General features: G+C 35.6%; 3 protein-coding genes and 1 non-coding gene across 6 annotated transcripts; 2 read left to right on the forward strand and 2 right to left on the reverse strand.

Moving 5' to 3' along the window:
* The first annotated feature begins 19814 nt into the window (after positions 1-19814).
* On the forward strand, positions 19815-28064 carry LOC141724471 (putative apyrase 7). The gene is made up of 3 exons (XM_074526628.1): positions 19815-20050; positions 23994-26151; positions 27097-28064. The coding sequence occupies exons 2-3, from the start codon at positions 24147-24149 to the stop codon at positions 27387-27389; spliced, it is 2298 nt and encodes a 765-aa protein (XP_074382729.1). The 5' UTR covers positions 19815-20050; positions 23994-24146; the 3' UTR covers positions 27390-28064.
* Positions 28065-28131: 67 nt separating this feature from the next.
* Positions 28132-36329, reverse strand: LOC141724472 (uncharacterized). 3 transcript variants are annotated; one of them, XM_074526629.1, is made up of 11 exons: positions 36074-36327; positions 35327-35414; positions 33213-33506; positions 32830-32988; positions 31052-31192; positions 30896-30952; positions 30585-30723; positions 30034-30138; positions 29708-29898; positions 29288-29329; positions 28132-29208 (listed from the first exon to the last, which is right to left on the reverse strand). In XM_074526629.1, the coding sequence occupies exons 1-11, from the start codon at positions 36211-36213 to the stop codon at positions 29050-29052; spliced, it is 1515 nt and encodes a 504-aa protein (XP_074382730.1). In that variant the 5' UTR covers positions 36214-36327; the 3' UTR covers positions 28132-29049. The 3 variants fall into 3 exon arrangements, with proteins under 3 accessions (XP_074382730.1, XP_074382731.1, XP_074382732.1); XM_074526630.1 differs by lacking the exon at positions 31052-31192 and having other exon boundaries at positions 36074-36329; XM_074526631.1 differs by lacking the exons at positions 30896-30952; positions 31052-31192 and having other exon boundaries at positions 36074-36329.
* A 1011-nt stretch (positions 36330-37340) lies between these two features.
* LOC141661443 (ferritin-2, chloroplastic-like) lies at positions 37341-39672 on the reverse strand. The gene is made up of 8 exons (XM_074468451.1): positions 39333-39672; positions 38703-38786; positions 38543-38603; positions 38336-38423; positions 38182-38243; positions 37850-37915; positions 37674-37737; positions 37341-37588 (listed from the first exon to the last, which is right to left on the reverse strand). Exons 1-8 carry the CDS (start codon positions 39578-39580, stop codon positions 37539-37541), a joined length of 723 nt encoding a protein of 240 aa, XP_074324552.1. The 5' UTR covers positions 39581-39672; the 3' UTR covers positions 37341-37538.
* Positions 39673-67726: 28054 nt separating this feature from the next.
* Positions 67727-67833, forward strand: LOC141663251 (small nucleolar RNA R71). Its single transcript, XR_012551329.1, has one exon. It is a non-coding gene; the product is annotated as a small nucleolar RNA R71 (small nucleolar RNA).
* Positions 67834-72089: the final 4256 nt, after the last annotated feature.

Below are 72089 nucleotides of genomic sequence, written 5' to 3' on the forward strand. Positions count from 1 at the left end.
TAAGCTAATATGTTACTCAGATGCAGATTTTGCAAGATGCAAAATAGACAGGAAAAGCACTAGTGGAAGCTGCCAATTTCTTGGAGGCATATTGGTTTCTTGGTTTAGCAAGAAACAGAAGTCAATTTCTACATCAACTACAGAAGCAGAATATAATGCTGTAGGAAGCTATTGTGCACAGATTCTTTGGATGAAGAATCAGTTACTAGATTATGGGTTAGAATTTTCTAAAATCCCTATTTACTGTTATAATCAAAGTGTTATTGCTATGACAGGTAATCCAGTTCAACACTCAATGACAAAGCACGTCAGCATTAGGTACCATTTCATAAGGGAACATGTGATGGAAGGTACAGTGGAATTGCACTTTGTTCCAACAGATCAATAACTAGCAGATATCTTCACAAAACCACTATGTGAAGCTACCTTTACAAGACTGGTAAATGAACTTGGAATGGTTCCAGGTTCTTTCTCTAAATCTGCTTAGATTTTGTTCTCATGCATCAGACTTTATGATCAATGTTTACAGATTGTTTTATTTTCATATAATCTGTGCTTAAAATTGAAATTCATTAAATGCTGATTGTTATCTGATGTGGATCTTTAAACTCTGATAGTGTTTTGAATGTTCTGTGACTATTCAATCCAATGAGGATAACTGTGCTAGATGCTGACCTGGTAGTCTTTAACACACTAGAAATTCCATGTTTGAATTAGTTGTTTATGTGGAAACTCATTAACACAAGCAAATTCTGATTTTGAGCTTAGTCAAGTTTACTTTGTGTATCTTGTTACTAAGTCACAAACTAGATTATTGCTTCTTATCTATTAGATTCTGATGTCTGTAAATCTTAAGGATGAACTAAATGCTGATAAGCCTCACTTATCAAAAGAAAAGAAAATAAAAGAAAATAAAAGTCAGGTACTCCTTTGAGATCTAGAGTAAATATGTGAAAGGGAAGACCCAAGTGCATTGCTGGTATTAAGTAATATGCATTAGAAAAGCAAATAAATTTTCTTGGTGACTTTTCACATTCTCTGATTACTGGAGAAATACTCTGACAACAGCATCAATTCTGATAAGCAGTCGTGACTCACTTACACTGAGAAGCCACTGTAAAAAGGAATTTCAAAAGATACATAAAATGAGCACAAACAATTGAGGTGGACTCTTGCATAAATTTTTTCTATAGTAGACTTCATGATTGATGATAGATTTTAAGCACTTTTCTTAGTTATGCCTTATTTCTAAGATGTACTGAAGTTTATCAGACTTTAATTTTATCTGATATTTTGCTAAATGCACACACTTTTACTCCATATGAATGATGAAAATTACTGTGGTGATTAAGTTGTTTTTGACAAACAGTTAAGTGTCATTTGCATAAATTCTGAGGACAAGTTCTGATGGAAGTTCTGATGATTAAACTATGAAGAAAACAAGTCAGTATTTGTATGAAGAATCACAGAAAAAGATATTCACTTTTTGAGTTCAGAAGCCATATTCTGATGACTGGTAAAATTTGATATAAGTTAAGTTCTAATATTAAATCCTGATGGAATCATTGATGCTTACGTGGCATTTTTCTTTACTTGACTTATTTGTGGTAAAATCTGAAATTGTCATATTTAAATCAGAATATATTTGGGTAAGATAAAAATAGTCAAAATCATAATCGGTTAGTGGTTAACGTGAATGTCCCGAAAAATTGCATGTGCACGGCTATTATTGCTTATTTTATGTGCCCATTAACGCATGCTTTAATATTGTTGGATATATCTGAGATGACATGTCTAATATGTTTCATGTTTAGTTTTTAGATCTTAAAAAACAAGAAATATTAGTTTTTACTGGAATCAGGACTTACTGGAAGTCAGGACTTAAGGATATCAGGACTTAGATTATCAGAAGATAATATCAGAAGATGAATATCAGAACTTAAGTACTGGAGGACTAACAGTTAAGGAAGGAAGCTGATTTACAGGAAAGAAGATCGAGACTAATACAGAAGAAGATATGCATGGAAAGAGTTAGAGGACTAGAAGAATTATATAAGATATCTGATTGATATATTTTAGGAGACAGAATCATATTCCATATCAATTAAAAGTTATCTTGTAACTTTGTGTCTATATAAATACAGACATAGGTTTACACTATATGTGTTACGATCATCGAGAAGATCATACATTGTAACCTAGCAGCTCTCGTGATATTTGTTCATCACTGAGAGAGGATAGTTCCATTGTAACAGAGTTTATTATATCGAATACATCTGTTTTCTGTTACTTGTGTTCTAAATCGATTTGATTGTATTCTACACTGTATTCAACCCCCTTCTACAGTGTTGTGTGACCTAACAAGTGGGATCAGAGCCTATCTGTTAACACACATACAGTAAAGATCCAAAACAATCATGTCTGAAGAAGCATAAAATCCGACCAAGCCTGCCAAAACTGTAGAAACTCCAAAGACCCAAACCCACAGTCGATATGAGACTATCAGGGTTCCCATGCTGAGACCTTCTGAGTATCCCATATGGAAAGTGAAGATGGATATATTTCTGGAAGCTACAGATCCAGAATACCTTGAAAAAATTTATGAAGGACCGCATAAGCCAACCAAGCTCTCTGTTGTAGTTACAAATCAGCCAGCAAAGACCATACCATAGGAGAAAAGTGAATACACAGCTGAAGATATCTCATCTATTGCCAAGGATGCAAAGGTAAGGCATTTTGCTGCATAGTGCCATTGATAATGTCATGTCAAACCGAGTAATTCAATGCAAGACTGCAAAGGAGATATGGGATGCTTTGGAAACAAGGTGTCAGGGAACTAATGCAATCAAGAAAAATAGGAGGACTATACTTACTCAAGAGTATGAGCACTTTGACTCAAAAAGTGATGAGCCATTAACTGACTTATATGACAGGTTTGTCAAACTCTTGAATGATCTGTAACTGGTGGACAAGGAATATGATATTGAAGATTCAAATCTAAAATTCCTTTTAGCTCTTCCTGAAAGTTGGGATTTGAAAGCTACTATTATTAGAGACAACTATGCTCTTGATGAAACTACTCTTGATGAAATTTATGGTATGCTCAAGACTTATGAACTTGAGATGGATCAAAGAAGCAAGAGACATGGGAGAAAGTAAAGGACAGTTGCTCTTAAGGCTGAGGAGGAATCCCCCAAAGTGGTTGTCTCAAAGAAAGGCAAATGAAAGGCTCTCATCATAAAATCTGATTCAGAATCATCAAGTTCTGATGATGATGATTCAGAAACTGAAAGTCTACCTGAAGTAGATGTTGATGAGGAGATGATAAAGCTGTGTGCTCTTATGGTGAAGGGTATCACAAAGATAGCCTACAGGAAATTAAAAAAGGGAAAGAAGTTTTTCAGGAAAGGTAGAAGTTCTGATAAGAAGGGATTCAGAAAATTTGAAGGCAAAGGAGGAAAGTCTGACAGAGGAGATTACTCAAATGTCAAATGCTACAATTATGGTGAGAAAGGACACATATCTCCTTACTGCAAGAAAGGAAAGAGTGACAAAGGTAAGGCTCTTGTTACAAAGAAAAAAAGCTGGACAGACACTTCAGATTCTGAAGATGAGGAGAACTATGCCTTGATGGCAAATGCTGATAGTAGTTCTGATGCTGCTGAATTAAAGGTACCTCAAACAACTTATGCCTTTCATACTGATGATATTACTGAGTTGAGATTATATCTTAAAACCATGTTTATTAGTTACAGAGATCAAACTTTAACATGTGAAAGATTAACTTTTGAAAATCTTGCTTTTAAAAAGAGGAATGATTATCTAGAAAAAGAGTTAGTCTTGTTCCCTCAAACTCAGAAAGAAAGAGATGATGCCTTTTATGTTAGAGACGAATTGCTGAAAATGAATAAATCTCTAAAAACTGAGTTAGAAAAGGAGAGAGAGATTATCAGGACTTGGACTAACTCTGGTAGAGCAACTCAGGATATATTAAGTAGTGGAAACTGGAAAGAGGGCTTAGGTTATGGAGATGATAAAAGTGAAAAAGGAACCGAACAAGTTAAGCCAATTATTGTTAAACAAACTACTAAGCCAAAGGTAAATCCTATTAAATTTGTAGCTAAAACTGGAAAGTCTGATTCTGAGAAGATGAAATATATTGAGACAGAAGTGATAGCAGAGTCAACTTCTGACAAATTAGAACAGGATAAACCAAATAAAGTTAACATGGGCTTAATGATAAAGAAGTAGCTTAAACATAAGCTGAAAGAAATTACCAGTGTGAACAAGGTAAAGGAAGCTAGGAAAAATAGGAATGGAAAGGAAGATGTGAATAAAAGTAACAATTATATGCCTATTCCTAATGCTCCTAGAAAGAAATGCTATAACTGTGGAAACTCTAACCATCTTGCTTCTTTTTGTAGGAAGAATAAGAATATAAACTCTTTACCTCCTAAGTCAGGAGTTAAGAGTCAGTCTGTTAGGTTTAAACCACAAAATCCTTGTTTTCATTGTGGTAGTATATGGCATTCCATTTATACTTATAAGGAATATCATAGTTTGTACTATCATTATTATCAGATAAAACCTTCTTTGAAGAAAGTTGGTTAAATTATATCTAGTGTAAAGTATGATGCAAAGTCTGATACTGTAAAATCTGATAAGAAAAATGTTAGCATAAACTCTGATGTTAAATTCGCTGCAAATGTTAACAAACATAATAAGGCCAAAGGATCCAAGCAAGTCTGGGCCCTTAAAACTAATCATTAGTGGTCTTTGTGATTGTAGGGCAACAGAAAGAACATACTAGTTATGGATAGTGGATGTTCAGGACATATGATTGGAAATAAAGCCCTGCTATCAGAATTTGTGGAGAAAGCTGGCCCAGGAGTTTCTTATGGAGATGGCAACATTGAAAAAACTCTGGGATATGGCAAGATCAATCTTGGGAATGTCATCATTGAATCAGTAGCTCTAGTCTCAGGACTTAAACATAATCTGTTGAGTATAAATAAAATCTGTGACAGAGGTTATCATGTGGATTTCTTTGAAGAACACTGTGAAGTTATAAGTAATTTTACAGGAAAAGTGGTTCCGAAAGGTTACAGGTATGGTAACATTTATGAAGCCGGACTTTCAACAAGTATTGATAGTTCTGCTATCTGTCTATTGAGTAGAGCATCAATTGAAGAAAGCTGGAATTGGCACAAGAAACTCTCAAATTTAAATTTCAACAATATAAATGAGCTTGTAAAGAAAGATCTTGTGAGAGGACTGCCAAAAACAGTATTTGCTCCTGATGGCCTTTGTTATTCATGTCAGAAGGCAAAATAAAGAAAATCTTCTTTCAAGAGCAAAACTGAGTCATCAATTCTTTAACCTTATCACCTATTGCATGTTGATCTATTTGGTCCAGTCAATGTCATGTCAATTGCAAAGAAGAAATATGTTATGGTTATAGTGGATGAGTTCACAAGGTCCACTTGGGTGTACTTTTTTTATCGTAGGTAACCCGCAGTCGCTACCCTTTGGGTGCACTTGGGTGTACTTCTTGCACAAGAAGAATGAAACTGCATTTACTCTAACTGATCATGTCAGACAGCTGGATAAGTTTGTCAAAGATCTTGTTAAAATAATAAGAAGTGATAATGGCACTGAGTTCAAGAATTCAATCATGGAAGAGTTCTGCAAAGAGCATGGAATCAAACAGGAATTTTTTGTACCTGGAAATCTACAGCAAAATGGAGTTGTAGAAAGAAAGAACATGACTCTGATTGAAGCTGCACGAACTATGCTTGATGAAGCAAAGTTGCCAACCTATTTTTGGGCTGAAACTGTGCAGACTGCTTGTTTTACTCAAAATGCTACACTCATAAACAATCATGGAAAAAGACCATATGAGATGGTGAAGAAAAAGAAGCCAAATCTGAAATACTTTCATGTATTTGGTTGCAAGTGTTTTGTTCTTAAGACTCATCCTGAACAGCTGTCAAACTTTGATCTAAAAGCTGATGAAGGAATCTTTGTTGTATATCCACTTTCCACAAAAGCCTTCAGAGTCTACAATTTAAGAACAAGGGTTGTCATGGAATCTATCAATGTCTCTTTTGATGATAAGAAGATTACTGGACTTGAAGATTTCGATGATCATGATCAGCTGAGACTTGAGAATGAAGATTTAAATTCTGATTCTGGAAATTCTGATGACTTAAATTCTGATCTTGTAAGTTCTACTGGAATAAGTTCTGATGTCATTAAAACTGTGGTAACAACTCCAAAGGATAATGCACATGTCCAGGGGGAGCAAGCTGAAGATCCTACCACATCTCAAGACTCTCGACAAGCATCAGAACCTGTCACTGACTCTTCAAGTTCTGATTCATCTAGTTCTGATGAGCCAAGTACTGATAATTCTGGAAGCTCTGATTCTTCAACTCCTGAAAAATCAAACTCTAATTCTGAAGTCTCAAAGAGCATAACTACAGGGGGAGCATCAGAAAATGCTGATGGAGACAGCATGGATCATGGGGGAGGATCCAGTTCTAGAGATCAACTTCCATCTGTAAGGAAATGGACTAAAGCACATACACCTGATTTAATCATTGGAGATCCTGAAGCAGGTGTCAGAACTAGAACTGCAACTTCAAATGAATGTCTCTATCATTCCTTTCTATCTCAGACTGAACCAAAGAAAGTGGAAGAAGCTCTTCAAGATGTTGATTGGGTGCAAGTAATGCAGGAAGAGTTAAATGAATTTGAAAGAAATAAAGTCTGGACCCTAGTGCCAAGACCAAATAACAGATTTGTTGTAGGCACAAAATGGGTATTCAGAAATAAAACTGACAGTGATGGCATAATTATAAGGAATAAAGCAAGACTGGTTGCTAAAGGATACTCTCAACAAGAGGGTATTGATTATGATGAAACATTTGCACCAGTTGCTAGATTAGAAGCCATAAGGATCTTTTTGGCTTATGTTGCTCACAAGAAGTTTAAAGTCTTTCAAATGGATGTGAAAAGTGCTTTTCTCAATGGAGAATTGGAAGAAGAGGTATATGTTGAACAACCTCCAGGCTTTGTAGATCCTAAATTTCCCAATCATGTCTACATGCTTGACAAAGCACTTTATGGCCTTAAGCAAGCTCTAAGAGCATGGTATGAGACTTTAGCTCAATTCCTTCTGGAAAGTGGATTTCATAGAGACACAATTGACAAGACTTTATTCTACCTCAACCATGGAAAGGACTTACTTTTGGTACAAATATATGTTGATGATATCATATTTGGTTCTACAAATTCCAAACTTTGTGAGAAGTTTGCAAAGCTAATGCAGTCAAGATATCAAATGAGTATGATGGGAGAACTCGGCTATTTTCTGGGCCTTTAAGTCAAGCAAAATGATGAAGGCACTTTAATTTGTCAATCCAAGTACACCAGAAATTTACTGAAGAAATTTGGAATGCAAGATTGTTCAACTGCATCCACTCCCATGGCCACTACAACGAAGTTAGATAAGGATACTGGTAAATCAATAGATATTACTAACTACAGAGGTATGATGGGCTCCTTACTCTATCTAACTGCAAGTAGACCTGATATCATGTATGTTACCTGTCTTTGTGCAAGATTTTAGGCTGATCCAAGAGAACCTCACTTAAAAACTCTGAAAAGAATTTTCAAGTACCTTAAGGGTGCAGCTGATCTAGGATTATGGTATCCTAGGGAATCATATTTTAAGCTAATTGGTTACTCAGATGCAGATTTTGCAGGATACAAAATAGGCAAGAAAAGCACTAGTGGAAGCTGCCAATTTCTTAGAGGCAGATTGGTTTCTTGGTTTAGCAAGAAACATAAGTCAATTTCCATATCAACTACAGAAGCAAAATATATTGCCGCAGGAAGCTGTTGTGCACAGATTCTTTGTATGAAGAATCAGTTACTGGATTATGGGTTAGAATTTTCTAAAATCCCTATTTTCTATGATAATCAAAGTGCAATTGCTATGACAGGTAATCCAGTTCATCACTAAATGACAAAGCACATCAGCATTAGGTACCATTTCATAAGGGAACATGTGGATGAAGGTACAGTAGAATTGCATTTTGTTCCAACAGATCAACAGCTAGCAGTTATCTTCACAAAACCCTATGTGAAGCTACTTTTATAAGATTGGTAAATGAACTTGGAATGGTTTCAGGTTCTTTCTCTGAATCTGCTTAGTTTTTGTTCTCATGCATCGGACTTTATGATCAGTGTTTACAGATTGTATTATCTATATGTAATCTGTGCTTAATTTGAAAATTCATCAAATGCTGATTGTTATCTGATGTGGATCTATATACTCTGATAAGTGTTTTGAATGTTCTGTGACTATTCAATCCAATGTGGATAACTGTGCTAGATGTTGACCTTGTAGTCTTTAACATACTAGAAATCCCATATTTGAATTAGTTGTTTATGTGGAAACTCATTAACACAAGCAGATTCTGATATTGAGCTTAGTCAAGTTTACTTTGTGTATCTTTTTACTAAGTCACAAACAAGATTCTTATTTCTTATCTTTCAAATTCTGAGGTCAGTAAATCTTAAGAATGAACTAAGTGCTGATAAGCCTCGCTTATCAAAAAAAAGAATAAAAATCAGGTTCTCCTTTGAGATTTAGAGTAAAAATGTGGAAGGGAAGACCCAAGTGCATTGCTGGTATTAAGTAATATGCATTAGAAAAGCAAAAAAAATTCTTGGTGACTTTTTACACTCTACGATTACTGGAGAAATACTCTGATAACAGCATAAATTCTGATAAGCAGTCGTGACTCACTTACACTGAGAAGCCACTGTAAAAAGGAATTCCAAAAGATGCATAAAATGAGCACAAACAGTTGAGGTGGACTCTTGCATAAATTTGTTCTATAGTAGACATCATGACTAATGACATATTTTAAGCATTTTTCTCAGTTATGCCTTATTTCTAAGATGTACTGAAGTTTATCAGACTTTAATCTTTATCTGATATTTTGCTGAATGCACACACACTTTCACTCCATATGAATGATGAAAATTACTGTGGTGATTAAGTTGTTGTTGACAAACAGTTAAGTGTCATTTGCATAAATTCTGAGGACAAGTTCTGATGAAAGTTCTAATGATTAAATTCTAAAGAAAACAATTCAGTATTTGTATGAAGAATTACAGAACAAGTTATTCACTTTTTGAGTACTGAAGCCATGTTCTGATGACTGTTAACATTTAATATAAGTTAAGTTCTGATATTAAATCCTGATGGAATCCTTGATGCTTACGTGGCATTATTCTTTACTTGACTTATTTGTGGTAAAATCTGAGACAGTCATATTTAAATCAGAATATATTTGGGTAGGATAAAAATAGTCATAATCATTTTGGGTTAGTGGTAAACGTGTATGTCTTGAAAACCTGCATGTGCACAGTAATTGTTAATTATTTCCCGTGCCCATTAACTCCTGCTTTAACCTCTTACTGACTGTTATTATTACACATCGGTCAAGGGAGACGAGGCATCATTATTTTTTCTCTCAATAGTTAAAAAGTCCTCGCGTCCCTTGGTATTTCATTGCCTATTTAAATGACTGATCATTCATTAGTAAAATCACATATTTTCATTTCTCTCCAACAATGGCACATTTTAGTTGGTTTTACTGCTATGGCACATACACTGTGACCATTTTTCGAAATGGAATTCCGACTTCATATCCTATCAACAACATTCCATTCGACATCTGGATTCAACTTCCAGACAACATTAAAAATGCTCTGATGTCTTTCCATAGAGAAGTTCATCTTCGTATTCTTAAATAGCATGAGCAATTCATTCGTCTTGATGTTCTCTTTGTTGAAAGTAGGAAGAAGAATTAATTGTCATACATCCGTTTCTCTTCACCGTCAGCTTTGTCAGGCTTCTTAAACTAGGACTAAGGCTGTTGATGTTAAGAATCTTAGAATAGGACTATCTTGTAATTTTTTCATGTAATTGATAAATTTCATGAAATATACTCATCTGATATATTAATGAAATTTCCTTTATTACAAGATTTGTTCTTTGTTTCTCAAATTATATGATTGTGCATGTTTTAATGGCAATTTGTTAATCTTACTTCATCGATTTTTCACTTTATCCTGTGATGAATGTTTTGATTCAATTTTTGATGATTTGAGGAAATAATTGAAGCACGGGTTCATGCATCTGAACCTGTGACAGATGTAGCTGAGAATGTTACTTCTCAAAAAGACACAACAGCTCAAAGTTCTGATACTTTGAAAAGAAAGAAATCTGTAAGTTCTGTTACTGCTGAAGCAACTCCTTCATTGGCAAGGAGATTGAAGAAAATGAAGGCTAAGAGGTATTTGGCTAAGGCTCCATCAAAAGATACTGAAGAAGCTGAGGAAGGGGATCAGGAATCTCTGATCTCACAAGAACCAGTTATCATTGAAGCCCTTCCAGCTCAAGCCAAAGATACTGTTAATGCTACAGTTGGTACCCCTCCTGTCTCTCCTATTAAAGCTACAGATGATGCTAAAGAACAAACTGAAAATTCTGAAATAGATATTCATAATTTGGATATACCTGAAGTTCTTTATCTGGAAGCTCCATCTACATCAAATACACTAGCTCTGGAGATAAATTCCGATCCTCGGAATTTAGATGATGTTATTCCTGAATCTCCAGTTGATTCACACACTATTGAGCTATCAGAACAGCATGAGTCTTCCTCAAGTTCTGATGACAGTGTTTCTGCTGAGCATCCAGTTCCTAATTTGGGCAAGGAAGAATTGGTGAAGAAATTTGTTGAAAAGGAAGCACCTATTCCTTGGGAGGATACTCACAGAGGTGTTGAGTGGACCAAGAAGTGGAATGAATCAGATTTTATTCCATGTTCTAAAGTTCTGACAGAGCATATTACAAAAGCTGATGAGTTGATCACAAATGCTGATTTTAAGACACAACTCAAGATCACAGCTCTGTCTACAAAACATCTTCAAGGTCTACGTACTTCTACTCATGAAAAGGTTAATACACTCAGAGAAAAAGATGATAAGCTCGATCTACAACTCAAGCTTGATAAGAACAGGTATATCAGACCTATTTCTGAAAAAGTTGAAGCCATTGAGAAAACTCAAGGGGAGCAACATGCCCAAATTGTTGAGGTCCTGGCTAATCAAGCTTCTCAGAAAGCTCAATTGGATGAAATCCAATCTTTTGTTGAACTTCTTCTTTCTTTCTTACTTCCTGATGATGCCAAAAAGGGGGAGAAGGTAGTTAAGTCCAAATGCTCACCTACTTATGAACTGAAGAAAAAGGATGATAAAGGTGATGACCAGGGAAACTCTGAAAAGAGCAGAGGTCAAAGAAAAGTTCAAGGAAAATCTTCTATTTAGAACAAGTCAAGTTCTGATGCTGTGAATGCTCAAAGACTGAAGTCAAGTACTGATAAACAAAGTCTGATATCAAGTACTGATATTCTGATTCAGTCAGGATCTGAAGACTCTCAGAAGTTTTTGCAAACTCTGAAGTTAAAGGGGAAGCAGACTACTGTTTATTACAAAAATCCTAAAATCCAGACACTTGATGAGGAGATAGCTAGAAGATTATTTCTGAAACACAATCCAGGAATGGATTTAGAAACTCTCAAGGAGGAAGAAGCTAGATTTGCTGCTGAGAAGACAAATCTTAAGTCTAAAGCTTCTGATGCAAATAAACCTCCAAGGCCTAAGGAAAAAGGTATTTTGATCAAGAAAAAGTCAAATTCTGAAACTTCAAAGTTCAATACTAGATCACTGACTGAGAGTGATCCCAAAGACAAAGGGAAAGGAAAAGTTGATGAACCAACCAAGCCATTGGACTTGAAAACTTCTCAAGATCTGATGAAACCAGTGTGCAAAATGGTTCAAGTAACTGATGATAATCTTGTTGAAGATGAAACTGTTCAAATTCTGAAAAGAAGAAAGATAATTGAAAAATCTAAAACAACCTCTGACACTGCTCAAGTTGTTGTTCGGAATAAAGGACAGCAAGCTACAGAAGAAACAACAAATTCTGATCAAGCTATCAAAACATCAACTATTGATAATGCTCAAGTTGATTTGAAGAAAATGACAATTGCTGATAAGAAGAATCTGTTATGGAAGAAAGCTACTCCAGTTGAACCAAAATCCAATCTCATGATTAATCAACTCGCTATATTTGGGTTGAGAGCCAAGAAACCTAGAGATAGAGCTGGATTAGGTTCTGACGAAGAGAAGATTCAAACATGAGCAGAGGTTACTCTAAGAGATCCTTTCATGTTGACAGACAAACCATATGAACAAATCAAATGAAGGCACCTTGACAAGGTGTTGTCTGCTCAAATTATGATAGATGCTCATGACAAAGAGAATCTAAAAGAGAAATTGATCTTATTTCTCAATGATGGAAGGACTTATAGACTAGTTGATACTGATGTACTAAAGAAGTCTGTCAGAGAGCTTCAACAAATTCACTATCTTCTGGAAGTAAAATATGATGTTACAAGAAGATGGTCAGAATATATTTTGAAGGCTATAAGAGATCTATTCAGAATCTCTGGTACAAATACTTCTCATTACAGTCCAATGATTACTGAAGGTGATGGAAGAGAAATTCCTATGCTGAAGAATTCTGCTAAGGTGGAAGTTATTCTGAAAGGAAGATGCTTATGCTATAATAAAAACTCTTCACATCCTAAGGTTATCAGACTTGGTGATAGACTTGAAAGAACATCCATTAAAGCTCTCAGAACAGCCATTTATCAAATTGCTGATAGTAAGAACTGATGCAGGTCAAAGCACAGTTAGCTGAAGTTCTGAGGAAAGCTGAAGATAATCTGATAAATGTTCTTGTTAAGAATCATTATGGATTCAGATTGATCCAGTGATGTTGGTAAAGCTGGATGTTTTGTAAGTTGTAGTTAATAGTCTTATTATACTCTTATTGCATTTGAACTTAAATATTTTTGACATCATCAAATATATTAACTTGTACATTCTTGCATAATTTACAAGTTGGGGGAGATTGTTGGATATATTTGAGATGTCATGTCTAATATATTTCATGTTTAGTTTTCAGATCTTAACAAACAGGAAATATCAGTTCTTACTGGAATCATGACTTACTGGAAGTCAGGACTTAAGGATATCAGGACTTAAATTATCAGAAGATAATATCATAAGATGAATATCAGAATTTAAGTACTGGAGGACTAACAGTTAAGGAAGGAAGCTGATTTACAGAAAAGAAGATCGAGACTAATACAGAAGAAGATATGCATGGAAAGAGTTAGAGGACTAGAAGAATTATATAAGATATCTGATTGATATATTTTAGGAGATAGAATCATATTCCATATCAATTAGAAGTTATCTTGTAACTGTGTGTCTATATAAACACATACATAGGTTTACACTATATGTGTTACGATTATCGAGAAGATCATACATTGTAACCTAGCAGCTCTCATGATATTTGTTCATCACTGAGAGAGGACAATTCCATTGTAACAAAGTTTATTATATCGAATACATCTGTTTTCTATTACTTGTGTTCTAAATCGATTTGATTGTATCCTACGCTGTATTTAACCCCCTTCTACAGTGTTGTGTGACCTAACAAACTTTTTACTGACTGTTATTATTACACATCGGTCTAGGGAGACGAGGCATCATTATTTTTATTCTGAATAGTTAAACAGTCCTCGCGCCCCTTGGTATTCCATTGGCTATTTAAACCGACTATTCGTCCAAGCCAAATCATCTTCCATTTTCTCACAAACTCACTCTCTCTTTTAATTCTCATCATTTTTCTTCTTCACAAACAAAAATGGTTCGTTTCAACTTGTTCATGAACTATGAAACTTTCAATATAGAGTTGAGTTGTGATGACTGGCAACAGGAGTGACATGTCACCGCCATTCCTGAAGAGCTCTGGAACTCTGTTCCACAAGAGGTTCACACAGACCTCTTGTTCTTTTCGATGGACTACCACCTCCATCTTGATCGATTGGAAGAAGAAAGGAGAGAGGCTCTCTGTCAGCAAGAACGAATCATCCGTCTTGCAGTGCTTTTTGTCAGCAGCAGAAGGAACTAGTCGATAGGCTTCTTAGACTAGGACTAAGGCTGTTGATGTTAAGAATCTTAGAATAGGACTATCTTGTAATTTTTGCATGTAATCGATAAATTTCATGAAATGTACTCGTTTGATATATTAATGAAATTTTCTTTAATTGCAAGATTTAGTCTCTGTTTCTCAAATTATGTGACTGTGCATGTTTAATTGCAATTTGTTAATCTTTACTTCATCTATTTTTAACTTTATCCTTTGATGAATGTTTTGATTATAATTATGGTCAATAATAAATTTTATTGATTTGAGGTAACAATTGAAGCACGGGTTCATGCATCAGAACCTGTGATAGTTGAAGCTGAGAATGTTACTTCTCAGAAAGAAACTGCAGCTCAAAGTTCTGATACTTTGAAGAAGAAATCTATAAGTTTTGAAGCTGCTAAAGCAACTCCTTCATTGGCAAGGAGATTGAAGAAAATGAAGGCGATGAGGTATTTGGCTAAGGCTCCATCAGAAGATACTGAAGAAGCTGAGGAAGGGGATCAGGAATCTCTGATCTCATAAGAACCGATTATCATTGAAGCCCTTCCAGCTCAAGCCAAAGACACTACTACTGATACAGTTGTAACCCCTCCTGTCTCACCTATTAAAACTACAGATGATGCTAAAGAACACACTGAAAATTCTGAAATAGATATTCATATTTTAAATATACCAAATGTTCTTTATCTGGAAGCTCCATCTACAGAAGCTCAGCAATTTACAACTCAATTTCCAATTTTAAATGCTGAGATACCATCTACATCAACCACACCAGCTCTGGAGATAAATTCTGATGTTCAGAATTTAAATGAAGCTGTTCCTGAATCTCTAGTTGCTTCACACACTGTTGTGTTGTCAGAACATAATGAGTCTTCCTCAAGTTCTGAAGACAGTGATTCTGCTGAGACTCCAGTTCCTATACTAGGAAAGGAAGAATTGGTGAAGAAATTTGTTGAAAAGGAAGCACCTATTCCTTGGGAGGATACTCACAAAGGTGTGGAGTGGAGAAAGAAGTTGAATGACACTGATTTCATTCCAAGTTCTAACATTCTGACAGAGCATATTGCTAAAGCTGATGAGTTGCTCACAAATGCTGATTTAAAAACACAACTCAAGATCACTGCTCCATCTACCAAACATCTTCAAGGTCTACATTCTTCTACTCTTGAGAAGGTTGATACACTAAAGGAACATGCTGATAAGCTAGATCTACAGCTTAAGCTTGACAAAAACAGATATATCAGACCTACTCTTGAGAAAATTGAAGCCATTGAGAAGATTCAAGGGAAGCAACAGGCCCAAATTGATGAGGTCCTGGCTAACCAAGTTTCTCAGAAAGCTCAATTGGAAGAAATCCAATCTTCAGTTGAACTTCTTCTTTCTCTCTTACTTCCTGATGATGCCAAAAAGGGGGAGTTAAGTCCAAATGCTCACCTACTGAAATACTGAAGAAAAAAGGATGATAAAGGTGATGACTAAGGAAACTCTGATAAGAGTAGAGGTCAAGGAAAAGTTCAAGGAAAATCCTAACACAGAACAAGTCAAGTTCTGATATTGTGAATGCTAAAAGACTGAAGTCAAGTTCTGATAAACAAAGTCTGATGTCAAGTTCTGATATTCTGATTCAGTCAGGATCTAAAGACTCTCAGAAGTTTTTACAAACTCTGAAGCTAAAGGGGAAGCAGACTACTATTTATTACAAAAATCCTAAAATCCAGACACTTGATGAGGAGATAGCAAGAAGATTATTTCTGAAACAAAATCTAGGAATGGATTTGGAAACTCTCAAAGAGGAAGAAGCTAGATTTGCTGCTGAGAAGACAAATCTTAAGTCTAAAGTTGCTGATGCGAAAAAACCTCCAAGGCCTAAGGAAAAAGGCATTGTGATCAGGGAAAAGTCAAATTCTGAGACTTCAAAGTCCAAGACTAGATCACAAACTGCGATTGATCCTAAATCAAAAGGGAAAGAAAAGGTTGGTGAACCTTTAAAAATTGAGAAAAAGATAAGTTCTTCCATTCCAGTCTATCAAACTACAATGCATGATGATGATTTGATAGAAAATGAAACTTTTCAAATTCTGAAAAAAAGAAAGATAATTGAAGAATCTAAAACAACCTCTGACACTGCTCAAGTTGTTCAGGATGAAGAACAACAAGCTACAGAAGAAACAGCAAATTCTGATCAAGTTAATTTGGAAAAGATGACAATTGCTGATAAGAAGAAGCTGTTATGGAAGAAAGCTACTCCAGTTGAACCAAAATCCAATCTCTTGATGAATCAACTTGCAACATTTGGATTGAGATCCAAGCAACCTAGAGATAAAGCTGAATTAGGTTCTGATGAAGAGAAGATACAAACAGGAGTAGAAGTTACTCTAAGAGATCCTTTCATGTTGACAGACAAACCATATGAACAAATCAAACAAAAGCACCTTGACAAGGTGTTGTCTGCTCAAATCGTGATAGATGCTCATGATAAGTAAAATCTAAAGGAGAAATTGATTTATTTCTCTATGATGGATTAACTTACAGACTAGCTGATACTGATGTGCTAAAGAAGTCTGTCAGAGAACTTCAACATATTCACTATCTTCTGGAAGTAAAATATGATGTTACAAGAAGATGGTCAGAATACATTTTGAAGGCTATAAGAGATCTATTCAGAATCTCTGGTACAAAGACTTCTCAGTATATACCAATGATTACCGAAGATGATGAAAGAGAAATTCCTTTGCTGAAAAATTCTGCTAAGGTGGAAGTTATTCTGAAAGGAAAATGCTTATATTATAATGAAAACTCTTCACATCCTAGAGTTATCAGACTTGGTGATGGACTTGAAAGAACATCAATTCAAGCTCTCAGAACTGCCATTTATCAGATTGGTGATTGTAAAGATGAAGAACTGATGCAGCTCAAAGCACAGTTAGTTGAAATTCTGAGAAAAGCTGAAGACAAGTTGGTAAGAGATTTTGTTAAGAATCATTATGGATTCATATTGATCCAGTGAAGTTGGTAAAGCTGAAAGGACTGTAAGTTGTAGTTAATAGTCTTATTAAACTCTTATTGCATTTGAACTTAAATGTTTTTGACATCATTAAATCTATTAACTTGTATATTTTGCACAATTTACAAGTTGGGGGAGATTGTTAGATATATTTGAGATGTCATGTCTAATATGTTTCATGTTTAGTTTTCAGATCTTAACAAACAGGAAATATCAGAACTTAAGGATATCAGGACTTAGATTATCAGAAGATGGATATCAAAACTTAAGTACTGGAGGATTAACAGTTAAGAAAGGAAGCCGATTTACAGGAAAGAAGATTGAAACTAATACAAAAAGAAGATATGCATGAAAAGAGTTAGAGGACTTAAAGAATTGTATAAGATATCTGATTGATATATTTTAGGAGACATAATTATATTCCATATCAATTAGAAGTTATCTTGTAACTGTGTAATATATAAACACAGACATAGGTCTATACTATATGTGTTATCATTATCGAGAAGATCATACATTGTAACCTAGCAGCTCTCGTGATATTTGTTCATCACTGAGAGAGAACAGTTCCATTATAACAGAGTTTATTATATCAAATATATCTGTTTACTGTTACTTGTGTTCAAAATCGATTTGATTGTATTATATATTGTATTCAACCCGCTTCTACAGTGTTGTGTGACCTATCATAGGGCTATTCAATTTGCTGGTAATTGTGTTGTATCTTGGTCTGATGGTTACATGTATAGATGGTGGACATGAATTGATGGTTGATTTATCCAAAAAGACATGTATCTGTAGGAAGTGGGATCTCATTGGGATTCCATGTTATCATGGAGTTACATGCATAGCTCTAAAGAATGAGCCATGAGATATACATACACATAACTGCTACTCTACGGATATGTACACGAAGGTAAGTATCTAACTTACACTTTACTTTTTGACATTGATTGTATTTAACTTAAAGTTGTACTTCCTTTGGCAGCTCTATAACTGCATTCTGGAGCCCAGTGTAGGGCATGAATCCTAAAAAAAGGCAAAAGAGCCAAGGCCAAGAGCTCCTAATGTCAAGACTCCAACTGGGAGGCCTAAAAAGAAAAGATCAATAAAGAATGACATTCCAAGAGATCCAACCAAACTCAGCAAGGTGGGCACTATCGTGAATTGCACCAACTGTAAAGCACAGGGTCATAATGCAAGAACATGCGTTGCAAAGGTACAAATTCTCACTTTTTACAGTATGTTTTTCACTTTAAATTCCACACATCTATAATTGAAGTCTTGTTTCACATAGAAATGGCTTGAAGAAGAAGATTGTAGAGGTTGGGGGTGTGCCTGTTATAGCTAAATCCACCGTTGTCTGCAAAAGTTGCAAGCAACTTGGACACAACTCCAGGACATGTGCACTCAAGATAATGTATTACATTTGAAAAGGTTGAAGATGTTCTAACCTTGGTTTCCAGGGACCGAGTATTTTTATATTTATTTGTAGAAACAAGGCAACTCTTCCACACCTAATCAGTCCACAGAACAGAACCAACAAACCATTACACAGATGGTCAATCAACAGCAACAACAACAGGGTGTTGCACATAGCACTCAATGCAGCTCAACATCAACCTTGTTAAAGAAAAGTAAGAAAATGACTCCAAAAAGAAAGAGGACAAATGGCCTTCATTTATCATTACAAGGTCCATTATAAATCAAATAAGAGAACTACAATGGCCTTAAACGTCTTTTACACGAGGCTATGAAAAAAAGGATACAAAATGAAATATTAGGCTAACAAAATAAACCCTTGTTTCCATCTTCTACATTCAAGCTTCACTTGCACCATTTTCACCTGCACACACTTGCACCCATTACAACCTTCAACCCACCAGTAAAAAATCACACCCACGACTACATTGAACACATCCAGCAAATCTTCTTCCCGAATTTGTATCCTTCCGTGCTTTTCTCTCAAACACTCATTTACCACAATAACATCTTTATGTCATTTTTCAGTTAATTGATTTGCTCTCAGCTAATTTTTGTGCTCAAAATCGATTAAAAAAAGTCTATATATAACACATCTATGTAAATAGTCATTGTAACTTGTGTTTACGTTTATACCCTTCATGAGCTAACGACCGTTTAACTGAGTTGACGGAACTCTATCGGTCGCTTTAAAAATTTTAGTTCAACCATGTTTGTGATAACTTTAATAGTTGGCTTATTTCTATCCTCTAAACTATAGTCAGGTCACGTTTATGCATTTAAGTCAAATGAGAACAAAAATACTGAATCAATAATATTTTAAACTTTTTTAAATCAAAATTTTGTAATATTTTTTTAATTTCAGAGCAAGAATATGGTGGAAAGACAATATTACCCCTTGAATCACATAAACAGCCCTTGAAAAAAATCAATACAGGGATAATTCGATCTTTTTACATTTTTTTAATTCAGAAAAATAAAAAACAAGCTCGGGAAATAACATTTCCATACACAAAACAAACCACCCCTTTAACTTTTCATAATTTGTATCCTTTACCAACTCAAAGGTAAATGCAAAAAAAAAAGAGAAAAGAAAACGTTTTCTAAAAATGAATGAAATATTACCAAAAAAAAACATAAAAAGGTTGGTAACTTTTGCATTAGAGTTTACAGAAAGAAAGAACCGTTGAGTTGTTCAACTGGGAAAACACCTCTAGCCCCTATACATATGGGTATTCTTTAAAATTTAATTTTGACATTATTCAGGAAAATTAATTTACTTTTTAGATCATTAAAAAAAAACCCTTTTGGAATTTGGATCCAAGTCGTGTCCAGTTAGTCGTTGAAGTGATCTTGTTGTGATTCTACGCCCCCATTTGTTGTTTCTTGGATCTATCCGCCTCTTCGTTTCTGTAAGTATCATGTTAATACATGTATTTATATGTGCATGTGTTGTTGATGTAATATACTACTTTTCTGTCTGATTTTGGATCTATACAGTTATGACACATATGTTTATGTCTGATCTTCTACTAGTTAGTTATGTGAATTATGGTGTTGCAATTTATGATTTTTTTTAATAATTTTACGATATTTTTATGGTATAGTATTAGTTAAGTTTTTGAGGTAGAATTGAGCTGGAATTTAAGGGTTTTGAGATTCAACTATGGTTTCGGCTTGGTGAGGATAACATCAGTAGTTTTATGGTTCTTTGAGGTGGATTGAGAGGTCGAAGCTCGTTATTTGATTACCTATTTGGTTACCTGTGGCGAAGTTAGAGGGAATGCCTTGTCTGTCGACTAAATAGGAGGAATGTAATATTGAATCATATACACAATGCACTATTCTAGATAATTTCTGCTGCTAACTACCCATGTGTATGCTTTAAGCTAAGACCGAGTATAAATTTACTCGATATATAACTTATATAAATTCATATGGATTTTTTTTAGCCCTCTTAAGTCTTAATGTAGAACTGAGCTCTTGTATGTTCATTGGGGGTTGGGCTCTGAAACGTCTTCAATAAATTTTGCCCTCTCTATTTTGCCTCCTTTTGATTTTGAGTTTTAGACTTTCACTCTTTGCAATTTTTACCAAGTTCAGTGCTGATACAATTGTACTTTTTTAAAGTATCTTTCCTCCCAGTTGTTAGGGAATCAATCATTATAGTTATCCCTAAGTTTCACTACAACTACCAACTAGTATGTTCAATCGATGTATTGAAAGCCAAGTGACATACATATCTTAGCTTAAGCATGCATCTCCGTCTCTCTCTGCGATAACATCTTGTTGTTTGGCGGCAGTGGTGCCCAACTTCTTTTATATGGAATATTGAGTGAACTACAAAACCTTCTAGCAATGGATGATATATTTGACACACATCCAACTCTCTGAAAAGTAATATGGTTTCATATAGATAAACTTTCTAGGAAATTCGGAGGATATCTTTCTGGCTGCATCTTGGCAAGATTATGCCTCATGCTTGCATACAAAGATAAATGTAATCATTTACCTTAAATTTTCACCATATGAGATACAGACTACTATTCTCATTCATTCTGTTATGAGCTCTTATAAGGATGTTGTCAAAGGATCTGCAGAGCTTTGAGATCAGAAAAGCAAAAATTGTAGAGTTAATAGCATTAGAAAGATAGAGATTAGAGAGATGAATGAACTGCAGAAGAATATTGTTGAGAGAAAGAGTTTAGTGGTCCTCTTAGTTGAGTTCCCTTTTTATTTATAAATTTAAGCTCATTAAAAAACAGTTGCATCGCTACTATTTGTATACGCTTTCTCATCTAATTTAGCACATTCTCTTATATGAGAGGCCTTGAAATAAAACTCATAATTCATAACTGTGCTAAGACCAATAGACACTCCCTGACACTACCTCTCATCTTCTGCTTGACAATTCTTGTTATTTGAGCGAGGTTGGCAGCGATCTCTACCTATACAATGCCTTAAAAGTTGTCATTCCAAATCCAATGACACTATGAGGAACTGGAACATTACTACAAATTTTAGGAATATAGTGACGAGCTGTTGGCCATCTTGAACCTCAAATTCTTACAGATTTCTCTACTAATTTTTTTTTAAAGAAGACAATTTCTTTTTCTTTTTTTCCTTGAAGAAGTGGATTCTGAAACTTATATCTAAAAGTGTGGATGAACCCTTTGTACATAAGACATGATACTGAACTAGATATACTGTTCACTTCATTCCTGTTGCAAACTTATGAGCTTCTGCGACTCTACTTGGATTATGAGTGGTTTGGAGTCTGTGTTTAATAAGACAGGCGCCTTGATCGATCACAGACCACTGCTTAAACAGAAAAGCCTGGTATTTAGTCCCGCCTAGATACTCAACAGGAAAAGAAAACGTCTTTGTTATCTATGTTACTCCGACTCTTCTGTTTAGGTTGCCCTACCCGTGCCGGACACTGGGACACTGGGACACTCGGACATGACATTTATTCCGTGTCGGATCCTTTGACTAAGATAGGGACACTTTGACCAATTTATAGACCAAATATTAGTCACACTCAATATTCAAAACTAATATTTAAGAAGAAAAAAAGAAGTAAGAACGAGATAAAAATAGGGTAGATGCCAAATTCGCAAAATTCTTTAGAAAATCAAGTTTAATCAAAGTTCTATTGCGACTTTATACTAAGATGTCTAGCTTAATATACTTGTTTATTATTAAAATATGACGTGTCTCCGTACCGTGTCCAAAAATAGGACGGCGTCCCCGTGTCCCCCATTTTTAGACTTGTTAAGTCTGACATGCGGATATGTGTCGTGTCCGACACCCCGTACCCGAGTCAGAGTAACATATTTTGTTATTTATGTATTTTAATTTTTACATATCTCAAATTATAATAAACTGGTCCGCTGGTTTATGTTCAATGTAATGAAGGAAGAATTTTTTAACATTAACTTAATAAATCTGTGATACGTATGAGTATTGTTAAATTTTATGTTACTCGGATTTGTAGTTTCTGTTCTTTTACCATTTTAAGGTACATCTAATTTTTTTTACCTAATATTCAAGTTAATAGTCAACACTAAGAAGTATTAATAATAGATAATAATTAAATACTCCCTCCATCGCATTTTAATAGTCCACTTTGCAAAATAAAAATTTTCCAAAATATTTGTCATGTTCTTTAACCCATGCAAATTTTATAGTTTCAATATTAACTGAAAGACCCTACTCATAAATGTCCCTGTATAGAAATTCAAAATGCACATTATTTCATAGTTTGTGTGTGTGTATATATATATACGTGTACATTTACTTTTTTGTTGGAGTATGTGTAATTAATGTAATATATAAAAACTAAGTTGTATTATTGTGGGAAAACGAGAAAATGGACATTGCATCTTCTGTTTCTTAATATGTGTGAAATTTACAAAGTGGACTATTAAAATGGGATGGAGGGAGTAATAAATAAACATAATTTTAACCTATGATTTAACTAATAATTTGTAAGTAATGATTAACAATGAACTTAAAGCTGGTAATTCTAATTGAATATGAAATTACAAATAACTATAAAAATCATGAGTCCTTTTAGCCATGGTTGTCACGTCGATGAGTCGAGTCGAGTCGACGGACCTCCTCGACAAAAAAATAATAACAAAAACAAATATATTAATATAAATTAAAAATACTATATACACACACACATATGTATATATATTATGTATTTTAGATTTTTAAGTTCTAGGTTCAAGTTCCAACTCCCTCCACAATGTTCTATTTCAGATTCTAAGAAATTAAGAAACCGGTACTTGGAGAGAATGATAAAAAGGCTAGAAGAGTTAACAAATAACAACAAAGAAAAGTACTTGCAATCATGTGAAATATGTAATAATTGATCAATAACAATTGTCTGATACAACTATGATGTGATGTGGTAGTGCAGCTTGCAAAAAAATTTATGCAGAAAAAATATATACATTCAACAGCTCGATTAGTCGACTAGTCGACCGATTTGTCGACCAGGCGACCGAAATATCGACATTCAGCTAGTCGACATGACAACCATGCTTTTAGCTGTTTATAAAACTACGAGTTTGATGTACAATGAAATTAATCACTGTTATAAATTATAAATATACTATTTTTTACATGATATAGTTAGAAATTTATATCATATGTTATCCTCTTAGAATCTGTCTAATTGTTCATTTGAATATTCTTACTAATAAAAGTACTAGAGGTCTATTCCCTTTGGGATCGTCTCGCGTCTTAAAGAACATGGTTATTGACCACTTAAGTTTGCTAAGAGTTTTATTCAAATAGTTGGGAATATCTAATTGACCAGTTTTTATTATACAATTCTTGCAGCTTTAAGTATAATATCTCATCAGTGCTGGAAGTCCTGTATAGTTAAACCACAAGCTCGGCCATGCAAGAGGTAGTTGATCTGTTGACATATTGGGTATCATGAATCCTAGGATGAGTTGCTGTCTCACCTGATGGTTGTAAGTTTTTGTAAATATGACATTCAGTAGATTTGCAGATGGTGTTTCTTCTGCAGTAAGTAGATTGTCAGCGACAAAATCTGCTACTGCTTCATTCTTGTCACATGGATTGCCGCCGCTGGCTAGTTATACACGTGGTTCTGGTTTCTCTAAATATGGAAAAAAGAAGTTCTTGAGACTCTCTTCATCCCTGCAAGATTTCTCTGAATATAGCCAACTTGATCCAGAAGATGGGAATCCTAATTCTGAAACTGATAAAAGTTTTATCAACATTGAGCCTCTTTCTTCTTCACAAAGAGAAAATGGCGGGGCAAGTTTTTCCAAGGAGAAGTCATCGCCGGGAGCCCCTTCGACCCGAAAGAAGTGGGTTCGAGTGATTTTGGTCCTTTTATGCATAGTATTCTTTGCACTCCTTTTGTTTCTGGTTCAATTTTTTTATTTTAAATGGTCTAAAGCATCACCGAAGTACTATGTTGTACTTGATTGTGGTAGCACTGGGACACGGGCTTTTTTATACAGGGCATCCACTGATCACAAAGAAACTGGTGGCCTTCCAATTTTGTTGAGTTCCCTTCCAGAAGCCCTTCCAAGTAAACCTAATTCTCAGAGTGGGCGGGCTTACAATCGCATGGAGACTGAACCTGGATTTGATAAACTGGTGCATAATATATCAGGCTTGAGGGGAGCTATAAAACCGCTACTTAAATGGGCAGAGAAACAAATCCCTAAGCATGCACATAAGACTACTTCTCTTTTCCTTTATGCCACAGCAGGCGTGCGCAGGCTGCCAAGTGCCGACTCAGAGTGGCTTCTTAATAATGCTTGGTCCATTATGAAGAATTCATCTTTCTTGTGCCATAGAGAGTGGGTGAAAATTATTAGTGGTATGGAGGAAGCATATTATGGATGGATAGCACTAAATTTTGATAAAGGGGTGTTAGGGGCTATACCTAAAAAGGAAACATATGGTGCACTTGACTTGGGTGGTTCCTCATTGCAGGTTACATTTGAGAGCGAGGATCGTTTCCATAACGAAACTAGTTTGCAACTTAGCATTGGACCTGTCAATCATTATCTAAATGCCTATTCATTATCAGGCTATGGCCTGAATGATGCCTTTGAAAAATCTGTGGTTCATCTACTTAAGAGGATTCCAAAAGTTAGTTTTGCTGATCTTGCTAGTGGGAATATTGTTATCAAACATCCATGCTTGCATTCTGGGTACAAAGCAAAGTACAGTTGCTCTCATTGCACCTCTGCTTTCCAGAAAGTTGGTAGTCCCACAATTGAAGGGGAAAAAATTGGTAAGAGAGGAAAACCTGGAGTATCTGTTCAACTTGTCGGTGCTCCAAAATGGGAAGAGTGCAGTAAACTTGGAAAAATTGCTGTGAATCTGTCTGAATGGTCTGACCTGAGTCCAGGGATTGATTGTGAGATTCAACCTTGTGCTCTTCCAGATAATCTGCCTCGTCCTCATGGCCAATTTTATGGGATCTCTGGCTTTTATGTTGTGTATCGGTTTTTTAATTTGACTGCTGATGCTGCACTTGATGACGTGTTAGAGAAAGGCCGGGACTTCTGTGAAAAACCTTGGGACATTGCAAAGAACAGTGTTGCACCTCAGCCCTTTATAGAACAGTATTGCTTCAGGGCGCCTTACATTGTTTTTCTTTTGAGACAAGGTTTGCATATAACAGATAGCAATGTAATCATTGGTTCTGGAAGTATCACCTGGACACTTGGGGTTGCTCTTATGGAAGCTGGAAAGGCATTTACCACCAGAATAAACTTTCGGGGTTATGAAGTTTTACGGAGGATGATCAATCCAACAATATTTTTTGCAATTCTGTTTGCTTCTATTTTTGTCTTAGTTTGTGCCTGGTTATGTGTGAGCAATTGGACCGTAAGATTTTTTCGCAGGTCGTATCTCCCTATATTTAGGCATAACAGTGGGTCAAGCACTTCAATACTAAATATTCCAGCTACTTTACGGTTCCAACGATGGAGTGCTTTGAATTCAGGTAATATTCTGCAGTATTTTAACCTCTCCAAAAAAGTAGTATTATTTTATAATGGAAAGTCTTGTTTAAGCAATTTTAGGCCAAAATATTCTTCTGGTAGTTGGTATGGCAGAGGTATAGATAAATAGGGTCTGTTTATATGATATCATTGCAGGGGTTTTGCTAAAAACATATAATCTGGACACTGTAAGACCATACAGTATGCGCATAACATTTTTGTTTTTTGTGAGGCAAGTTTTTTAATGTTAACAAATGAAAAAAGAAAATAGAAGGTCCATAAAGAGAGGTCTGTCACATGAAAGGCTAGAAATCCAAATCTACTAAGAGGGGAACTGGGAAGGCCAGAAAGCTTACCTTTTACTTGTGATCTAGATCATGTTTTCTTAAGTGCAACTGTGTAGGTTCTCGTCTTTGTGATGCTTTGTATAGATGGTCTTCATGAATACCTTTCTCTTTATGTTAAAGAATTTTGTCTACAAGGAACTCCAGTTTTCCCTAGATATATTAATGTGGGTGCAATTGCTTTTCCCAATACTCAGAGTACTTGTCAGAATTTATAATATCAGATTATCATACCTAGTAAAGAAATACTTATGTAGAAAGCATTTTTTCCCAGGATGTAAGCCTATAAGTAATACGTACAATGAGAAAGATCACATTGATTGATATCACTTGCTAGAGCACATGATCAATTTCGAACATGTGGTAATAAAGAGGATGCTCTTTCCTACTTGTTGGAAATTGTACAATTTTGACTTCCCCATATTTTGTCTATCTAATCATTCATATTGCACATTTCGGCTTCTATAATTAAATCTATGATAATTTCCATGTTCAGTCATCTACTCTTTCTCTTTCTATTATATGCTACATTAATTAATGTGAAACATGTTGTTTAATACTACAATTCCATAATTTGACCATATCCGGCTTTGTTAAATTTAGGGGATGGAAGAGTTAAGATGCCTTTAAGTCCAGTTGCAAGTGGCCAATATAGGCCATTTGGATCTCCACATGACTTTGGTGGTATTGAGCTCACCGAATCTTCCTTGTACTCGTCCTCGAGCAGTGTTGCACATAGTTATTCTTCAGGTAGCTTGGGGCAGATGCAATTTGACAGTGGCATGGGTTCCTTTTGGTCACCTCACAGAAGTCAGATGCGTCTCCAGAGTAGGAGGTCACAGTCACGGGAAGACCTTAGTTCCTCACTTTCTGAGGCTCATATAGGAAAGGCATAAGCAACATCTCTAATTGCGTCCATTATATTTCAGGTTGAGCCTGATCATAATCCAACCCAGAACTAAAGACATTGTACATAGAAATTAAAGTGCATCTTTTTCCTTGACACAGAATTTTACTTCTCCGATTAATTTGTGACAATATCCTTGGTCTAGAGGGCAGGCCAAAGATGAGAAGCTATTTAAAAGTTGAGAGCAAAATGTGAAAATGACATAGGAGAAAATTTGTTATGTGGAGACACCAAGGAAGGTTGTGACCTTGTTCGGCTTACTTCAGTTTGGTATCCAATTTTAACACGGCTGTTTAAACCCCTGAATGTTGCTACATGGAGAGCTCAGTTTTTAGTGTTTTTTTTAAACCTCCGTTGTATCTTTTGGTGGATAATTCTCGATTTTGCAGCCTTGCGAGAGGATACCAATGTGCGGATGATATTCGAGTTCTATTGAGTGAATATCAGCTGACTAGCTGTTGTCACAATCAGACTCTCATAAGCGTTGACGGTAAAATTCTGACCGCTGTTTTTGCAGAGCTGTACATTGTTCAAACCCGACTGCAACGAGGTCAAAGCTTACGCTCTCTGCCAAAAACCCGAGTTGATGTCACTGTCCGAGAAATTTTGATGTAATAACCTGATTTTTTATTTTACTTTTTACCATGATAGTTGACAGTAAAAATCTCTCTTTAGAAAAGAAAGTATGTGTTGTGTACAATTGAATCAAGGGGACTACAAAGCATTGTTTTGGGAATGCTTTATGCATAGATTGTAAATATTATACAAAATGAACATAACCAGACAACTAGACTATGCAAAAAACTGGTATTCCCCGAAGGTAAACAATTTGTTGCACGCCCACTGCGCACCTGAGAATATCTCCCTAGTCCCCAACTCACCCAAAAGCACACTCTTTTGAGAGACTCTCTGCCCCCCTTTAAACAAACAGATTCATGCTAATTGTTCAATCTGACCAAGGGGTTGCTCTCTGCCATCCTATAGTTTTTGTGCCGGGCTCAAACAAAAACTGGTTACAACATATATGTACACAATTCGACATTTTACATTTAGGCATATAAAAGAGAGATTATCACAACACAGAAGTGAAGAGAGATGATCAATACATCTTAGGAGACACTATTCGTGCAAGAACCCAACACAAAAGGAAAGAAGATAATACTTTTACAAGGATTCTCGTTACAGCTGCTATCATTTGTCCAAATACAGTGCCCGTAATTATTAGTTTTCTGGCTTCGATGTTTTGTGGGCAAATTCCAACTTGATGGCAAGTACTGGCGAGAGCTGCCACACTACAATCAGGCACATCAGGCACCTGGGTTGCTGCGCCAACTTTCCTGATAGTAGTTAATTGGTACTATTTCAGAAGAAATGTAACAGAAGATCTGGTAGAGCTAGTACAGTCATTCTACGAGGTCTGCCCGGTGCTATATGTGGGAGGCACATAATAAATCAGCCCACTAAAACCATGCCCGACATTCAGTATCGCACACATGCCCACTAAGTGTCATTCAATCATTACATGACATGAATTTAACACTAATGTAAGTTTTCCATAAACATGCACTGTTACATTGATTAAGATTTTATAATCAGTATCACTCAATTGTAAGATTTTGTTACAACAGCTGTAAGATCTTTGTTAATAACTATAGGTCAAAATCATATGACTGTGCATTAACATTATCATTAGCAAAAAGCCAACTAAATATCCGAGTTGTTAAGCTTGATTTCTGCTTTAATGGTTTGAGTTGTGCATTGCAAACCCTATTGTAGTCATGCTTTAGATGAGGAGCAGCTATTCTTTCCTGAAAAAAACAGTAAAACTTTCAACTAGCAATTATCACAGGAAACTGGACTACATTTAAAAATAAAACATAGAAATACCTTAAAGACTTCAAATGGACAGATATTAGAATTATTGCAACCCTGTTCACACAAAAAATGAAGTGGCTAAGTACCAAAATCATAACTGTAACATGGCTTACCCGCAAAATGTCATGATAGTGAAGCTACATGAAAACAAACCATGGAAAGGGGGAAAAGACTTCCTAATTTGAGATAGACAGTGAAATTACATTAGCAAATTATGCTAAACTAACAAACACATGCTTGGCAAAAATAATAGTAAAATCAAATCTTAGGCATGTATATTTTGAGACTCAAAATAAAAATACAGTTATACAAACAATATTAAACCCTGCGGATGGAACCACAAACCAGGGACTAAAAGCTCTCATCAGTGTAGAGCAGTCAGACGAAGAAAGGCTACAGGCAAAGGACTGTAAATAGTGAACAGAATCTTACGGGAACAGGAACTGGATGCTCATTGTGCAGCACTTGCACCAAATATTTGCTGGAGTTACTAACAGGACAGCTGTACAAAATCAGCATGTTATTCCCACCAAATGGTGTCACAATACTGCCTTTCCACTTTCTTGTTTGAGGAGGTTTTGGAGGGAGTTGCAAGGGTTGTTCTCTTTTTATTGATTCAAACTCTGAAATTTTCAAGGAACAAATCTATTAATAGCAGAAAATACTGGTAGTGCTTAGGAGATAAATCTTTTATTAATAAAAGCTAGAACAAAGACTGGCAATAATTAAAGGCAAATACTAAAAGTAAAAGCACTGACCAGATCCTTCTAGGAAAAGTCCAATCAAACATGAGAAGGGAAATAGAGTCTCTGCATGAGAAAACCGAAGCCTCGCTTTTTCATAACTTCCAGGAACACGTTGTTCTATATGTGGAAAGGAAAGTATTAGAACTAAAAATGAGTTTCTCGTGAACAGAAGACCAGGTTGTTAAAAACACAAAAAAGAGCAATTTCTGACAGATTAAAATGCTAATACAATCACAATTTACTACAATCACCTCCAGTATAATTACTGTGCAGTGAGAAAGAGAAAAGTGACTGTGTCAAAAGGATAAGAAGGCTGTCTAAGATCAGATCAGTTTACTTTGAATCTCATTTATTTCATTCCCACTTCCCCACAAAAATTGTTTATAACTACTTCATAACTTATCCATCTTTACTCTGCTTATCTTCCTAGTAACTTATTTGTACTAATTATATCTACGCTACTAGAAGTTTTTCATGAAAGGTACATAACAATGCTTCAAATCGATGATATAGGGAACAATCCGGTCAAAAGAATGAACTGGAGCGGGGGTATATACAATTACCATCTTTGGCCTTTATAGCCTGCTCCATGGACTCGATGACATCTTCAAGTAAAGGCACTCCCATTCGGTAATTCAACGCATTACCATAACCCTTCAACATAAACAACTCCAGATCGTCTGTCCACTCCAACAAAGAAACCTAATAAATAACATATAATCAAATTGAGCACGCCAAAAAAGACAACATATGTCACATAAAAGTACCACGGTCTTTGCCACCGTATGTTGAAAAAGCAAGCATGGCCAATATATAATACTTTGAATAAAAATCTACAACAAGAGCCATAAGTATTGAACTTATAATTTAATACCTCAGAAGGGCTGAACATAGCACAAGCTTGATCAGATATGTTTAACAGAGATGCTTCCTTCAAGAACAGAACCAATATTTAATGGCAAATACATTACAGTTGCCTTAATAAGTGATCAAATGTATAACATGGAGTACATAAATCGATAGTTGTAACCTGTTTGCATAAAAACCAGAGCAAAGATGTATCCTCTCTTGTAAATTTTAGCCCAGTACGCTCAAATAAAGCATTAGTGATTACATCAAGAATAGGCCATTTAAGCTTATCAACAGCTGGTTCCTGACTTGTCCTAAATGCCTGGACTTGCCATTAGAAAGTTCTCAAACAATCATGACTGGACATTATTAAACCATAAACACACACGCTGACACACACATGAGGATTTTCTTGAGTCTGCACTTATAAAATGTCCAATATTTAATGAATTGATTTGTTAGAAATTCCATAAAGATTCAAGTCCTGAGTGTTCAGTTTCCGTGTAACAAAAAAAAGAGTTTAAGCCTGGAAGCTGAATGATGCTTAATCAGTTGCAAGATTACGAAATTGGACAAGTGATGCTCTGGCATAGCATTCCCTTCATAACCTTCTTTCTTCAAATAAAACAGGTAACATGATTTGCATATACACACACATATATATAGACGCGTATAGGCTACAAAACTTTATGATATAGGGTCTAACATAGACACAACTCAAATGAGACATGAGCTAGAAAAAGAACAAACAGGATACCAGAAATATGTTCTGCAAAAATTACCTTTTGTGTAGTCTAGTGGGTATACAAGGTCGCCCTAAATGTCACTTTGAGGTGAAAAATGGTCTAAAATGTCACTTCATCACAGCACTTCATTCAGCGTTTTACGTTAACGCTGGATCGTCTAGCGTTATGACTTTTCCTATTTTTTATTTTATTTTTCCACCCTAACGCTAGATGAACCTCCATTTTTAATATTTATTTTTTTAATATTTCTTTTTCTCATGCTGAACGTTACTTTAATTAGCATTTTGCAACATTAAAAATAATTTTTTCTTAAATTAGGGTGTCTTTTATTCAATTTTTAATATTATAAAATTCAAATGGGGAATTTTTGAATCCTAAAATATTAAAAGATATTAAATTAGGCTCCAAGATTTAAACTAGAGTTCCGGTTTCTAGGGTTTAGGGCCGTTAGGCCCCTAAACCCTAGATTAAATTAGGGTTTAGGCTCTAGGGTTTAGGGCCTAAACCCTAAATCGGTGTACGTTTTATTAATATATTTAAAACTCAAAAGGGGATCGGTGAACCCTAAAATGTTAAAAAAATTTAATTTAGATGTGTTTTTTATTCAATTTTTTAATATTTCTAAAACCCAAAAGGGGATTATTGAACCCTAAAAATTAAAAATTGTTAGATTTGGGTACGCCATTAAATTTAAAAATATTAATCTAAAAATGATTGTTAAAAACATAACATTAATTAGTGTTTCAGGCCCCAAAACAATACACAATAAAAAGCTAAAAAAACAAAAAAAAACAATCAACTACATTAATGCTACATAGCTAGCGTGTTACATATAATTAAAAAAGGGGCTAAACGCTACATCGCGTAGCATTTTGCCCCGTTTTCTAAACGCTACGCGATAGCCCGTCTTGAAGTGATATTTTGGGCCATAATTTTCGAAAGTGACACTTTGGGCATTTTTTATTGAAATGGTGACATTTTGGTCCATTTCTCCAATATTACTTTGACATTTGTGGGCTGATATCTGGAATTTAAATTACCAAGCATATACCAGAAAGTCAATTCACTTAGATTAAACAAGCATTACCTTTAACTTTGATCACAAGAACCCAACATACTCTATTGTGCAGTTTCAAGGACAAACTATAACTGCACAGTATGCATCTGTGTAAGAAGGAAAATCAATATATAATAATACGGTACTGAAATATACCTTGTAGTTTTGACAACAATCATGAAATCTCAACATTGTATCACTTGCACGACTTTCACTGCTGACCGCAAAAGCTCGATGATGTCCTGATCCAAGACCTCCACTATCACCGAAAAGCCCCAAGCCAAATGCCACAGCACTAGCTGACACTCGAGGAATCTATCACATAGTTAAGAACAAAAAATTTAAAATTCCAAGGTTTAGTAACAATAAAATAAATATAAAATTTGACGAAACAGCTCAATTTCGGCAAGTTCTTCAAGTGCGAAATATATTACTAAATATTATAGTCTTTCACGCATAATAGTACAAATACAATTACCCACACCAAATATAATAGTCTTTCACACATTAATAAACAGATACATATACAATTCCCCAACCTGAGTTGCCTTTATTTTATATGCATCTGGATGGTATTCTTCATTAAAAAGTGCTGGAAACCGTTCTCTTATTCTGATCCCAAGATTATACAATTCTTTTTCTCCTTCACTAATCAATTCTCCACCTTTCAGCTTCCCCTTCCAAGGAGATCTCCACCCCCATATCCAGGAAGGGATTTTCTGCAAAGACAATTTGTTTTCTTTTGCAGCTTGGACAAGTGTTTCCATGTTAACAGATAAAGCTTCTAATGCTTTCATCTTTTTCTTAGTAGGAGCACGAGTTCCATGCCTTGCCTGTAAACCAGAACGCTTACTTAAATAAGAACTTTTATAAAATCATTTACATGTATTAGCATTAGCAAAATGGAAAACTTAAACAAGAAAACAAAAGATAGATAATACTGACCTAGTAGCATATGTGTAAAATTTATACATATTAAAAACTGGAAAATTCTTCGGTAAAGTGTGTTTGGTATGAGAATTGATATGGTAAAGAAAACCAGATCACAGAAGTTTCAAAGTTATATTTACAATTGACAATCTAGAAATGTGGAACTGGAGCCAGAGCCAGACCATCTCCAACTAAACTTTGCATTTGTGCTTCTACGCAATTTTGGTGTAGAATTTCTCTCCAACCCACCTCTAAAAGTTACACCACTTTGGCCTCATACTAAGAAACACACCAAATTTGCTGTAACTTTTAAAGTTTTTTGTGCATTCCAACTCGCCCTTGTACTCCTTATCCAGAACAAATTTGTTCCTCTTCTATCTCCCTAACGTTCTTACTTTTGTACGTTCTAGCAATAAAATAGACTATGCTCTACAAGAAAGATTCCTTTTGGTGTAAAATTAGTGTCAATGGTTGGAGTTGAGTTTGAAAATAGTGCAAGTTTTACACCATTGTGATGTAGAAATCACACCAAAATAGAGTAATGGGTTGGAGATGCTCTAAGGATTCAAAGATTTTGAACAAAAACTGCAAATAAGCTAAAATTATTTAAGGACTCATAGAGGATTTCGTGAAACCTTAGCTTCATTTCTTCTCTCAAACAAATTGTTTTCACCATTTACTAATGCCCAATAAACAGATAACTATGATTTCCTTTTATGCAGAAGGCTGTAAATCTTTGAATTGATAATGTTGCTTTGCCCCTGGAGCTGATGTTCTATCATGTAGTGCTTAATCGTGTGAAATAGAAGTGGCATTAATGGACACATATCACTTAAGAACCAAACATACAACTACTAACGAGGCAATGACAAGGGAACCTTTAGTAAATTGCGAAGTGGTGGCTGGACTGTACCTATTGTAGCAATTTAGTGGCTAAAAAAAAAATTAACTTTCAATAAGGTGGCTAATTGCAAAAATAGCAAAAATTGGTGGCAGACTATTGCTACACTAGGTAAACACCGGCCACCAATTAGCATTACACTTGTCTTTCGGCTTAAAGATGGGCATCAGAATAATTTTTATAAGATAAAAAAAGAGAGCAAGAAATTCTAGCAAAACCTTTATGATTGGCTGGTTTTCTGCTTACTTCTTCTAATCATACTGATTCTTTGATAAGAAGATCCTGTGAAGTTTTCTTTATTGTTATTTTAATTTCACCCAGAAAACTGAATGACTGATAGAACCCACAGTTCTTTTTCCCTTCAATCTTTACATATGCATATTCCAATGCTTGTAAAAGAAGTACTAATACATTTTTTTCTTTTATAGTTCTGTTCCGTATAAAAGATAATTGTAAACTTCTAAATAAGACAGCCACCAAGAAACAGTATTATTTGGCAAGCACTTTGTCTCAAGCCTAATAACATATCCAAAAGAATATTAACACGTACAAAGGAATGGAGGGAATATTTATAGCATCGGTCATATTCCCCACTAGCATTCCAAGGGGAACAATCATGCGATATAATCTAACTCTTCTTATACTGATATAATAACCTGCTTCTTCACTTAAATATTATTCTAGTTACATTAATGCTTATTTTTGTAATTATAAGAATGCCCTGCACTTTTTTCTGCAATTGATACTTGTACCACCACCTATATTAGTTAAGGTAATACATCTGCAGTCAAAATCGAAATTAAGATTGTAACTGAAAAGTACCAGGAGATTCAAATGGATCGGAGTACATTGTTCTGGGATTTCAGAAGGTACAAATGAATTATCCACAATGTCTCTAACAACATCATATCTGCAGAGAAAATAAAATGTGAATTAAACATGTTACTCCAGCTCAGTTGCGCGCTCTTAGTTAAAATTATATATCCTCTCATATGTCATATAAACCCGCACACCATAAATTTATTTTATATTTTATTACACATAAATCTTAATATAATTACTGCTCGGGTTTCCAGTACCAGACAAATAATTAGCTTTGGTTGAAAACTCCGTCATCTTAGAGCATAAGTTTACCATATATATCTTTCCTCAGTCATAGGTTAAATAAAACAGAAAAAGTTAAGCAACTCATGTCCGAATCTGTTGATTATGCAAGCCAGTAGTCGAGCCTTGGAATTAAATACTTTTGCCTCCTAAAAACGGCATAAAAAAATAATGGGATAGAATTACAATAGGTATTCTTATTCTAATTTAAGGTTGTTTCTCTTAAATATATATGTCTCCTTATCATATTCAGCTATAAACCATTTTATCCTATAAATTATATAAAGGCAGCTACAATTATCCATCATAACATTACAAATCACAGAGTAATAGGAATGATTAATACAACGATCACCTATAAAACATCTATTATGGCCAAATGACAGGGAAAATAACAGAGGCTCAAGTATGAATAGAACTAGCACAAAAATCTAAATTGCAAAACCCGAGAGAGAGAGAGAGGACCTAGTGACAGTAGATAGATGATGGCGAACGTCGAAAGTTTCATGTTTAATAGCCTGTGAAGAATGTAGGACGCCGCGTAACATTGCAAGTATCAGAAAAGCAGCAGCTGCAAAATGTTTCATGTTGTTGTGTGAATTCATCTGTGAGAATTATAGATACACGCAGGGTTTGTATGTAACGTATGTATAGTGTCAACTGTGTAAACTAGTAGCGTTGTTTTGATTTTTGAAGGGAAAATGAATGATGATGTTTGTTTAATGGGATACTGACGCGTAGCATTTCTTCAAACAACGGCTCAGATTAAACAAAATGACCACGTCCTAATTTTTACAATTATGCTCCCCTCCATCAATATTTATAGAAATCTGCACATTTTTATAAATTATCGATAATTGTTTAAAAAATTGGTCAAAAATATTTATGTGATTTGACCAATTTTCGATAAATTCCTGATAAATATTCGATTTTTAAAAATACCCGATAAATCGTAAATCGGTATCTCAACCAAATACTTTCAATTTCCGAAATATATAACCATGCCTACATCTCATATTATATTTCTTTTGGCTACTCTATATCAAATTATTTAAACTTTGATCTCAACTTATACTTAATATATAATTAAATAAATTTTAAATTTTATAATATTAAAAAATATATCTAATCCTTTTTAAAGTATATTTCTCAATTTATAAAAATAATATATAAAATTTGTATTAATTATCAATCAAAATTTGATCAATTTAATCTCATGATAGTTAAAAAAAGACAAGACGGAAAGAATATTAATTATCGAACCCTAATCTCATTCTTTTAAACATATTATCATGATATATATCCTCTAGGATTCTCGAACACATTAATTCATCTTTTATCCTCGGGCTCTTTATTCTCTATGATGAGGAGAGTTACTTTCCCGCTTGATGCTTTCTGAGCTTAGTAAAATTAGAAAACAAACAAATAAATAAATTAGAGCACATTAATTCCTCTTTGACAAAAAAAAAAAAAAAGAACACACTAACGGATTTTCATGACAATTTTTTTTTTAAAAAAATGGGTTATAAACTGTATACAAAATAATCATTTAAAAATCATTATTTTTGTTGCATTCGAATATAACAAATTAATTGGAAATTTGGAATTCAATTCAAGCATTTTATTTTATTGAGTCACAACCTGGAAAAACATTTGAACAATTAGTAACATTTTTGTTTTACCTTGCTCCAATCAATCAACAACACACAGTCGCACACAATGATCAGAAGGGTGAAGCTAATATTGATTCATTACTAAAAGTTGGGCATGCTGAGAAACAGGGAGAAAAAGAGCAGTACTGAACCAGTAGTACATTAAATTTAATCGACCATCAACAACATCATCTCGAAACAAACAAACAAATTCCTACAGACAAACTTAAGTAATGAACAACGCCACAGGATAACATATTATTAAGTCCCGTTTTGCATCAAGCAGCAGCTCCTTCTTGGAGGAGCATCTGATCAAAATGCCAAACACCTGCACGTCCACCAAAACTTAGTTTTACAATCAAGTAAAGGGACCTGGTGTGTTCCTTAGGAATCTTTGTATTGAGAATTCTTACCATGTCCTTTGCCAACTCTTCTTAGCTGTGCGACGTATTCAGAGATCCTTTTGATGACTTTCACCTTAATTAGAGACCAACAAAGTAAACGTAAAAGTTAGTTATATATGCGTTTGTTACTTTCACCTTAAACTCTCTTCTTTGGACAAATAATATATATTCAACTTGTTTCCTACCTGGTGCCTCAGATACCGATTTTGCACAAAATCAGCCATTTGGGCGTCATTGTTCTTTACTGCCACCTAGTTTCACAAGTAGGAGCATGTCCACAATCAGTTAAGGTAGTTGATTAGTATTCAACTGCCAACATGTCTCAAACAATCAACTTAGTGGGCAACCAAGTTTAAATTGTTTGCCTGAAACTGATTATGTTTAGATGCCAACATTAGTCTGATCAACGACTCCTTTTAAATCTTACATCCCTTTTGGAGAGAGAGACATTAATACTCATTAAGATACGACTAAAATGGACACCATTATCCTCATACCATGATGGCTAAGGCTGTACCTTGTGCACATGATGAAGTTTTTCGTTAGTCAGTTTCTGCAACGACAGTGCAAGCTCCATTGCTACATCACAGGTTGTAATAATAAAAAGTTATCCGTCAGGACTCACTAGATGAATGTTGAATTCTCAAATATGCTACATCATTAAAACATACCATGTAATGCATCTCCCTTTTCAGCATCCTCAAACTCGGATAATGGCATTATGATGGACTGCAACTTCACTTTCCCCCCACATTTGTTCTGAAATGTATTGTGCAACAAAAGTCGAAATTTCCAAGTCCATCATACATAATTCAGGAGTAATTCAAAAAAGGGTATATTATGACGGAAAGAATCAATGTTGCAGTTTGCCAAACTACCTGATACTCCATGAATTTTTCAGCTTGTTCTCTTTCTTCTGCGCTGGATTCTCTGAAAAATCTGGGGGAAGAAGATTTGAAACAGATCACAAGTATGCCTAGATCCGAAAATAAACATGACAAAGTAGGCTCTAACAGAGTCTTAGAACTCCAAATTTACCTGGCTAAACCCTTGAGAGCAACATTGTGACGATCAAAGTATGCAAACATGGCATGATACACATAAGAAAGATTGTATTCAACACTGCAAAAGCCAACAACTGGTAGATGTTATTTTAATAATAGATACACCTTTAGCAACTGCTCAGTCACGTATTTAGACGGACAGTAACATACTAAAATGTACATGTCCAAATGGATACCATATTACGAGTAATTAACATGAGCAGGTTCCCCAATTGATTTTATGTGTGTGTAGGGAGAAAGCAAAGTATGATTAATGAATCCATTTCATCTTAACAGGAAATGAAAATGACCAAAATAATACTAGTACAAAATTTGAAAGCAAGAGCACAAAATTGAGTCAATGACAAACATGCCAGATTGTGTTTAATAAATACATATGTACACATTTTTGTTGTCAAGAGAAAGTGGAGTAATATCCGAGCAAGCTACAAATTATTCATAGGACAAGACATTTATAATCTATAATTTTTGGGGAGGCATTTTATACTTTTGGAACAACTAAAACGGTGAATAAAAACATTGACTGCCCCATCCTTCCTAAAGGATAAAAACTAAAGTAAAAGATACTACTAAATAGAATAGGGATGTAAATGAAAGAACCAACTTGATCTGGTGGTTGATAGCAGACTCGGAGTGATGAGAATAGTTGTGGCGAGCCAGATAAAGATGAGGAGCAGCAGGAACGAGCATGAGCTCCTTTTTCACTTGTTCAAATGGTTCAAAAACAAGGCCTGTCAACGCCTTATTGCTTGCATGTTTTGAAGCTGAGCAAACCACCACCAACCCATTATTACACTTAACGGTGAAGGGGATTACCGGAGATAAAGCCGGAGTAGCAGCTCCGAGAATCATACTTGGATGTATAGCCAGAGATTGTTCAACAGGGGAAATGCCGCTGACAAATGGATATACATATCCGTCGTTTACATCATATATGATAATATAAAAAAACGCACTACTATTTTAGCTCCAAACCCATGTTTTTTAGCTGACGTTCATTTTTGACTTGCTGCTTTTTCCGTCACTTGTTGCAGCTCTCTCTTAAATCTCATCTCACATTTAAAATTATTAATTATATGTGTAATTTATTTATTTTTTATTAAAAACTTTTATTAAATATGTAAGAGACATATTTTTTAAATTACAAATTATTTAATAAATAATGTAATAATCGTTTATGTACTATACTTAATTTTATATCTCAAATTTAATTATTTAAAATTAGCTATACAAATATTTTAGTAATTATATTTAAAGTTAAATAAATTATCATTATTTATTACTCAATAAATAACAATATACATATATAGTGGTAGGAAGATTTACATGTTACTAGCATAAATCCCGTGCGATGCACGGGTTTCCATTAATATTTTAAATTTTTATTTATCAAGTTATATTATATTTTTAAAATATTTATATAAATTTATAATGATTATAAATTTATAATAAAAATAATAGAATAACATGTGGTCGTAATTTAGTACAATAAATAGACTATTTCTAGTAGTTTAAAAATTTAGTAGTTTAGCAGATATGTAACACTATTATTTATATCTTTTAATAATATGATAAGTTGTATTTGTAGTTTAGCAGTTTAATAATTTAGTAGTTTATTAGATATATAACACTATTTATCTATTTTTGTAATAATCAAAATTAGAGAATTATCGTTGAACCAAACCGTTGAACCAAATTATCTCTATTCCAGCTATTATAATATAGTATAGATATATAAAGTAGAGTCGTGTTTAGTTCCCCCAAATAACAAACTGTTTTTATATAATTACTAACTTAAAATCCGTGTGATGCACGAACTACACATATTTTTTTTAATATTACATAATTTAAAAAAATACTTGAATTCAATTCTTAATTTTGTTCATTTAAAACTTTAAATGATATGATTTCATAATAATTATATATGTAAATATATATGTTCATAACTTTTTAGAACATTTAAACTTATTTAAAGTGATAACATTGGTAAGGGGAAAATATTATTATAATAAAATTATTATTTTATTGAGAGTAAAAATATAATGTCTCCATTATGTTGGTACCTTAAAAAACTATTATTTTAACATGGTGATTACTTAATCGATTAACTAAAACTCTATAAAAGATATTTGAAAAAGGCAATATTACTGACTGAACGATATAGTTTTATTGATAATTTTAAGTGTATTTAAAAAAATTATGTTTTAAATAAAATTTGATTTTTTATTTCACATGATATTGGGTAATGAATTACACACAGAGGGGGTGAATATGTTTTTATGTTTTTATGCTTTTCGTGAGTTTCTTATGGTTGTGAACAAAGTAAATCAAATCTTGTAGTGAAATGTGTCACTTGCATAAATTAAACATGCAATAATAAAGAACACAGATCTTTTCAAAACTCACTTTAGTTTACTGTTGGTTTACAGTGTACAATAACACATGCTATTAACTTTAGAAAACTGTCACTTGTCATTTCCATTTTAGGAAAAGTGTATCTTCTATTTCTGGCTAAGCATATCTTAGCACCCCGTGTTTACTTTGATCTTATTTTGTCAGTTAATCTTTACCATTGATCTTGCACATCCTTCAAACTGCTTTTTGTAGACTTGTCAATCCAGCTGTTTGGATTGTTTGTTGATTGTAAATCTTAGATATAGAAATGGTCTGCAATTTTGTACTTTGAGATTTTACCTCGAGATCTCCAGTTTGGTCTATAGAGAACTTGACATCTCGATAAGTATATTGGCTTATCGAGATCTCTAATTTTCTATAGTAAATTTGACTTGTAGAGGTTTCAGAGTTCTCTATAAGAGAATTTGTCTTGTAGAGATCTCTAGTCTTCATATCTTCACTTTGACTTATCGATATCTCTGAGTTCTTTAGTGGCTTATTGACTTATCGATAACTCAAAGTTCTCTAGTCAAATTTGACTTGTCGATAACTCAGAGTTCTCTAGTGAATTTCGACTTATCGATATCTCTGAGTTCTCTAGTAAAGTTTGACCTATCGATAACTCAGAGTTCTCTAATGAATGTTGACTTGTCGTAACTCTGAGTTCTCTAGTGAAGAAATAACTTTTCGATATCTTCAATCTTCATGTCTTCAATTTGGCTTGTCGATATCTCTGTGAGTTCTCTAGTAGCTTTCCTGACTTCTCGATAAGTCATTTGGAGTTCTCGGGTGACTTCTCTATAACACTAAATCTGTGACTTGTAGAGATCTTTGACTTAGAATATTTTTATCCAAACAGATTTATTCAACTCCAAACTTCTTCATAATTCTTCTGAGGCATGATCTTCTTGATCTTCTTCCAGATAGAATTCTTAAGCTTGATGATGTTTAAATAAAAAGACTTTAGTCTGCTCTTTTATATTTTTACAGACTTTAAATGTTATAAGTACAAATGCAAACTAAGATTACAATACAACTTACTTAGGGTTGATAATTTGACTTAGTCTTGTTAAAGTACAGGCATGTCTTGCACAACAATCTCCCCCAATTTGTGAGAAGATTGTTTCACACAAATTCATGCCTTTTAACAAGACTAACCCCAAGTTTAAAAATGAAAAATGAAAAAAATACATAAAGCTTGATAGAATTACAACTTTTATACATTTGGAGATTTACAAAGTTTAATGGTTACAAGTATCAGGTAAAGACAGTTTTGTATCTGCTTATTCTCTAAGGAGATCCTTTAAGTGATCAAGAATTTCAAGTTCTTTTATTATAGGTGTTCCACTTAGAGCTTCTACAAATTTTTGTCTTGCTACCTTTGGATAACCACTGTCTAGTAAATCAATCCTAAATCTTGAAAATCCACCAGCTTTAATATTTAGAAATTTCCCATCATTAGAGATTCTGCTCATTCCTTTGGCCTTGAGCTCTTCTGGTTTCTTTATGAACATCTCTATTTCTTCATCATACTTCCTCCTTCTCTCTTCAAATTCAGCTTCATTTCTTTTTCTTGTTTCCTCCATTGTAATCAACCATTCAGCTAGAATTGATCTTCATGCCCTTGTAGCAGTATCCTTGTCCTTTAGCAAACTTATCATTCTTTTAATTTTGGTGGGAGAAATAAAATCCAGTAAATCACAGCCAAGGAAGGTGAAGGACCCATCTTCATAGTAAATTCTAACTTCCCTTAGAGATACAACCCAGACTCTAACTATTTCTTCAGCTAGATGTTGGAAATAATCTTCATCTGAGATGCACCAATTTAAAGGTAGAAAGTCACTTTTCTTAAAGCAATTCCAGATGGCCCTTTCAGTAACTTCAACTTTTTCAGTAGACTTGACCTTCTTAGGTTTTCTCCCAACAGTCTTGAAATGAGTTTTATATGATGGTTTGACAAAAGGTAGGACTGAGATTTTCTTTAGAGATGTTTGGCTTGTGCTGATTGGAATTTTTAGGAAAGAGTTAGCAGTTTGCTTGAATAGAAATTTAGGCTTTGAGGTTTGAGGTGGTTTGATGTTTAAGATAGTTGATGTTGAAGGTTGAGTTGAGGTTTGAGGTGGTTGTGTTTGGATTTTTTGGGTTTGATGTGGTTCTGAGCCTGAGCTGTCATGCTTTTTCTTGCTCCTTCTCTCTTCTCCCCTTTTCATGTCACCTCCCTTCTTCCCATTATCCTTCTTCTTTTCATCTTGACTTTTATCCTTACTGTCAGTTGCTTTAGAAGCTTGACTTGGATTTGAGCCAGAAGTATTTAGCTTGTCATCCTTCTGCTTATCATCATCCTTGTCTTTTCTTAGATTGTACTGTGTATTTGGCAGCATGGTGTCAGGGTTCACAAGATATCTCTCCAAAATATTTACCATCTCCATGTCTTCATGCTTCTTATTCTTTTTATGCTTCATGTCAGACTGTAATGTCATGATCAGCCTCATGTTTGATCTAACACAGTGTTTGGGAACAATGAGATGCCTTGCTTGACTGGTTGTTGGACAGTCATAAACTAATCCTTTGTGTAAATGTAGATAGGTTTCTGGGAAAACTGCTATCTGTGCCTTTTTGAGCTCTTGGAGTAGTTGAGTGTCTTCTGGAATCACTGGATTTACTCTGTCAATCATTACATCCAGTTCAGATGCTCTTAAGGTTTGAAAATATAGAAGAGTCACCTGGAGACATCTGTCCACGCCACCATCATTGATGTTCATGACAATCATTTTCTCTAGGAAGTTATCAACTTTCACCACCACTGCTCTTATAAAATTGATGTTCTTGTCCAAAGCTTTCTTGCAAGCCATATAGTTGTGTTGTAGAGATACTCTTAGTGCTGCAAGAAGGTCATTGAAATCCTGATCTTGATTAGGTCCTTCTGCAGCCCTTAGTAGTCTTTCTTTGCCAACATCAACTTGAGCACCTGAGCTTTGTCCCACCTGAACAGACTCTTTAGATTGTGTCTTAGCATCCCTAGATTTTGCAATCCTAGCCTCAATCTCCCCCTTATCTTGGAAACAGGCATGAGTAGGGGAGTTGGAATTTCTGGTCTAATTTGTTCAGATAAAGCAGGTAGTGAAATGTTGAGCTTCCCCATGATGGCCCCCAAAGTAACAGAATTCTGCATTTGAAGGTGCTTATGGGAGTCCACCAGGGTCTGGATGTCAGTTTGTTGACTCTTGACTAGAGAAGTCAAGGCTTGGACTTGTGCAGTGAGAGTGGCATTAGAAGTCTGCAATTCTGAGACTTGATTTTAGAGAGACTGAATTTACAGTTTTGTAGAAGTGGACCCAGGCTGATAAGAGCTAGTAGATGTTGAGGAGCCAAAGGTTGCTTCTACAGCCTGTTTGATGCCATCCATGAGCAAAGCTAAAGGCTCATATCTACTTTGATGAAGTTGCTCCAGCTTGACTTTTGTGTCATTTGAGTGAGTGATTTGCTGTTGGAGCATTGTATGAAGAGAGATGAAGGATTGTTTGAGATTTTTGACTTCCTTTTCAATGGTAGCAAGATCCATCCTTGACATCTGATCAGCAAAATGCTTGAACTTGAAAGTGATCTGTAATTGAGATGGTAAAATCTCATCCATTTTATCCTTCACCAGCTTTCTTATCCTATCTTCATGACCAGTCAATCTCAGTTCTAGTGCTTTTCCAAAGAGATGGAAAGCTTTGAGTTGAGCCTTTGAAACATCATTGACTGCATCATAGACTTCACTAGGTGTCAGTGCCTTAGAGTTGCTGCCCAGAATTATCAAATAATCTTCCCTGAACCTAGCTAAAAATCCTCCATATCCAGATTATAATCCTTGTTCAACCAAGCATCACAGTTGCCATCCTTTTCAGCTTCATTAACAATTTTGCCTTGTTGTGCTTGGACATTTAATTGATAGGAGAGCACGATTGCTTGATAGTCCTGGTTAGACATGTCAAAAGTCAGCAATTGATGAGAGATTTGTGTTAGGCCTGCAAGCTGATCTACCCTGAATTCTTCAAGATTTGACTGAGGTGTAGCTTCTTGGAGCCAGTTAGAGACAGGATGTGGTTGTTGAAGTTGTGAGGTGGAGGGTTGAGCTGTTAAGGTTTCAGAACCACCTACCAAAGCAATTTCTGCTAGGGTTTTGAGCGGAGTTGTTCCTACATGAGGAACCTCCAATTAAATTGGAGAGGATTTAGATAGCTCCCCCTCAGGAGTACTACCCTCAAACCTTACAGTTTGTGAAGACTGATTTGCACATGAAGGTGCATTTAGTGTCTCCATGGGGTCTTCAGTAAAAACTGATAAATCCCCCATGGTTTTGATGGTGTCATCAAGGTCTACCCCAACTTGTAGCCTCTCACCATCTGAATGAAGTGTCTGGTTGGTGAACAAGGTTTCTTGAACCAAGTCACTTGATTTAGTTTGCACTTGAGAGTTGGATTCAAGTGCTCTAGGTAGGGAAGAAATTTGAGAGATTTGAGATTGTTGCTCAGATATGAGTGTTGGCAACTCCCCTTGAATGAATGAGGGAGCTTCAAAAGATGTTCCCTCACTGTGTGTGTCATTCTTATTTCTCCTACCATACACTTGAATTGCTTCAGGTGCAGGTTTTACAGACTCTGTACAAGGTATATTGGGGTGAATGCTCTTTTCAATAGACACACCCTGTTGAGAGGATGTATCTAGAGTCTATTTAGTCCCCATTTTTACAACTGTATCTTGTTGGGAGGATACAGAGGTGGCTTGAGTGGTCAACTCAGATTTCTTACTCTTCTTTGATCTCTTGACCAAGGGTGACTCGGCTTCTGTTTGATCCTCACCACTCTCAGTTATAACTTTTAGGGTTACCTCATTTCTCTTTCTTTTACTCACCTCATCCTTTTGAGAAGATGAGGTGGTTGGTTTCCTAGGTACTAAGGGCTTTGAAGAGATGGTTTCAGCTTGGGAAGATCCCTATGGGTGATCCTGTGTTTGTACTTCCACAGGTTCAAGAATCATAGATGTGCTAGATTATACATTTGACCTCATGTCAGGCATTGGGTAAGGGTAAGTCCTAAACCTCTCCAACATGAATGGAGTGATTTTCAGACTTACATTTACCTTATTCTTGTAGTAAGTGAATCAAATATTATTTTGGACACTTGCTTATAATTGCCTATTTTAGTGTTATCTATACCATTCAACAAATGTATGTCTGCTACTTTATGATTTAAAGTGGACATAATAAATCTAGGAAAGAAAATTTCCTTACCTCTAGCTGACAGGGGAATTGTTAGCCTGGTTGTAAGTTCTTCTAGGATCAATAGATCAACATTCAAGTATCTGTTGTAGCTATTGAGTATACCAGCTTCTGCACCACACTTGAAATGTTGTCATACCCTGTCTTCCTGCATGTGAAGGCCCTCACCACGGAATCAAAGACAAAGGACCACTCCTTCCTTAGATTGGTCATGTTCAAACTTGACAAGTTGATTCTTCCACCATAATTGATGAAGTCCAGAAACTCAGTCAGCTCATCAGGAGTTGGCACCTCCACCAGATTCTCAGTTGGCAGCCCCAAAGCTTTATTCACATCTTGTTCATTGAACTCTATTTGTTGACCTCCAATTGTGCAGGTCACTACCATAGAGAGAGAGAGTTATCATTCATATCAGACATCACCACTGTTTTGTCCCAAAATTCATGCAAAACATCCAGATACAGAACAAGGTTTGCAGTCAAAGCTCCTAAAAGATAAGATTCAGCCAAAAGTTTCACAAACCCCTTGAAACTGTCAGGAGCTTGGTTAGCATCAGTAAAAGTGAGGTAGTTTGTTCCTTTCTCTGGAATAGAGGCTCTTGCAACATTGAGTGCCAATGTTGATTGATGAGAATGCATGGGTAAGAATTTTTTTGATAAAGGAGTGAAAACGAGAGAGAAATTGGTTTTTGCTTGAAAGGCTAGGTCACTTGAGATCTCGAAAGTTGTATGTATATGTATCGAGATGTCTGGGTATTTATAGTAAAAGCAAATGACTTGTCGAGAACTCAAAAATAGACGTTTAGAATTAATCTATCGAGAAGTCATTTTAAGAAATGAAAAACATATCGAGAAGTCATTTTAAATTACTCTTATAGAGAACTAAAAATTGACTTATCGAGATGTCAAATAAATACCCAGTTTGCTCAAAAATGGACTGAATTAATTCCAACTTTTATTTGAATAAATTCAAAATAAAATTAGAATAAATTTCCCAAAAGTATTTTACCAAAATAATTTATTAGATTAAATTATTTCAGTTCTGAGTTATTGATAAGTCTAGAAATTATACTTGTAGAGAACTCTGTAAATTAACACTACTAGAGAACTGTACAAGGACTTATCGATAAGTCATAATAAAGCTTATCGAGAAGTCATTCAAGAAGTCAGTGAATTGACTTATCGAGAACTCAGTTCTCTATATACTTTTGATCAACTCAATTCTGTCTTGTGTTAATTTTACATATTAAGAATGTAAATTTACAACTAAGGAGTTTACTTAGAATTTGAAAAATTCCAAGCTAATTTTTTTTTGAAAAATAAATATGTAGAGATTTCTGAAATATTTATATTCATATTTCAGTTAATTTCCAATTAAATCAAATCAGTTTTGATTTATTAGAAATTAATCTGCTGTAACACATTAGCTGAGTTCTTTCCTTAGGATGAAAAATTAAACATTCCAATTTCACCTACAAGTCTAGTGAAAGTTGCTTCATCCAAAGTATTAGTAAAAATGTCAGCTAATTGTTTTTCTGTTAGAACAAAAATAAGCTCAATGGTACCATTTGTAGTATGTTCTCTAATAAAATGGTACCTTACATCGATGTACTTTGTTCTAAAATGATAAACTGGATTAGCCACTATAGATATCGCACTAGTATTGTCACACATGATAGGAATTTTGTGTAACACTAGTCCATAATCCATTAGCTGATTTCTAATCCAAAGCACTTGAGCACAACAACTTCCGGCAGCTATGTATTCAGCCTCTGCTGTAGAAGTTGATACAGATTGTGTTTCTACTGGAAAGAATGTGTTTCTTGCTATACCAGGATACAAGTCTTTGACCAAAAAATTGATAGTTTCCACTAGTACTCTTTCTGTCCACCCTGCATCCAGCAAAATCTGCACCTGTGTAGCCAACAACTTCAAAACCAGTTCCCTTAGGATACCATAATCCCAAGTTTGGAGTTCCATTCAAATATCTGAAAATCCTCTTCACAGCCATCAAATGTGATTCTTTTGAATTGGCTTGAAATCTTGCACATAGATATGTTGCAAACATGATGTCTGGTCTACTTGCAGTTAAGTAAAGCAATGATCCAATCATTCCTCTATATCTTGATATGAATACACTCTTGCCTTTTCTATCTTCATCCAACTTTGTTGCTGTAAACATAGGATTAGAAGCAGGTGAACAATCAACCATACCAAACCTTTTCAATAAGTCCTTGACATACTTAGTTTGGCTGATGAAGATTCTATCACTTCTTTGACTGACTTGTAGTCCAAGAAAGTAACTTAATTCCCCCATCATACTCATTTCATATTCACTCTGCATAAACTTAAAAAATCTTTGGCAAAGCTTTTCATTTTTAGAACCAAAGATGATATCATCCACATAGATCTGAACTAGGATCATATATTCACCATGTTTTTTTGTAGAAGAGAGTCTTGTCTATAGTACCTCTAGTAAAACCATATTTCAGTAGGAATTATGACAATGTATCATACCAAGCTCTAGGTGCCTGCTTTAGTCCATATAGAGCCTTGATTAATTTGAACACAAAATTTGGAAATTCTGGATCTTCAAAGCCAGGTGGCTTTTGTTAGGGCGAAAACACGCGCTAATATTCATGCAAGTATACGCGTTCGCAAGTAGTATAAGATATAAATCAGATACGTTCCCACAGAGACTGGTTTAGGTTAAGTTCAATTTATGCACCTATGCAACAATGTATGGTTATCGCTCAATGCTAAGACAAATAACAAATTGGGTTTTTATTAAACTAAGAGATTATACTAAATAACATTAACTAAGAGAATTGAGATTGAATTACTATATATGACAAACATGGGATTCTAACTTCATTACTACTTCATTCAATAGCCGTATTGTTCTTAACCTTAGCATGTGATGGTGATGACACTAATTAGATAACACGAAACTGATAAACACCAACTTTCATTGCACGAGTACCATTCTACCAGACATCCACAAAAGAGATAGAAGCTGAATATGCACCAATTATATTGAGACCCTATATGTCTATAGAATTTGACAACATAACGGTCTAAGCAAAAGTTATCTATCTTGATTACATAGGGCAAGTACTACGGTTAGAGTTACCCACTAATCATGCATACACATACATGAACCTATGCTAGCATGACAAGTTCTAAACCTCTACATTCACTGTCGCTTCAATAGAGATTAACAAGCTATCTTATATTTTAGCTACGCACATAAGGCGAATAAGCACTACCAATACTAGGATATCAATCAATCACCACACACCAAGATATCGGAATAAATTAATTATTGAAATCCATAAGTAAATCCGCTAGAACCCCATGATAACGATTAGCCCATAATCGAACTCATCGTCACCATGGGTTCCAATGAAAGCATGGTATAAAACAAGGTCTTAATAAACTGAATAATGATTGAAGTACGAATAAACGAGATCTAGGTTCAACAAGAATGAAAACGAACATCCAAAGTTACAACTAAATCAAAGAATCACAAGTTGAAAATAAGATATTCTTTTTCGGAGTTGTTCAGTGCTTCTAGGTCTTCTCCTTGGTATCTCAATCTTCCCGGATGTTGAAGACCCTTTTTTTCAAGTATATACGCCTCTAGTGGACCTGGACCCTTAAAATCATCAAATTCCACTCAAAAAAGGCTTTTTCAGCGAAATCAGCGACCAGCCGTGTAACACCCCCAAATCCGGGGTCGGGGATCCGGGTTGTCACGAGTTCCATTTCCCTTAATAACACCCAATCTTAATAAATAATCAACTACTCTGTACTGTGACCCCACAATAAACACACACACCACAAGTTATAGTCTCAGAGATGAACACTCAAAAATAACACAAATCATTTTATTCCACAATTATAAACCGTTACACCTTAAAAAGGTTCTGAATAAATTTACATATTCCTTGCCATTATTAAAATTCATATTATACATAAGTCTGGTTCATCAATAGTTGAAAACCTAGCCTATTGGTAGCTCCTACCTCAGCTACGGCGGCATCAACGCTTCCAGAAGACTGCGGAACGTTTTCTAACCGCTTGCGAATCGGGAGCTTGGTCCTGTTCATCTTTTCTATCTGTTGTTGTGTGATGAAAGAAGAAAGCAAGGGTGAGCAGCAAGCCCACCAAAATAATATGTATAATGATTAACAATATATGGGCCTTCTCATAGTACTCATGAAAGTCTTGGTCAAAAGAAATGAACCAAGTTTGATATCTTAATGCGATGAAGTCGCAAAATATTCAGTATATATAAATATATACTTTTCAAAATCTTGGAAGTCCTCTTCCATGCATAATATACACAGAGTTCCAGTTTATAACTGTATAAAAATATCGTTGCAAGGTGATCTCATATATCTACCCTTGTCTCAACCTTTTTCTGAAAATCTTTGATATGTATAAGATAATCATTAACTAGATATAAGTTGAAAATATGAAGTTACAAGATACCCCAATATACTTATATCTTTTCCAAATATTACTTGAACTACCACCGTTCAAGTTATAATCAGTTCAAAAGTTCATCACATAGATGAGACTACAAGACAAGATTTGAATAGATTCAATCTTTGAATATCATTATAAATAATGAAGTTACGAGATACTTCATTAAGTCCCGATATATATATACACCTATATATATACATTTCATACACTCCTTGAAAACCTCTGTTATGAAAATTATAAACAGAGTTGCAATATCCAATGAATTTGGAAAGGAGAAAACCTTGGCATAAACCTGATATCTTGCTGATCAGGCAAAGATACCAATATGTAACCTTTTCTACTAGTAGATGGACGAATTCCCCACTGGTCATCACCCTGGTCGCAATAGGACCTTATGCTGGACTGCCACTCAGCCACTTACGTATTTGATGGACTCCCACTGAGCCACTTACACTATTATGGACGCCCACTGAGCCCATGTTGCTTATGCCGACTCGATAGATGGACTTACTTCTCGAACGTTGGGTAAGTAATCAATTCATTTACCAAAACAGCAACCTCGTTGTGAATATAAAATACACTACAGAGCCGGATCCCTCAGGTTTTGAGCGAGTATTTAAATCCCCTTTAAAAGGAAGATTTTAAATATAAAAATGAGTTTTGGGATCCGCTCTAACTTTTAAAAATCATTTTGAAGACTCGAAAACACTTTAAAGAGTGTTTGGAGTAATGCTGATTTAATGAAGTAAATCAGTCCCAATATATTTAGAAAATGTCTGAATATTATTATTTAAATAATAATCCCATAAAGAATAATCTTTATACAAATAATTGAAGTAGAAGTTGTAAGACTTATACTTGAAATGAGTATTAAATAACCAAAGATATACTTATACGAAAGTACTATCTTTATTTGAATAATCGAAAATAAGTTTGATTATCGAAACATTATTCTTTAATAAAATAAAGAATATTATTAAATAACAAGCGGAGTCATAATACCTCGAATGAATATTATAAATAATATTCATTAAATAAAATAACGGAGTCATACAACCTCAAATGAATATTCAATTAATAATCATTAATAATATAACTGAGTCATAAGCCCTCGAATGAATATTCGAAATAATATTCAATAATAAAATAAAGGAGTCATAAGTCCTCGGATGAATATTCGAAATAATATTCAATAATAAAATAAAGTTAAAGTTATCGAATAAACCTTATTCGATTAATAGTTTTGAAAACTATAACCATATATATATAAAAATATATATATTATACTTGGGAACATCGACTCCCGGTTTAGAAATATGTGCACCTTTTGATCCCCTATACTAAGGGTAAACTCAATACCGCTTATCTCTAGCATAGGTGTTATGCAACTGTAAGCATTTTAACCAACAGATATATAATCCACGAATATGAAACAGGCATGCATATATACCATAACACATGCTACAATATATCGCAAGAACTTGCTAATAACAAATATGCATTTATCGCAAGATCATGCATATACACATATACATCACAACAACAGTATAACGGGTAGAAAACTTGCCTAAGCGACTGGGGGTGATAAAAGGCTCGGGACGAGTCTGGTAACCTATAAACAACAAGTAAGTTGGAATTAAACCAAAGTCACTTTTAAATCTATACTTTAACTAACTTAGACTCTAACGCTTGTTTTGCGCTTACTGATTCTCTTAAGTCACTCGAGTACCCTCGGCTCCACCATATTTAATAATTTAACCATTACGAGTTTTAAGGCGATTCCTTCGCGGGTGTCTTACCAACTTCCTATTACACTTTACATAAATGTTTCATACTTCAATTAGTCCTTTAAGGTCTTTAACCTATGTTTCAAAGTAAGGCGAGGGGTAAGGGTTCGTTCGCGAAACGTCGTTACTTAAAACGGCCGTTTCTCCTAAACCGTTCATCGGAAACAAATGAACCACATATCAAAACGAAGCTCGTAACATGAACTATCTAAACATGGCAATGTTCAACATCTAGCAGGGGGTTCTCGGGTCCTAATGTTATGAACAAAAGCAGTCTAAAGTAAATCGGACATTACGACGGCTATGTTTACGCGATTTCCCAAATTTAAACCATTCCAAAACCATCACAATTCAATCCACAATCACAACCAAATCAAAACTCCATCCATAATTTATCATAACAGCCCCAACAACTCAACATTAACAATTTATACTATTCTTTATCATGAATTTAAACTACACTTAAGTTCATTAATCAACAACCAAGATTTACAACTCCAAAAGCATCCCAAAACCAACTAATCTCTACATACACAGCCATCAAGCCTCTCATGAACTAGAATACTCATATTATGCTCTTAAAATTCAATAACAAAGCTTGGTTAAGAGATTATACCTTCCTTGAAGCTTCTTAACACAACACAAGAGCTTTGAATGCCTAAAGAACCTTGATCCTTGCTTGTATAACCTTAAACTTTCATAAAAATTCAAGAAAACTAAAGTTATTTCTTGAAGGTTACTATTCACCATCTTCTTCCTTGATTTATTGGAAGAGATTGTGAAGGAATTAGGAGCTTAAACTTATAGGATATCCATATCTATGTACAAGGAACCTTAGATAATTACCTTGTGATTTAACAATGCTTGGAACTTGATTTTTGGAAATTTCTTCTTTGAAAAAGAAGAAAAGCCGAGAGCAAGCTTGGAAGAAAGAGAGATTTTTTTGTTTTTGCTTTGATTTGATTCTTTGGTTGGTTGTTTTTGATTTGTTTTTGGGTAATTACCTTTCTAACCTTGACTTTGTATGGTTATAAACCAACCACATCTCCTTCCTCCCTATGTCATGCTTATGTCATCATGTGATGTCATCCTCCCCTCTTTGTCCTCTTCTCATTGGTTGGATGACATCATCCCCTCTAATCTCTTTGATTAACTTCCTAATTGTTTGCCTAATGACCGCTGATCTGTTATACGGTTCGCTTAACTTTCGTTTTCGTTTATCGTTTGAGGGATCATACCCGGGATCTTATTACTTGGGTTTCCTTAACCTTTCTCAATACATTATAATCCTTTTATGATCCTCTCTTATAATCCTTTAATTTAAATCCTTTTTATCCTGTTACCTTATACTTAATTCTTTCCGTATCTAGTGGATTTCCGGGAAAAATCAAAGTGTTCGGATTTGGATTCTGACGATCTGTACATACACTTATATACCATATAGAGTACTAATAAAATCTCAGAATATCAATAACAGAACCCCTACATAGTGTGGCATGAAAAGTTTTCTTATTCAGCATAATCTGCAAAATCACTATTCATAAGGGTTTCAAAAATTTCCAAAAATTGGGGTTATTACAGTCTCCCCTCCTTAAAAGGATTCCGTCCCGGAATCAGATAGAAAATGAATAGGGATACTCTCTTAGCATTGCACTTTCTAGCTCTCGAGTAAATTTTCCCACATTATGGTCCTACCACCAAACTCTGCCTAGTTTGATAACCCTTCTCCTAAGCACTTGTTCCTTTTCACTCTATAACCCTTCCTGGTTGCTCCATATAGGTTACGTCGGGTTGCATGTCTATGCGCTCATATGCCCCTATTTATCTGGCATCCGAATTACACTTTCTTAACATTGATACGTGAAACACGTTATGAAATTGCTACAGGTTCGGGGGTAGGGCTAGCTCGTATGCTATCTTCCCAATATGTTTTAGTATATCCAAGGGTCGGACACATTGTGGACTTAGCTTTCCTTTCTTTCCGAATCTCATCAATCCTTTCCGAGGGAATACCTATAACAGCACTAGGTCCCCTACTTCCTATTCCTTATCCTTTCGTGTCAAATCAACATATGTATCATGTCCATCTTGGGCTACTACCAGCCGTACTCTGATTAGATCTATCATATCCTTGGTCCTTTGGACCACTGCTGGTCCGAGCATTTTGCGCTCTACAACTTCATCCTAACATAAGGGAGATCAACATTGTCTTCCCTCAAGGATCCCATAAGGCGATATCTCAATACTGACATATGATCTATCGTCGTAAGAAAACTCAATCCGTGATAACTGATCATTCCAAATTATTTCAAGTCTGTTGCACAGACTCTCATTATAGCGTTTAGCATTAGAGCTTTTGTTTCTCAATACCCATTTTTTTCCAGTTCGTAATCGCTACTACCTTCCGTTCCTAATATTATACTGGTTATACTTTTGCTCGTTAGCGTTCTATAACCTTTTAATAACCACGTCAACCTTAGTATCACGAATGTGTTTCCATTCCGAATACTACCATAACTTTATTACTCCTTTTTCAGCTGTTTCTATTTCCCAAAGTTTGATCAATCATATAGAAGTAAAGGAATTTGTTGAGAGATCACTATGATCATGAACACTTGTTATATCGTATAGTTAGTATAGAAGGTGGTCAGCCTTTAGTACTTGACAAGCAATTAAACAATAGATGGTATCCTACTAGGCTTCTATCACACAGATAGATAGTCATTCGGCAATACCTCCCCTTCTGGAAGGGTTGTTCTTCTCAGTTTACATGAAATGAAAAGAAGAGAAAAGAATGAACTGAAGAGAATTGTATATTTGTAAAAAAAAATTTATTGCCATAAAATATCTGGCTTGGAATCTACCTCTGAACTATAGAGGTTTGTCATAGGAGAACAAAACATATATGTATATATATCAAGTATTATCACATCACAATTCACATGCTTAAATATTTTGTTTTTCCGTCCATCATTCTATGGACCCTTGCTCTTCCTCGAGCTTATACACAATCACCTTTGAAACTCCCTCGATATCGAAAATCGAACCTGGGATCTCATTCTAGACATCATTGTTACTAGAATTCTATGCTTGCACCGCAACCTTCCTCATATAGTAATACGACTCTCTTTTCATAAGAGGGAATAAATATTCAATAGGTAGATACTCTACTTAATTAGTCTATCAATGATAACTTATACACTACCACGACCCGATTAGTGGTACTCAATCTCAACATCCATTCCAATACAACTCTCACGATTGTAATCAGCTCATTACTCGCAGAATCATTGCTGCATTACTATGGTCCACTACTAATCTACTATCGTCATTCACGTTCCATGAAATCTTAATATCTAACCATACGGAGTCCATACATGTCGTATCAAATCCTTCTAAGGAGGTAACATAATCACCATTCATGATTCATGAAGAACACTCCTGATCCTGACATACATACATGACATGAATCAGATAAAATTGCAGAAGAGTTTCAATCAAAGCAACGATAGCAGGTTAATACCATTCTTAATCGTATGCCTTAAATAGAAGACTTAACTCAAGGTTTCGTCTAGTCTTTTTTGAAACATGGTCTTGGCTTATCTCAAGATAGTATCTTCTGAGATAGATAGCCCGCTCATGGCGATTACACGAATTAAACCTCTACCAACTACTATTACGGTTGGGTATTGCACAGTCATCAGAAGGAATGTCAATCTTCCAAACCATAATACAACCTTCACAGCTTTAACCACCATCACTGTATTCCTTTGGCACAAGCGCCTATAATTATCCTCTTACCTTTAAAGTGTCGGCCACCTCTTTGGCCTTTCCTGATAGTAAAATTTCCTTACAGTCAATGTCATTTTAACCACCTCCAAATAAATTTTCTACCTCATTTCAATCACTGCTTATGTGAAGATGTTTTCCTTAAAATCTGATGAGTAAAAAAAAATCACCATTTTTCCATAAGTTATTGCCTCAGTCTTTAGAGGTTAATCACTGTCACGACTGACTCTCAATCATACTTAGAACATCTTTTATCTTAGGTCCTAATTGCCCTGAACAATTTTGACCTTTACTAGTTCGATCCATACTTTCTCGTGGTTTATCACGTGCCCCACTTGGCATCATTATAATTACGTCATATTTCCTTTATCAACATTTTTATTCTTGAGAATTTTGAATATTACCTTTCTCCTTGTAAAACCTCTAAGGTTATCCTCGAATCGTTCCTCCTGTATTCCCTAGATACAGGGCATATCAAAATACCATTTACTAATACTAGAACCATTGTCTATATACTTCTGAAAAATTTCTCCACTGATCCTTAAAGGTTGTTATTACCTTAATCCTTTCCAATTCATACTGTCAAAACTCATACTATCCCTATTAAGGGTAAAATGCCAACCTTTATGCATTCCCCTAGGATTCATTTTATGTTACCGATGTTCTATCCTTAATTCCACCTTTAAAAGGTACCTGCATCCTTCCATGGATAACTCAAGTCATATATCCCTGATAAGGGTGTCTTATTCAATCATTCCCACCTCGATAGTATATGTCTAATTTCACAATAACATCTGTATTCAAAAGGGGGTCAATCAATATGGCCTCCAAAAGATAACAACGGTTATCCGCTTGTCTTGCCTAATTTGGTAATGATAACAAGGACGTTCTGGAAGATATTGGTCGTGTTCAACGTGAACTTCTTCTTAATAATTCCTTATTTACTTTTGTTGTTTATCTCAACAGTCATCTCAATGTTGGGATATCTCTCATACCCGGCGTCTCCCTTTCTGGGTATCGAGCCACCGGTCTTACACTTCACATTCTTGAAGGTCACTTCCTTCATCCAATTTTCCTACTTTCTTACTTTCTTGTCTCCTTAGTCTATCCGCGTCTAATTATTTATCCTTCGAACTATCTCAAGGTTTTCTCAAATCCTCCCAACTTACAGGGGATAAAATATATGTATCTCTTATTCCTTCAATCATCAACTTTAACTCATGGTGAATCACCCTCATCCTGACGAATGCATACTTTTCTATTTCTATTGTTACGAGTCTTTAGGGTTTCCTCATACCCAACTCCCTTATCATACCTCAAACTCTATTACCTTTATATTCCTTTCCACTTCAGTTTCTTTTTATTTTTCTTTCTCTTATCCTTATTTCATGAACCAACACAACATAAGCATTGATTTCAAACATCCCGTCATTCTGGATTCGTGTCCTCAGAACGAATCTTGATAACTTTTACAACTTAGATTCATAATTCATCATACTCGTCTACCTTTGTTCTGGCTCTAAAGCTTTTACACTATCTCCATAACCTTGGGAAGTACTTTCCTGAAAATAATTGAATGAACTTAAATCAGTTTATTATAATCTCTTGCTCCGTGCCTTCCTTGGTCTTTCACCAGCGGGTGGCCTCTCTCTTAGGAGGGTAAGTGACAAAACAGTCTTTTGTGATTCGTCAATCATTTAGAATCTCAAATGATTCATATATTTCCTTTAGCCAGGCTCTTGCCCCGACTGGGTCAACCTGTTCCTTGGAACTCTGAGAGCTTAGCGATTTAAAGGTCATGAAAGAATTTCCTACCGCATCGTTTCCTCAAGGTGGTGGTTGGGGATAATAGTCTAAGTTCTTTTTAGACAGGACCATGAATTGCCGTATAGGAGTACCGTCTCGGGTCTCCTTTCCTTACTCGACTTTCTGTTTCCTTAGTATGAAATGTTTCATCCTTCTCCCATACTTGGGGTTATCTTATACGTTAAAATCCTCATTTTCCACTTCATTATGTTATGGGTTCCTTCTATCTTAATGGCGTCCTCCATGACTATCACATTCAGGGTTTGCCCTTAATCTTATTCCTTGAACTATGACTTTCATCTAAGATCTCATCTTTAAGCTCTTGAACATTTGGAACCCAAATTCTATAGGAATACCTCATTATTCCCTTATCATCTTTCTCGGTATTAATCTCATATCTATTTTTTGGCTCTCTGCCTTCATTCATCACTTTTTCTGGCACAATATGTTCTTTTCCGATAATTTGGTCTGTATTGCAATCTCAAACAGCTTTTCGGTACCGGCTCCAGTTACCTTCACTTCTATTTCCATTTTCTCAAAATCTCTTATCCCCAAAGACATTATCATCTTGATTCTCTCCTTTTTACTAAGGGCATCAGCTACCACATTGGCTTTCCCCGAATGATAAAGAATCTCCCAATCATAATTCTTGATTAGCTCTAACCGCCTCCTCTGGTGTATGTTGAGCTCTTTCTACGTAAAAATGTACTAGAGCTCCTATGGTTTGTGTAAATCTCGCACTTCTATCTATACCAGTAGTGCCTCCAATATTTAGGGCAAAACTATTGCCACGAGCCCAAGCTCATGGGTGGGGATATCGAATTTCATATTACCTTAATTGTCTTAACGTGTACGCGATTACCTTACCGTGCTGCATAAGAACGCACCCTAAGCCCTTGTGCGAAGCATCACTACACTTCACAAAATCTCCTTTTCCATCTGGCAATGCCAGCATAGGGGCCATCACCAACCTTTGCTTCAGTTCTTGAAAGCTGTTCTCGCATTTCTCTGTCCATTCGAACTTCTCAGTTTTACGAGTAAGCCACGTTAAGGGACTACTATCTTTACAAACTTGAACGAACCTCCGGTAGTGATCGACCAATCCTACCTCTGGTAGTCGACCTAACCATGGTCATCAATTCATCAGTGGTCCTTTATTCATTCTTGTCAGGATCCTCCATGGGATCCTCCTCAGCAACTATCCCTTCTAGGACAAAATCCTCAATCGCTACATCCTCAATATGAACATCATCCGGTCCTGCGTTAGGACGCGCAATCGGATCCACAATCCGATCTCCAATTAGTAATAAAACATCATCGCGTTGTTGCTCCTCAACCTCAGGGTTCGGAATCCCGCTACCATCTACGATAACGAACTACGCTTCTATCGCTACATTTATAAGGGTTCCCATAAGGGTTTTAACTGTCGGTGCTACGTTAGGTAGCCCGACTATGAACATGGCAAGAGTTCTTATTATCTTAGTGAACTTATTATCTTAACGTCACATCATCTCTGAGGTTTATAACGCTGAGCTCTGATACCACTTCTGTAACACCCCCAAATCCGGGGTCGGGGATCCGGGTTGTCAAGAGTTCCATTTCCATTAATAACACCCAATCTTAATAAATAATCAACTACTCTGTACTGTGACCCCACAATAAACACACACACCATAAGTTATAGTCTCAGAGATGAACACTAAAAAATAACACGAATCATTTTATTCCACAATTATAAACCATTACACCTTAAAAAGGTTCTGAATAAATTTACATATTCCTTGCCATTATTACAATTCATATTATACATAAGTCTGGTTCATCAATAGTTGAAAACCTAGCCTATTGGTAGCTCCTACCTCAGCTACGGCGGCATCAACGCTTCCAGAAGACTGCGGAACGTTTTCTAACCGCTTGCGAATCGGGAGCTTGGTCCTGTTCATCTTTTCTATCTGTTGTTGTGTGATGAAAGAAGAAAGCAAGGGTGAGCAGCAAGCCCACCAAAATAATATATATAATGATTAACAATATATGAGCCTTCTCATAGTACTCATGAAAGTCTTGGTCAAAAGAAATGAACCAAGTTTGATATCTTAATGCGATGAATTTGCAAAATATTCGGTATATATACATATATACTTTTCAAAATCTTGGAAGTCCTCTTCCATGCATAATATACACAGAGTTCCAGTTTATAACTGTATAAAAATATCGTTGCAAGGTGATCTCATATATCTACCCTTGTCTCAACATTTTTCTGAAAATCTTTGATATGCATAAGATAATCATTAACTAGATATAACTTGAAAATATGAAGTTACAAGATACCCCAATATACTTATATCTTTTCCAAATATTACTTGAACTATCACCGTTCAAGTTATAATCAGTTCAAAAGTTCATCACATAGATGAGACTACAAGACAAGATTTGAATATATTCAATCTTTGAATATCATTATAAATAATGAAGTTACGAGATACTTCATTAAGTCCCGATATATATATACACCTATATATATACATTTCATACACTCCTTGAAAACCTCTGTTATGAAAATTATAAACAGAGTTGCAATATCCAATGAATTTGGAAAGGAGAAAACCTTGGCATAAACCTGATATCTTGCTGATCAGGCAAAGATACCAATAAGTAATCTTTTCTACTAGTAGATGGACGAATTCCCCACTGGTCATCATCCTGGTCGCAATAGGACCTTATGCTGGACTGCCACTCAGCCACTTACGCATTTGATGGACTCCCACTGAGCCACTTACACTATCATGGACGCCCACTGAGCCCATGTTGCTTATGCCGACTCGATAGATGGACTTACTTCCCGAACGTTGGGTAAGTAATCAATTCATTTACCAAAACAGCAACCTCGTTGCGAATATAAAATACACCACAGAGCCGGATCCCTCAGGTTTTGAGCGAGTATTTAAATCCCCTTTAAAAGGAAGATTTTAAATATAAAAATGAGTTTTGGGATCCGCTCTAACTTTTAAAACTCATTTTGAAGACTCGAAAACACTTTAAAGAGTGTTTGGAGTAATGCTGATTTAATGAAGTAAATCAGTCCCAATATATTTAGAAAATGTCTGAATATTATTATTTAAATAATAATCCCATAAAGAATAATCTTTATACAAATAATTGAAGTAGAAGTTGTAAGACTTATACTTGAAATGAGTATTAAATAACCAAAGATATACTTATACGAAAGTACTATCTTTATTTGAATAATCGAAAATAAGTTTGATTATCGAAACATTATTCTTTAATAAAATAAAGAATATTATTAAATAACAAGCGGAGTCATAATACCTCGAATGAATATTATAAATAATATTCATTAAATAAAATAACGGAGTCATACATCCTCAAATGAATATTCAATTAATAATCATTAATAATATAACTGAGTCATAAGCCCTCGAATGAATATTCGAAATAATATTTAATAATAAAATAAAGGAGTCATAAGTCCTCGGATGAATATTCGAAATAATATTCAATAATAAAATAAAGTTAAAGTTATCGAATAAACCTTATTCCATTAATAGTTTTGAAAACTATAACCATATATATATATAAAAATATATATATTATACTCAGGAACATCGACTCCCGGTTTAGAAATATGTTCACCTTTTGATCCCCTATACTAAGGGTAAACTCAATACCGCTTATCTCTAGCATAGGTATTATGCAACTGTAAGCATTTTAACCAACAGATATATAATCCACGAATATGAAACAGGCATGCATATATACCATATCACATGCTACAATATATCGCAAGAACTTGCTAATAACAAATATGCATTTATCGCAAGATCATGCATATATACATATACATCACAACAACAGTATAACGGGTAGAAAACTTGCCTGAGCGAATGGGGGTGATAAAAGGCTCGGGACGAGTCTGGTAACCTATAAACAACAAGTAAGTTGGAATTAAACCAAAGTCACTTGTAAATCTATACTTTAACTAACTTAGACTCTAACGCTTGTTTTGCGCTTACTGATTCTCTTAAGTCACTCGAGTACCCTCGGCTCCACCATTTTTAATAATTTAACCATTACGAGTTTTAAGGCGATTCCTTCGCGGGTGTCTTACCAACTTCCTATTACACCTTACATAAATGTTTCATACTTCAATTAGTCTTTAAGGTCTTTAACCTATGTTTCAAAGTAAGGCGAGGGGTAAGGGTTCGTTCGCGAAACGTCGTTACTTAAAACGGCCGTTTCTCCTAAACCGTTCATCGGAATCAAACGAACCACATATCAAAACGAAGCTCGTAACATGAACTATCTAAACATGGCAATGGTAAATATCTAGAAGGGGGTTCTCGGGTCCTAATGTTATGAACAAAAGCAGTCTAAAGTAAATCGGACATTACGACGGCTATGTTTATGCGATTTCCCAAATTTAAACCATTCCAAAACCATCACAATTCAATCCACAATCACAACCAAATCAAAACTCCATCCATATTTTATCATAACAGCCCCAACAACTCAACATTAACAATTTATACTATTCTTTATCATGAATTTAAACTACACTTAAGTTCATTAATCAACAACCAAGATTTACAACTCCAAAAACATCCCAAAACCAACTAATCTCTACATACACAACCATCAAGCCTCTCATGAACTAGAATACTCATATTATGCTCTTAACATTCAATAACAAAGCTTAGTTAAGAGATTATACCTTCCTTGAATCTTCTTAACACAACACAAGAGCTTTGAATGCCTAAAGAACCTTGATCCTTGCTTGTATAACCTTAAACTTTCATAAAAATTCAAGAAAACTAAAGTTATTTCTTGAAGGTTACTATTCACCATCTTCTTCCTTGATTTATTGGAAGAGATTGTGAAGGAATTAGGAGCTTAAACTTATAGGATATCCATATCTATGTACAAGGAACCTTAGATAATTACCTTGTGATTTAACAATGCTTGGAACTTGATTTTTGGAAATTTCTTCTTTGAAAAAGAAGAAAAGCCGAGAGCAAGCTTGGAAGAAAGAGAGATTTTTTTGTTTTTGCTTTGATTTGATTCTTTGGTTGGTTGTTTTTGATTTGTTTTTGGGTAATTACCTTTCTAACCTTGACTTTGTATGGTTATAAACCAACCACATCTCCTTCCTCCCTATGTCATGCTTATGTCATCATGTGATGTCATCCTCCCCTCTTTGTCCTCTTCTCATTGGTTGGATGACATCATCCCCTCTAATCTCTTTGATTAACTTCCTAATTGTTTGCCTAATGACCGCTGATCTGTTATACGGTTCGCTTAACTTTCGTTTTCGTTTATCGTTTGAGGGATCATACCCGGGATCTTATTACTTGGGTTTCCTTAACCTTTCTCAATACATTATAATCCTTTTATGATCCTCTCTTATAATCCTTTAATTTAAATCCTTTTTATCCTGTTACCTTATACTTAATTCTTTCCGTATCTAGTGGATTTCCGGGAAAAATCAAAGTGTTCGGATTTGGATTCTGACGATCTGTACATACACTTATATACCATATAGAGTACTAATAAAATCTCAGAATATCAATAACAGAACCCCTACATAGTGTGGCATGAAAAGTTTTCTTATTCAGCATAATCTGCAAAATCACTATTCATAAGGGTTTCAAAAATTTCCAAAAATTGGGGTTATTACAAGCCGCGCCTTGGGCGGCCGCTCAGCTCTCCGGGCGGGCGCACAGCTCTCCTGGGTGGCCGCTCCGCTCTCCGGGCGGGTGCACAGCTCTCCTGGGTGGCCGCTCAGCTCTCCTGGGCGGGCGCTCAGCTCCTGTCTGGAAAAATTTCTGATGAATCTTGTTTTGGCCATAACTTGAGTTCTACTCGTCAGAATTAGGCGATTCAACTGCCCACGTGAAGCTATCGAGATTCTCTACAACTTGACAATGGCCTTGGCTTCCAATTCTGATGACTTTTTATCATATTTCCTTTAAAAGCTCATTTCTTCATATAACTAATACCTGAAATGCAATAACACAAAAACACATCAAAATACCAACAACTTCAGTCCAAAACACCAATTTAAGCTTGTAATAAAGCGTTCCAAGTGGATATAAAATCCACTTATCACACCCCCAAACTTGAATCGATGCTTGTCCTCAAGCATAAACAGACTCAAAACTACAAAACAAACCTAATGCATGAATGCAACTACGTGATAATGCAATCGATCCCCTCAGAATAACCATAACCAAATGAATAAGCCAATGCCTCTAAGAATGCAATGACTTTAAATAGAGCTTGAATAAATCCCACAAACCAACTCACAAATCAGAAACGTGTGTGTGTAGATGCTTAACAGATATACTCTCGATACTAGATCAATAACCATAACTTATCTATCATCGAAACAATCAAAAGTTAATAAACAGAATAGACAATAAACGCATTATGACTCACAACACCTCCTTTCTACTAGAGTTATACAAGGATTCACACTATTATTGAACACATAGCAAAGATGCTTATTTGACCGTGCAATGAATGAGGTCCCAAAAGACTTATGCAATAATACCCATGTAGCGAGCGTTAGGTTAGCGGATCCCAGACTATAAAAGCCTTAGGTCACTAGGCACAAAGTCCCCTAGAACTTAATAACTCGAGTATTAAAGAGCTCACTCTTGATCAATTATGCATAAACACATACTTTTTTCTTTCTTAATTTTTTCTTTTTTTTTTCTTTTTTTTCAATAATTTCTGAATGAGTGTGTTTCGCTCCATTTTATTCAACCCTAGACTATTTATAAAAATATGAGCCGGCTACTAGCCATTTGATGCCTAGCCTTACAACAACTAGTAATGAAATCCAAGTTTTTCTCCAGATAAAAAAAATCAGTGTTTTTACGTCATTACGAGAATATCACAAATTCTAAATATAACCAAGTGATTAAATCTCAACAACAAACAAGTATGATCATGATATAGATCAAAAGCAGACCTATAAGACTTTGTGAAAATATTTGTTTCTGGCATGCAAATCAATTCATTAAGACTTAAACATCCCTTTATTCGTCATCACCACACTGAAATCAACATCAACTTATCAAATATCATAGTTCATCTTAAGGGATCATGCTAAATATGCATGCAAATGCAACTATATGAAATCACATAAAAACAAACAAATATGTCCTCAATGAACAATCATGAAAAAATATGAATGAACTACAACTAAACATGCAATATGAATCTATATGGACACACACTACTAATCCTTACATTATCACCCCCAAACTTAAAATTTTCAATATCCTCATTGAAGGTAACAATAAGGATTTCAGGCATACCTAATTAGCGGGAGAGTCACCCTCATCGAGTGGAGGATCAGGTGGCCAATCAACCTCACCACCAGTGTCTCGGAAAATAGTGCCCAAAGCCTGTGTCAAATCTGCAGCAAAATGACGGTGAATGTCGTGCATGGCCTCCATACGCCTAGTCACTCGCCTGTACTGTTCATCACCAACACAAGTCCTATCAACTACCTGCTGCACATGAGAAAAACCCTCTATAGGCACTGGAGGATCCGTTCGGCCACCCTCTACATCATCAAAAATATATCTCAACCCCTTGTCAGGGGATGCACCTAAGAATGCATAACTCAAGTGATCTGGCGGTGGGTTGAGCTCAAGTGTGGGAGCATCTTCAACAGATGACTCGAGGCGCTCCTGAGAAATTTTCAGCTCTGCTAACCCAAGAGAATCGAATGGCATATCCAACTTCTTCTCCCACGGAGGTAAATTCAAAACCTGCAGTTGCTCTACTTTAAAGCACTCCTCTTTAGCTGTGGGTAACTTTATTTCCTTGAACACATTAAAAGTGACCTTTTGATCGTAAACCTTCATCGAAAGCTCTCCTTTTTGCACATCGATCATAGTTCGGCCTGTAGCCAAGAATGGTCTTCCCAAGATGATGGGAATCTTCTTATCTTCCTCGAAATCAAGAATTACAAAGTCAGCAGGAAAGATGATTTTATCCACCTTGACCAAGACATTCTCCACTATACCTCGTGGATAAGCGATGGAACGGTCAGCTAGTTGCAATGACATGTATGTTGGTTTCGGATCGGGCAGACCAAGCTTCTTGAAGAAAGATAAGGGCATCAGATTGATGCTAGCTCCTAAATCACATAAACACTTGTCGAACGATAAGTTTCCGATGGTGCAAGGAATAGTGAAGCTTCCAGGATCTTTAAGCTTCGGAGGCAACTTTTGTTGCAGCACAGCACTGCATTCCTCCGTTAGAGCAACGGTCTCTAAGTCATCGAGCTTCACTTTTTGAGAGAGAATACATTTCATAAAACCTCACATAGCTAGGCATATGTTCAAGAGCTTCAGCGAAAGGTATGTTGATATGAAATTTCTTGAACACCTCCAAAAACTTTTCAAACTGCTTATCCGACTTTTTCTTCTGCAGCCTCTTAGGAAAAGGAGGTGGAGGATAGATCTGTTTCTCCCCTGTATTACCCTCAGGAGGAGTGTGTTCCACAGTAGTCTTCCTTGGTTCCACCTCTACTTCCTTCTGCACATCTTCTTCAGCCAAAACTTCAGATTCTGGAACTTAAGACTTTTCAGGCTCTTCATCTTGCTGAATTTTGGGGCTTGCAACCTTTCCAGACCTTAAAGTGATGGCGTTCACCTGTTCTTCAACTTCCCTCTTTCCTGGATTGGCTTCTGTATCACTAGGAAGCATTCCTGGTGGCCGATTCAATAAGGCATTAGCAATTTGCCCTATTTGGTTCTCCAGAGTCTTGATAGAAATAGCCTGGCTTTGGCATATTATAGCCTGGTTTTTGCACATAAGCCTCAACTCCTCCAATTCAAATTTTACATTCGAAGATAGACCTGCATCATGATTTTGTTGTTGAATTTGGAGTTGTTGTTTTGGTGCAATTTGTTGCTAAAAACCAGGAGGGTTGAATAGCTTATTTCCATACTGTTGGAACGGCTGTTGCATCGCATTCTGATTGTTGCTTCATTTGAAGTTAGGATGATTCCAGTTGCCAGGATGATAAGTGTCCGGAACTGGTTGCTGCGATCTCTGAAAGTTGCTCACAAACTGAGCTGATTCACTAGATATAGCGCATTGCTCTGTCACATACGGACCTGCACACAGCTCACAAACACTAATTATCTGCTTAACACCACAGTTAGCCAGAGAATCGATCTTCATAGACAACGCCTTTAGTTGAGCAGTGATAGCCGTAGTTGTATCCACTTCAAGAACTCCTGCTACCTTGCTCAGTGGCAATATCTGGGCTGGATACTGATATTCATTAGCAGCCATCAGTTCAATTAGATCATAAGCTTCCTCATAGCTCTTTGCCCATAATGCTCCGCCTGCTGCTGCATCGAGCATGGGTCTGGACTGTGCTCCCAACCCATTGTAAAAACAAGTGATGATCATCCAATCAGGAATTCCATGATGAGGACACTTCCTAAGCATCTCCTTGTAGCACTCCCAAGCTTCATATAAAGATTCTCCTGATTGATGCGCAAATTGAGTAAGAGCATTCCTGATTGCAGCTGTCTTCGCCATAGGGAAGAATTTAGTAAGAAACTTCTAAGCAAGATCTTCCCAAGTAGTAATCGAACCAGCTGGTAGCGAGTTTAACCAGCTCTTAGCCTTGTCCCTCAGAGAGAATGGGAACAGTCTCAGTGTAATAACCCCAATTTTTGGAAATTTTTGAAACCCTTATGAATAGTGTTTTTCTGAATGAGAAAACTTTTCATGCCACACTATGTAGGGGTTCTGTTATGGATATCCTGAGATTTTATTAGTACTCTATATGGTATATAAGTGTATGTAAAGATCGTCAGAATCCAATTCCGAACACTTTAATTTTTCCCGAAAATCCACTAGATACGGAGAGATTGAGTATCACTAATCGGGTCGTGGTAGTGTATAAGTTATCATTGATAGACTAATTAAGTAGAGTATCTACCTAGTGAATTATTATTCTTTCTTATCAATAGAGAGTCGTATTATTATACGAGGAAGGTTGCGGTGCAAGCATAAGAATTCTAGTAACGATGATGTCTAGAATGAGATCCCAGATTCGATTTTCGATATCAAGGGAGTTTCAAAGGTGATTATGTATAAGCTCGAGGAAGAGTGTGGGTCCATAGAATGATGGACGGGATAGCGAAAATATTTAGGCACGTGAAATGCGATGCTATAATACTTGATGCTGATATAAATACGTCTATGTTTTGTTCTCCTATGACAAACCTTTATAATTCAGAGGTAGGTTCCAAGCCAGATATTTTGTGGCAGTATATATATATATATATATATATATATATTTTATATATATACAATTCTCTTCAGTTCGTTCTTTTCTCTTCTTTTCATTTCATGTAATCTGAGAAGAACAACCCTTCCAGAAGGGGAGGTATTGCCGAATGACTATCTATCTGTGTGATAGAAGCCTAGTAGGATACCATCTATTGTTTAATTGCTTGTCAAGTACTAAAGGCTGGCCACCTTCTGTACTAACTATGCGATATAACAAGTGTTCATGATCTTAGTGATCTCTCAACAAATTCCTTTACTTCTATTTGATTGATCAAATTTTGGAAAATAGAAACAACTGAAAAAGGAGTAATAAAGTGGTGGTAGTATGCAGAATGGGAACACATTCGTGATACTAAGGTTGTCATGGTCATTAAAAGGTTATAGAACGATAACGAGCAAAAGTATAACCAGTATAATATTAGGAACGGAAGGTGATAGCGATTACGAACTGGAAAAGAATGGGTATTGAGAAGCAAGAGCTCTAATGATTGGAAGCTATGATGAGAGTCTGTGTAATAGACTTGAAAGAATTTGGAATGATCACTTAACGCGGATTTAGTTATATCACGACAATAGATCATATGTCATTATCGAGATGTCGCCTTATGAGATCCTTGAGGGAAGACAATGTCGATCTCCCTTATGTTAGGATGAAGTTGTAGAGCGCAAGATGCTCGGACCCGCAGTAGTCCAAAGGACCAAGGGTATGATAGATCTAATCAGAGGACGGCTGGTAGTAGCCCAAGATGGACATGATAAGTATGTTGATTTGACACGAAAGGATAAAGAGTATGAAATAGGGGACCTAGTAATGTTATAGGTATCCCTTGGAAAGGATTGATGAGGTTCGGAAAGAAAAGAAAGACCGTGACGACCCGGATCCCCGACCCCGGATCTGGGGGTGTTACAGAAATGGTATCAGAGCTAAGCGTTATAAACCTCAGAGATGATGGGACGTTAAGATAATAAGTTCACTAAGATAATAAGAACTCTTGCCAAGTTCATAGTCGGACTACCTAACGTAGTACTGACAGTTAAAACCCTTATGGGAACCCTTATAAATGTAGCGATAGAAGCGTAGTTCGTTATCGTATATGGTAGCGGGACTCCGAACCCTGAAGTTGAGGAACATCAACGCGATGATGTTTTATTATTTATTGGGGATCAGATTATGGATCCGATAGAGCATCCTAACGCGGGACCGGATGATGTTGATATTGAGGATGTAGCGGTTGAGGATGTTGTCCTAGAGGGATAGTTGTTGAGGAGGATCCCATGGAGGATCCTGACAAGATTGGATAAAGGACCACTGATGAATTGATGACCATGGTTAGGTCGACTACCAGAGGTAGGATTGGCCGGTCACTACCGGAGGTTCGTTCAAGTTTGTAAAGATAGTAACCCCTTTAACGCGGCTTACTCGTAAGACTGAGAAGTTCGAATGGACAGAGAAATGCGAGAACAGCTTTCAAGAACTGAAGCAGAGGTTGGTGATGGCCCCTATGCTGGCATTGCCGGATGAAAAAGGAGATTTTGTGATTTGTAAGTGACGCTTCGCATAAGGAATTAGGGTGCTTCTTAGCACAGCAAGATAATCGCGTCTGCGTCAAGACAATTAAGGTAATATGAAATTTGATATCACCGCCCATGAGCTTAGGCTCGTGGCAATAGTTTTACCCTAAAGATTGGAGGCACTACTTGTATGGAGAGAAGTGCAAGATTTACACAAACCATAGGAGCTCTAGTACCTTTTTACGTAGAAAGAGCTCAATATATGCCAGAGGAGGCAGTTAGAGCTAATCAAGAATAATGATTGGGAGATTCTTTATCATTCGGGGAAAGCCAATATGGTGGCTGATGCCCTTAGTAAAAAGGAGAGACTCAAGATGATAATGTCTTTTGGAGAGTTTATAAGAGATTTTGAGAAAATGGAAATAAAAGTAAAGGTAACCGGAGCCGGTACCGAAAAGCTGTTTGAGATTGCAATACAGCCCAAATTATTGGAAAAGATCATATTGTGCCAGAAAAAGTTATGAATGAAGGCAGAGAGCCAACAATTAGATAAAAGATTAATATCGAGAAAGATGGTAAGGGAATAATGAGGTATTCCTATAGAATTTGGGGTTCCAAATGTTTAAGAGCTTAAAGATGAAATCTTAGATGAAAGCTAGTTTGAGGAATAAGAGTTAGAGCAAACCCTGAATGTGATAGTCAGGGAGGACGCCATCAAGATAGAAGGAACCCATAACGTAATGAAGTGGAAAATGAGGATTTTAACGTACAAGATAACCCCAAGTATGGGAGAAGGATGAAACATTCCATACTAAGGAAATGGAAAGTCGAGTAAGGAAAGGAGACCCGAGACGGTACTCCAATATGGCAATTCATGGACCTGTCTAAAGAGAACTTAGACTATTATCCCCAACCACCACCCTGAGGGGACAATGCGGCAGGAAATTCTTTCATGACCTTTAAAGCGTTAAGCTCTCAGAGTTCCAAGGAACAAGTTGACCTAGTCGAGGCAAGAGCCTGGCTAAAGGAAATATAGGAATCATTTGAGATTCTAAATGATTGACGAACCACAAAGGACTGTTTTTGTCACTTACCCTCCTAAGAGAGAGGCCACCCGCTGGTGAAAGACCAAGAAAGGTACGGAGCCAGAGGTTATGATAAACTGATTAAAGTTCAGCCAATTGTTTTCGGGAAAGTAATTCCCAAGGTTATGGAGAGAGTGTAAAAGCTTTAGAGCCAGAACAAAGGCAGACGAGTATGATGAATTGTGAATTTAAGTTGTAAAAGTTGTCAAGATTCATTCTAAGGACACGAATCCGGAATGACGGGATGTTTGAAATCAATGCTTATGTTGTGTTGGTTCATGAAATAATGATAAGAGAAAGGGAAATAAAAAGGGACTGAAGTGGAAAGGGATATAAAGGCAAAAGAGTTTGAGGTATGATAAGGGAGTCGGGTATGAGGAAACCCTAAAGACTCATAGAAATAGAAATAGAAAAGTATGTAATCGTCAGGATGATGATGATCCACCATGAGTTAAAATTGATGGTTGAAGGCATAAGAGATACATATATTGTACCCCCTTTAAGTTGGGAGGATTCGAGGAAACCTTGAGATAGTTCGAAGGATAAATATTGAGACACGGATAGACTGAGGAGACAAGAAAGTAAGAAATCAGGAAAAAAATAAATTTGGATGAAGGAAGTGACCTTCAATAATGTGAAATGTAAGACCGGTGGCTCGATACCCAGAAAGGGAGACGCCAGGTATGAGAGATATCCCAACATTGAGATGACTGTGGAGATAAACAACAAAAGTAAATAAGAATTATTAAGAAGAGGTTCACGTTGAACATGACCAATATCTTCCAGAACATCCATGTTATCATTACCAAATCAGGAAAGAAAAGCGGATGACCATTGTTATCTTTTGGAGGCCATATGGATTGACCTCAATTTGAATAAGGATGT

Source organism: Apium graveolens, chromosome 5 (assembly GCF_009905375.1).
Source record: "Apium graveolens cultivar Ventura chromosome 5, ASM990537v1, whole genome shotgun sequence".
Taxonomy (NCBI): domain Eukaryota; kingdom Viridiplantae; phylum Streptophyta; class Magnoliopsida; order Apiales; family Apiaceae; genus Apium; species Apium graveolens.

Coding starts and splice junctions, on each gene's coding strand:
- LOC141724471 (XM_074526628.1), top strand. CDS start 24,147: ATGACATTCAGTAGATTTGCAGATGGTGTTTCTTCTGCAGTAAGTAGA. Junction 26,152..27,096: donor ATGGAGTGCTTTGAATTCAG/GTAATATTCTGC, acceptor TGTTAAATTTAG/GGGATGGAAGAGTTAAGATG.
- LOC141724472 (XM_074526629.1), bottom strand. CDS start 36,213: ATGAATTCACACAACAACATGAAACATTTTGCAGCTGCTGCTTTTCTG. Junction 30,724..30,895: donor CTATGTTCAGCCCTTCTGAG/GTATTAAATTAT, acceptor GTTATTTATTAG/GTTTCTTTGTTGGAGTGGAC. Junction 29,330..29,707: donor AGCATCCAGTTCCTGTTCCC/GTAAGATTCTGT, acceptor TTGTGTGAACAG/GGTTGCAATAATTCTAATAT.
- LOC141661443 (XM_074468451.1), bottom strand. CDS start 39,580: ATGATTCTCGGAGCTGCTACTCCGGCTTTATCTCCGGTAATCCCCTTC. Junction 38,787..39,332: donor GCTATCAACCACCAGATCAA/GTTGGTTCTTTC, acceptor TGGCTTTTGCAG/TGTTGAATACAATCTTTCTT. Junction 37,916..38,181: donor AACTTCATCATGTGCACAAG/GTACAGCCTTAG, acceptor TTGTGAAACTAG/GTGGCAGTAAAGAACAATGA.